Source organism: Triturus cristatus, chromosome 1_1 (assembly GCF_964204655.1).
Source record: "Triturus cristatus chromosome 1_1, aTriCri1.1, whole genome shotgun sequence".
NCBI lineage: Eukaryota > Metazoa > Chordata > Amphibia > Caudata > Salamandridae > Triturus > Triturus cristatus.
Window position 1 is genome coordinate 372,209,376 of NC_140579.1, and position 72,089 is coordinate 372,281,464.

Here is a 72,089-nt window from a genome sequence, read left to right on the forward strand (position 1 = left end):
TAACCGGAAGATATTTGAGATCACACTTAAAACATGTCCTAATTTTCCTTTCTACAGCACTAACCATAATTTCTATGACAAAATGAACCCCCTCATTTTGTTCCTTTTTAAATTAAATATTTTAAGAGTTACCAGTTTATTCTAATCAAGATGGCTTCAGGTGTGCCATAATTTTGTCATAAGTAAGACTGTTAGCGCTATAGTTGTTCTTTAGAACACTCTGGAACGCTGCAGTAGAACACAAAGGCATCAACTGACAGGCTGCTCCTGTTGAAATATAACAGGAAGATATTTGAGATCACACTTGAAACATATCCTATTTTTTCTTTCTACAGCACTAACCATAATTTCTATGACAAAATGAACCCCCATCATTTTGTTCCTTTTTAAATTGAATGTTTTATGTGTTGCCGGTTAATTCCAATCAAGATGGCTTCAGGTGTGCCATACTTTTGTCATAAGTAAGGCTGTTAGTGCTCTAGTTGTTCTTTAGAACACTCTGGGAAGCTGAAGTAGAACACAAAGGCATCAACTGACAGGCTGTTCCTGTTCAAATATAACAGGAAGATATTTGAGCTCTCACTTAAAACATGTCCTAATTTTCCTTTCTACAGCACTAACCATAATTTATATGACAAAATGAACCCCCTCATTTTGTTCCTTTTTAAATTAAATGTTTAAGAGTTACCAGTTTATTCCAATCAAGATGGCTTCAAGTGTGCCACACGTTTGTCATTAGTAAGGCTGTTAGCGCTCTAGTTGTTCTTTAGAAGACTCTTGGAAGCAGCAGTAGAACACAAAGGCATCAACTGACAGGCTGCTCCTGTTGAAATATAACAGGAAGATATTTGAGATCTCACTTGAAACAAGTCCTAATTTTTCTTTCTACAGCACTAACCATAATTTCTATGACAAAATGAACCCCATCATTATGTTCCTTTTTAAATTAAATGTTTTAAGTGTTACCAGTTTATTCCAATCAAGATGGCTTCAGGTGTGCCATACTTTTGTCATAAGTAAGGCTGTTAGCGCTCTAGTTGTTCTTTAGAAGACTCTGGGAAGTTGCAGTAGAACACAAAGGCATCAACTGACAGGCTGCTCCTGTTGAAATATAACAGGAAGAAATTTGAGATCACACTTAAAACATGTCCTAATTTTCCTTTCTACAGCACTAACCATAATTTCTATGACAAAATGAACCCCCTCATTTTGTTCCTTTTTAAATTGAATGTTTTATGTGTTGCCAGTTTATTCCAATCAAGATGGCTTCAGGTGTGCCATAATTTTGTCATATTAAGACTGCTGGCACTATAGTTGTTCTTTAGAACACTCTGGAATGCTGCAGTAGAACACAAAGGCATCAACTGACAGGCTGCTCCTGTTGAAATATAACAGGAAGATATTTGAGATCTCACTTGAAACAAGTCCTAATTTTTCTTTCTACAGCACTAACCATAATTTCTATGACAAAATGAACCCCATCATTGTGTTCCTTTTTAAATTAAATGTTTTAAGTGTTACCAGTTTATTCCAATCAAGATGGCTTCAGGTGTGCCATAATTTTGTCATAAGTAAGGCTGTTAGCGATCTAGTTGTTCTTTAGAAGACTCTGGGAAGCTGCAGTAGAACACAAAGGCATCAACTGACAGGCTGCTCCTTTTGAAATATAACAGGAAAATATTTGAGATCACACTTGAAACATGTCCTATTTTTTCTTTCTACAGCACTAACCATAATTTCTATGACAAAATGAACCCCCATCATTTTGTTCCTTTTTAAATTGAATGTTTTATGTGCTGCCGGTTAATTCCAATCAAGATGGCTTCAGGTGTGCCATACTTTTGTCATAAGTAAGGTTGTTAGTGCTCTAGTTGTTCTTTAGAAAACTCTGGGAAGCTGAAGTAGAACACAAAGGCATCAACTGACAGGCTGCTCCTTTTCAAATATAACAGGAAGATATTTGAGCTCTCACTGAAAACATGTCCTAATTTTCCTTTCTACAGCACTAACCATAATTGATATGACAAAATGAACCCCCTCAATTTGTTCCTTTGTAAATTCAATGTTTTAAGAGTTACCAGTTTATTCCAATCAAGATGGCTTCAAGTGTGCCATACGTTTGTCATAAGTAAGGCTGTTAGTGCTCTAGTTGTTCTTTAGAAGACTCTGGGAAGCTGCAGTAGAACAAAAAGGCATCAACTGACAGGCTGCTCCTGTTGAAATATAACAGGAAGATGTTTGAGATCTCACTTAAAACATGTCCTAATTTTTATTTCTACAGCACTAACCATAATTTCTATGACAAAATGAACCCCCTCATTTTGTTCCTTTTTAAATTAAATGTTTTAAGAGTTACCAGTTTATTCCATTCAAGATGGCTTCAGGTGTGCCATAAATTTGTCATAAGTAAGACTGTTAGCGCTCTAGTTGTTCTTTAGAACACTCTGGAATGCTGCAGTAGAGCACAAAGGCATCAACTGACAGGCTGCTCCTGTTGAAATATAACAGGAGGATATTTGAGATCACACTTGAAACATGTCCTAATTTTTCTTTCTACAGCACTAACCATAATTTCTATGACAAAATGAACCCCATCATTTTGTTCCTTTTTAAATTAAATGTTTTAAGTGTTACCAGTTTATTCCAATCAAGATGGCTTCAGGTGTGCCGTACTTTTGTCATTAGTAAGGCTGTTAGCGCTCTAGTTGTTCTTTAGAAGACTCTGGGAAGCTGCAGTAGAACACAAAGGCATCAACTGACAGGCTGCTCCTGTTGAAATATAACAGGAAGATATTTGAGATCTCACTTGAAACAAGTCCTAATTTTTCTTTCTACAGCACTAACCATAATTTCTATGACAAAATGAACCCCATCATTTTGTTCCTTTTTAAATTAAATGTTTTAAGTGTTACCAGTTTATTGCAATCAAGATGGCTTCAGGTGTGCCATACTTTTGTCATAAGTAAGGCTGTTAGCGCTCTAGTTGTTCTTTAGAAGACTCTGGAAAGCTGCAATAGAACACAAAGGCATCAACTGACAGGCTGCTCCTGTTGAAATATAACAGGAAGATATTTGAGATCACACTTGAAACATGTCCTATTTTTTCTTTCTACAGCACTAACCATAATTTCTATGACAAAATTAACCCCATCATTTAGTTCCTTTTTAAATTGAATGTTTTATGTGTTGCCAGTTTATTCCAATCAAGATGGCTTCAGGTGTGCCATACTTTTGTCATAAGTAAAGCTGTTAGTGCTCTAGTTGTTCTTTAGAACACTCTGGAAAGCTGAAGTAGAAAACAAAGGCATCAACTGACAGGCTGCACCTGTTCAAATATAACAGGAAGATATTTGAGCTCTCACTTAAAACATGTCCTAATTCTCCTTTCTACAACACTAACCATAATTTATATGAAAAAATGAACCCCATCATTTTGTTCCTTTTTAAATTAAATGTTTTAAGTGTTACCAGTTTATTCCAGTCAAGATGGCTTCAGGTGTGCCATAATTTTGTCATAAGTAAGACTGTTAGCGCTCTAGTTGTTCTTTAGAAGACTCTGGGAAGCTGCAGTAGAACACAAAGGCATCAACTGGCAGGCTGCTCCTGTTGAAATATAACAGGAAGATATTTGAGATCACACTTGAAACATATCCTATTTTTTCTTTCTACAGCACTAACCATAATTTCTATGACAAAATGAACCCCCTCATTTTGTTCCTTTTTAAATTAAATGTTTTAAGAGTTACCAGTTTATTCCAATCAAGATGGCTTCAAGTGTGCGATAATTTTGTCAAAAGTAAGACTGTTAGCGCTCTAGTTGGTCTTTAGAACACTATGGAACGCTGCAGTAGAGCACAAAGGCATCAACTGACAGGCTGCTCCTGTTGAAATGTAGCAGGAGGATATTTGAGATCACACTTGAAACATGTCCTAATTTTTCTTTCTACAGCACTAACCATAATTTCTATGACAAAATGAACCCCATCATTATGTTCCTTTTTAAATTAAATGTTTTAAGTGTTACCAGTTTATTCCAATCAAGATGGCTTCAGGTGTGCCGTACTTTTGTCATTAGTAAGGCTGTTAGCGCTCTAGTTGTTCTTTAGAAGACTCTGGGAAGCTGCAGTAGAACACAAAGGCATCAACTGACAGGCTGCTCCTGTTGAAATATAACAGGAAGATATTTGAGATCTCACTTGAAACAAGTCCTAATTTTTCTTTCTACAGCACTAACCATAATTTCTATGACAAAATGAACCCCATCATTTTGTTCCTTTTTAAATTAAATGTTTTAAGTGTTACCAGTTTATTGCAATCAAGATGGCTTCAGGTGTGCCATACTTTTGTCATAAGTAAGGCTGTTAGCGCTCTAGTTGTTCTTTAGAAGACTCTGGAAAGCTGCAGTAGAACACAAAGGCATCAACTGACAGGCTGCTCCTGTTGAAATATAACAGGAAGATATTTGAGATCACACTTGAAACATGTCCTATTTTTTCTTTCTACAGCACTAACCATAATTTCTATGACAAAATGAACCCCATCATTTAGTTCCTTTTTAAATTGAATGTTTTATGTGTTGCCAGTTTATTCCAATCAAGATGGCTTCAGGTGTGCCATACTTTTGTCATAAGTAAAGCTGTTAGTGCTCTAGTTGTTCTTTAGAACACTCTGGAAAGCTGAAGTAGAAAACAAAGGCATCAACTGACAGGCTGCACCTGTTCAAATATAACAGGAAGATATTTGAGCTCTCACTTAAAACATGTCCTAATTCTCCTTTCTACAACACTAACCATAATTTATATGAAAAAATGAACCCCATCATTTTGTTCCTTTTTAAATTAAATGTTTTAAGTGTTACCAGTTTATTCCAGTCAAGATGGCTTCAGGTGTGCCATAATTTTGTCATAAGTAAGACTGTTAGCGCTCTAGTTGTTCTTTAGAAGACTCTGGGAAGCTGCAGTAGAACACAAAGGCATCAACTGGCAGGCTGCTCCTGTTGAAATATAACAGGAAGATATTTGAGATCACACTTGAAACATGTCCTATTTTTTCTTTCTACAGCACTAACCATAATTTCTATGACAAAATGAACCCCATCATTTAGTTCCTTTTTAAATTGAATGTTTTATGTGTTGCCAGTTTATTCCAATCAAGATGGCTTCAGGTGTGCCATACTTTTGTCATAAGTAAGGCTGTTAGTGCTCTAGTTGTTCTTTAGAACACTCTGGGAAGCTGCAGTAGAACACAAAGGCATCAACTGACAGGCTGCTCCTGTTGAAATATAACAGGAAGATATTTGAGATCACACTTGAAACATATCCTATTTTTTCTTTCTACAGCACTAACCATAATTTCTATGACAAAATGAACCCCCTCATTTTGTTCCTTTTTAAATTAAATGTTTTAAGAGTTACCAGTTTATTCCAATCAAGATGGCTTCAAGTGTGCGATAATTTTGTCATAAGTAAGACTGTTAGCGCTCTAGTTGTTCTTTAGAACACTCTGGAACGCTGCAGTAGTGCACAAAGGCATCAACTGACAGGCTGCTCCTGTTGAAATATAGCAGGAGGATATTTGAGATCACACTTGAAACATGTCCTAATTTTTTTTTCTACAGCACTAACCATAATTTCTATGACAAAATGAACCCCATCATTATGTTCCTTTTTAAATTAAATGTTTTAAGTGTTACCAGTTTATTCCAATCAAGATGGCTTCAGGTGTGCCATACTTTTGTCATAAGTAAGGCTGTTAGCGCTCTAGTTGTTCTTTAGAAAACTCTGGGGAGCTGCAGTAGAACACAAAGGCATCAACTGACAAGCTGCTCCTGTTGAAATATAACAGGAAGATATTTGAGATCACACTTGAAACATGTCCTATTTTTTCTTTCTACAGCACTAACCATAATTTCTATGACAAAATGAACCCCATCATTTTGTTCCTTTTTAAATTGAATGTTTTATGTGTTGCCGGTTAATTCCAATGAAGATGGCTTCAGGTGTGCCATACTTTTGTCATAAGTAAGGCTGTTAGTGCTCTAGTTGTTCTTTAGAACACTCTGGGAAGCTGAAGTAGAACACAAAGGCATCAACTGACAGGCTGCTCCTGTTCAAATATAACAGGAAGATATTTGAGCTCTCACTTAAAACATGTCCTAATTGTCCTTTCTACAGCACTAACCATAATTTATATGACAAAATGAACCCCCTCATTTTGTTCCTTTTTAAACCAAATGTTTAAGAGTTACCAGTTTATTCCAATCAAGATGGCTTCAAGTGTGCCATACGTTTGTCATAAGTAAGGCTGTTAGTGCTCTAGTTGTTCTGTAGAAGACTCTGGGAAGCTGCAGTAGAACACAAAGGCATCAACTGACAGTCTGCTCCTGTTGAAATATAACAGGAAGATATGTGAGATCCCACTTAAAACATGTCCTAATTTTCCTTTCTACAGCACTAACCATAATTTCTATGACAAAATGAACCCCCTCATTTTGTTCCTTTTTAAATTAAATATTTTAAGAGTTACCAGTTTATTCCAATCAAGATGGCTTCAGGTGTGCCATACTTTTGTCATAAGTAAGGCTGTTAGCGCTCTAGTTGTTCTTTAGAAGACTCTGGGAAGCTGCAGTAGAACACAAAGGGATCAACTGACAGGCTGCTCCTGTTGAAATATAACAGGAAGATATTTGAGATCACACTTGAAACATATCCTATTTTTTCTTTCTACAGCACTAACCATAATTTCTATGACAAAATGAACCCCCTCATTGTGTTCCTTTTTAAATTAAATATTTTAAGAGTTACCGGTTTATTCTAATCAAGATGGCTTCAGGTGTGCCATAATTTTGTCATAAGTAAGACTGTTAGCGCTATAGTTGTTCTTTAGAACACTCTGGAACGCTGCAGTAGAACACAAAGGCATCAACTGACAGGCTGCTCCTGTTGAAATATAACAGGAAGATATTTGAGATCTCGCTTGAAACAAGTCCTAATTTTTCTTTCTACAGCACTAACCATAATTTCTATGACAAAATGAACCCCATCATTTTGTTCCTTTTTAAATTAAATGTTTTAAGTGTTACCAGTGTATTCCAATCAAGATGGCTTCAGGTGTGCCATACTTTTGTCATAAGTAAAGCTGTTAGTGCTCTAGTTGTTCTTTAGAACACTCTGGAAAGCTGAAGTAGAAAACAAAGGCATCAACTGACAGGCTGCACCTGTTCAAATATAACAGGAAGATATTTGAGCTCTCACTTAAAACATGTCCTAATTCTCCTTTCTACAACACTAACCATAATTTATATGAAAAAATGAACCCCATCATTTTGTTCCTTTTTAAATTAAATGTTTTAAGTGTTACCAGTTTATTCCAGTCAAGATGGCTTCAGGTGTGCCATAATTTTGTCATAAGTAAGACTGTTAGCGCTCTAGTTGTTCTTTAGAAGACTCTGGGAAGCTGCAGTAGAACACAAAGGCATCAACTGGCAGGCTGCTCCTGTTGAAATATAACAGGAAGATATTTGAGATCACACTTGAAACATATCCTATTTTTTCTTTCTACAGCACTAACCATAATTTCTATGACAAAATGAACCCCCTCATTTTGTTCCTTTTTAAATTAAATGTTTTAAGAGTTACCAGTTTATTCCAATCAAGATGGCTTCAAGTGTGCGATAATTTTGTCAAAAGTAAGACTGTTAGCGCTCTAGTTGGTCTTTAGAACACTATAGAACGCTGCAGTAGAGCACAAAGGCATCAACTGACAGGCTGCTCCTGTTGAAATGTAGCAGGAGGATATTTGAGATCACACTTGAAACATGTCCTAATTTTTCTTTCTACAGCACTAACCATAATTTCTATGACAAAATGAACCCCATCATTATGTTCCTTTTTAAATTAAATGTTTTAAGTGTTACCAGTTTATTCCAATCAAGATGGCTTCAGGTGTGCCATACTTTTGTCATAAGTAAGGCTGTTAGCGCTCTAGTTGTTCTTTAGAAGACTCTGGGAAGCTGCAGTAGAACACAAAGGCATCAACTGACAAGCTGCTCCTGTTGAAATATAACAGGAAGATATTTGAGATCACACTTGAAACATGTCCTATTTTTTCTTTCTACAGCACTAACCATAATTTATATGACAAAATGAACCCCCTCATTTTGTTCCTTTTTAAATTAAATGTTTAAGAGTTACCAGTTTATTCCAATCAAGATGGCTTCAAGTGTGCCATACGTTTGTCATAAGTAAGGCTGTTAGTGCTCTAGTTGTTCTGTAGAAGACTCTGGGAAGCTGCAGTAGAACACAAAGGCATCAACTGACAGGCTGCTCCTGTTGAAATATAACAGGAAGATGTTTGAGATCTCACTTATAACATGTCCTAATTTTTATTTCTACAGCACTAACCATAATTTCTATGACAAAATGAACCCCCTCATTTTGTTCCTTTTTAAATTAAATGTTTTAAGAGTTACCAGTTTATTCCATTCAAGATGGCTTCAGGTGTGCCATAATTTTGTCATAAGTAAGACTGTTATCGCTCTAGTTGTTCTTTAGAAGACTCTGGGAAGCTGCAGTAGAACACAAAGGCATCAACTGACAGGCTGCTCCTGTTGAAATATAACAGGAAGATATTTGAGATCACACTTGAAACATGTCCTATTTTTTCTTTCTACAGCACTAACCATAATTTCTATGACAAAATGAACCCCATCATTTAGTTCCTTTTTAAATTGAATGTTTTATGTGTTGCCAGTTTATTCCAATCAAGATGGCTTCAGGTGTGCCATACTTTTGTCATAAGTAAAGCTGTTAGCGCTCTAGTTGTTCTTTAGAACACTCTGGAAAGCTGAAGTAGAAAACAAAGGCATCAACTGACAGGCTGCACCTGTTCAAATATAACAGGAAGATATTTGAGCTCTCACTTAAAACATGTCCTAATTTTCCTTTCTACAGCACTAACCATAATTTATATGAAAAAATGAACCCCCTCATTTTGTTCCTTTTTAAATTAAATGTTTTAAGAGTTACCAGTTTATTTCAATCAAGATGGCTTCAAGTGTGCAATACGTTTGTCATAAGTAAGGCTGTTAGTGCTCTAGTTGTTCTTTAGAAGACTCTGGGAAGCTGCAGAAGAACACAAAGGCATCAACTGACAGGCTGCTCCTGTTGAAATATAACAGGAAGATGTTTGAGATCTCACTTAAAACATGTCCTAATTTTTATTTCTACAGCACTAACCGTAATTTCTATGACAAATGAACCCCCTCATTTTGTTCCTTTTTAAATTAAATGTTTTAAGAGTTACCAGTTTATTCCATTCAAGATGGCTTCAGGTGTGCTATAAATTTGTCATAAGTAAGACTGTTAGCGCTCTAGTTGTTCTTTAGAAGACTCTGGGAAGCTGCAGTAGAACACAAAGGCATCAACTGACAGGCTGCTCCTGTTGAAATATAACAGGAAGATATTTGAGATCTCACTTGAAACATGTCCTAATTTTTCTTTCTACAGCACTAACCATAATTTCTATGACAAAATGAACCCCATCATTTTGTTCCTTTTTAAATTAAATGTTTTAAGTGTTACCAGTTTATTCCAATCAAGATGGCTTCAGGTGTGCCATACTTTTGTCATAAGTAAGGCTGTTAGCGCTCTAGTTGTTCTTTAGAAGACTCTGGGAAGCTGCAGTAGAACACAAAGGCATCAACTGACAGGCTGCTCCTGTTGAAATATAACAGGAAGATATTTGAGATCACACTTGAAACATATCCTATTTTTTCTTTCTACAGCACTAACCATAATTTCTATGACAAAATGAACCCCCTCATTTTGTTCCTTTTTAAATTAAATGTTTTAAGAGTTACCAGTTTATTCCAATCAAGATGGCTTCAAGTGTGCGATAATTTTGTCATAAGTAAGACTGTTAGCGCTCTAGTTGTTCTTTAGAACACTCTGGAACGCTGCAGTAGTGCACAAAGGCATCAACTGACAGGCTGCTCCTGTTGAAATATAGCAGGAGGATATTTGAGATCACACTTGAAACATGTCCTAATTTTTTTTTCTACAGCACTAACCATAATTTCTATGACAAAATGAACCCCATCATTATGTTCCTTTTTAAATTAAATGTTTTAAGTGTTACCAGTTTATTCCAATCAAGATGGCTTCAGGTGTGCCATACTTTTGTCATAAGTAAGGCTGTTAGCGCTCTAGTTGTTCTTTAGAAAACTCTGGGGAGCTGCAGTAGAACACAAAGGCATCAACTGACAAGCTGCTCCTGTTGAAATATAACAGGAAGATATTTGAGATCACACTTGAAACATGTCCTATTTTTTCTTTCTACAGCACTAACCATAATTTCTATGACAAAATGAACCCCATCATTTTGTTCCTTTTTAAATTGAATGTTTTATGTGTTGCCGGTTAATTCCAATGAAGATGGCTTCAGGTGTGCCATACTTTTGTCATAAGTAAGGCTGTTAGTGCTCTAGTTGTTCTTTAGAACACTCTGGGAAGCTGAAGTAGAACACAAAGGCATCAACTGACAGGCTGCTCCTGTTCAAATATAACAGGAAGATATTTGAGCTCTCACTTAAAACATGTCCTAATTGTCCTTTCTACAGCACTAACCATAATTTATATGACAAAATGAACCCCCTCATTTTGTTCCTTTTTAAACCAAATGTTTAAGAGTTACCAGTTTATTCCAATCAAGATGGCTTCAAGTGTGCCATACGTTTGTCATAAGTAAGGCTGTTAGTGCTCTAGTTGTTCTGTAGAAGACTCTGGGAAGCTGCAGTAGAACACAAAGGCATCAACTGACAGGCTGCTCCTGTTGAAATATAACAGGAAGATATGTGAGATCCCACTTAAAACATGTCCTAATTTTCCTTTCTACAGCACTAACCATAATTTCTATGACAAAATGAACCCCCTCATTTTGTTCCTTTTTAAATTAAATATTTTAAGAGTTACCAGTTTATTCCAATCAAGATGGCTTCAGGTGTGCCATACTTTTGTCATAAGTAAGGCTGTTAGCGCTCTAGTTGTTCTTTAGAAGACTCTGGGAAGCTGCAGTAGAACACAAAGGGATCAACTGACAGGCTGCTCCTGTTGAAATATAACAGGAAGATATTTGAGATCACACTTGAAACATATCCTATTTTTTCTTTCTACAGCACTAACCATAATTTCTATGACAAAATGAACCCCCTCATTGTGTTCCTTTTTAAATTAAATATTTTAAGAGTTACCAGTTTATTCTAATCAAGATGGCTTCAGGTGTGCCATAATTTTGTCATAAGTAAGACTGTTAGCGCTATAGTTGTTCTTTAGAACACTCTGGAACGCTGCAGTAGAACACAAAGGCATCAACTGACAGGCTGCTCCTGTTGAAATATAACAGGAAGATATTTGAGATCTCGCTTGAAACAAGTCCTAATTTTTCTTTCTACAGCACTAACCATAATTTCTATGACAAAATGAACCCCATCATTTTGTTCCTTTTTAAATTAAATGTTTTAAGTGTTACCAGTGTATTCCAATCAAGATGGCTTCAGGTGTGCCATACTTTTGTCATAAGTAAGGCTGTTAGCGCTCTAGTTGTTCTTTAGAAGACTCTGGGAAGCTGCAGTAGAACACAAAGGCATCAACTGACAGGCTGCTCCTGTTGTAATATAACAGGAAGACATTTGAGATCACACTTGAAACATGTCCTATTTTTTCCTTCTACAGCACTAACCATAATTTCTATGACAAAATGAACCCCCATCATTTTGTTCCTTTTTAAATTGAATGTTTTATGTGTTGCCGGTTAATTCCAATCAAGATGGCTTCAGGTGTGCCATACTTTTGTCATAAGTAAGGCTGTTAGTGCTCTAGTTGTTCTTTAGAACACTCTGGGAAGCTGAAGTAGAACACGAAGGCATCAACTGACAGGCTGCTCCTGTTCAAATATAACAGGAAGATATTTGAGCTCTCACTGAAAACATGTCCTAATTTTCCTTTCTACAGCACTAACCATAATTTATATGACAAAATGAACCCCCTCATTTTGTTCCTTTTTAAATTAAATGTTTTAAGAGTAACCAGTTTATTCCAATCAAGATGGCTTCAAGTGTGCCATACGTTTGTCATAAGTAAGGCTGTTAGTGCTCTAGTTGTTCTTTAGAAGACTCTGGGAAGCTGCAGTAGAAAACAAAGGCATCAACTGACAGGCTTCTCCTGTTGAAATGTAACAGGAAGATATTTGAGATCTCACTTAAAACATGTCCTAATTTTTATTTCTACAGCACTAACCATAATTTCTATGACAAAATGAACCCCCTCATTTTGTTCCTTTTTAAATTAAATGTTTTAAGAGTTACCAGTTTATTCCATTCAAGATGGCTTCAGGTGTGCCATAATTTTGTCATAAGTAAGACTGTTAGCGCTCTAGTTGTTCTTTAGAACACTCTGGAACGCTGCAGTAGAGCACAAAGGCATCAACTGACAGGCTGCTCCTGTTGAAATATAACAGGAGGATATTTGAGATCACACTTGAAACATGTCCTAATTTTTCTTTCTACAGCACTAACCATAATTTCTATGACAAAATGAACCCCATCATTTTGTTCCTTTTTAAATTAAATGTTTTAAGAGTTACCAGTTTATTTCAATCAAGATGGCTTCAAGTGTGCAATACGTTTGTCATCAGTAAGGCTGTTAGTGCTCTAGTTGTTCTTTAGAAGACTCTGGGAAGCTGCAGAAGAACACAAAGGCATCAACTGACAGGCTGCTCCTGTTGAAATATAACAGGAAGATGTTTGAGATCTCACTTAAAACATGTCCTAATTTTTATTTCTACAGCACTAACCGTAATTTCTATGACAAAATGAACCCCCTCATTGTGTTCCTTTTTAAATTAAATGTTTTAAGAGTTACCAGTTTATTCCATTCAAGATGGCTTCAGGTGTGCTATAAATTTGTCATAAGTAAGACTGTTAGCGCTCTAGTTGTTCTTTAGAAGACTCTGGGAAGCTGCAGTAGAACACAAAGGCATCAACTGACAGGCTGCTCCTGTTGAAATATAACAGGAAGATATTTGAGATCTCACTTGAAACATGTCCTAATTTTTCTTTCTACAGCACTAACCATAATTTCTATGACAAAATGAACCCCATCATTTTGTTCCTTTTTAAATTAAATGTTTTAAGTGTTACCAGTTTATTCCAATCAAGATGGCTTCAGGTGTGCCATACTTTTGTCATAAGTAAGGCTGTTAGCGCTCTAGTTGTTCTTTAGAAGACTCTGGGAAGCTGCTGTAGAACACAAAGGCATCAACTGACAGGCTGCTCCTGTTGAAATATAACAGGAAGATATTTGAGATCACACTTGAAACATATCCTATTTTTTCTTTCTACAGCACTAACCATAATTTCTATGACAAAATGAACCCCCTCATTTTGTTCCTTTTTAAATTAAATGTTTTAAGAGTTACCAGTTTATTCCAATCAAGATGGCTTCAAGTGTGCGATAATTTTGTCATAAGTAAGACTGTTAGCGCTCTAGTTGTTCTTTAGAACACTCTGGAACGCTGCAGTAGTGCACAAAGGCATCAACTGACAGGCTGCTCCTGTTGAAATATAGCAGGAGGATATTTGAGATCACACTTGAAACATGTCCTAATTTTTCTTTCTACGGCACTAACCATAATTTCTATGACAAAATGAACCCCATCATTATGTTCCTTTTTAAATTAAATGTTTTAAGTGTTACCAGTTTATTCCAATCAAGATGGCTTCAGGTGTGCCATACTTTTGTCATAAGTAAAGCTGTTAGCGCTCTAGTTGTTCTTTAGAAGACTCTGGGGAGCTGCAGTAGAACACAAAGGCATCAACTGACAAGCTGCTCCTGTTGAAATATAACAGGAAGATATTTGAGATCACACTTGAAACATGTCCTATTTTTTCTTTCTACAGCACTAACCATAATTTCTATGACAAAATGAACCCCATCATTTTGTTCCTTTTTAAATTGAATGTTTTATGTGTTGCCGGTTAATTCCAATGAAGATGGCTTCAGGTGTGCCATACTTTTGTCATAAGTAAGGCTGTTAGTGCTCTAGTTGTTCTTTAGAACACTCTGGGAAGCTGAAGTAGAACACAAAGGCATCAACTGACAGGCTGCTCCTGTTCAAATATAACACAAGATATTTGAGCTCTCACTTAAAACATGTCCTAATTTTCCTTTCTACAGCACTAACCATAATTTATATGACAAAATGAACCCCCTCATTTTGTTCCTTTTTAAATTAAATGTTTAAGAGTTACCAGTTTATTCCAATCAAGATGGCTTCAAGTGTGCCATACGTTTGTCATAAGTAAGGCTGTTAGTGCTCTAGTTGTTCTGTAGAAGACTCTGGGAAGCTGCAGTAGAACACAAAGGCATCAACTGACAGGCTGCTCCTGTTGAAATATAACAGGAAGATGTTTGAGATCTCACTTAAAACATGTCCTAATTTTTATTTCTACAGCACTAACCATAATTTCTATGACAAAATGAACCCCCTCATTTTGTTCCTTTTTAAATTAAATGTTTTAAGAGTTACCAGTTTATTCCATTCAAGATGGCTTCAGGTGTGCCATAATTTTGTCATAAGTAAGACTGTTAGCGCTCTAGTTGTTGTTTAGAACACTCTGGAACGCTGCAGTAGAGCACAAAGGCATCAACTGACAGGCTGCTCCTGTTGAAATATAACAGGAGGATATTTGAGATCACACTTGAAACATGTCCTAATTTTTCTTTCTACAGCACTAACCACAATTTCTATGACAACATGAACCCCATCATTTTGTTCCTTTTTAAATTAAATGTTTTAAGTGTTACCAGTTTATTCCAATCAAGATGGCTTCAGGTGTGCCATACTTTTGTCATAAGTTAGGCTGTTAGCGCTCTAGTTGTTCTTTAGAAGACTCTGGGAAGCTGCAGTAGAACACAACGGCATCAACTGACAGGCTGCTCCTGTTGAAATATAACAGGAAGATATGTGAGATCCCACTTAAAACATGTCCTAATTTTCCTTTCTACAGCACTAACCATAATTTCTATGACAAAATGAACCCCCTCATTTTGTTCCTTTTTAAATTAAATATTTTAAGAGTTACCAGTTTATTCCAATCAAGATGGCTTCAGGTGTGCCATACTTTTGTCATAAGTAAGGCTGTTAGCGCTCTAGTTGTTCTTTAGAAGACTCTGGGAAGCTGCAGTAGAACACAAAGGCATCAACTGACAGGCTGCTCCTGTTGAAATATAACAGGAAGATATTTGAGATCACACTTGAAACATATCCTATTTTTTCTTTCTACAGCACTAACCATAATTTCTATGACAAAATGAACCCCCTCATTGTGTTCCTTTTTAAATTAAATATTTTAAGAGTTACCAGTTTATTCTAATCAAGATGGCTTCAGGTGTGCCATAATTTTGTCATAAGTAAGACTGTTAGCGCTATAGTTGTTCTTTAGAACACTCTGGAACGCTGCAGTAGAACCCAAAGGCATCAACTGACAGGCTGCTCCTGTTGAAATATAACAGGAAGACATTTGAGATCTCACTTGAAACAAGTCCTAATTTTTCTTTCTACAGCACTAACCATAATTTCTATGACAAAATGAACCCCATCATTTTGTTCCTTTTTAAATTAAATGTTTTAAGTGTTACCAGTGTATTCCAATCAAGATGGCTTCAGGTGTGCCATACTTTTGTCATAAGTAAGGCGGTTAGCGCTCTAGTTGTTCTTTAGAAGACTCTGGGAAGCTGCAGTAGAACACAAAGGCATCAACTGACAGGCTGCTCCTGTTGTAATATAACAGGAAGATATTTGAGATCACACTTGAAACATGTCCTATTTTTTCCTTCTACAGCACTAACCATAATTTCTATGACAAAATGAACCCCCATCATTTTGTTCCTTTTTAAATTGAATGTTTTATGTGTTGCCGGTTAATTCCAATCAAGATGGCTTCAGGTGTGCCATACTTTTGTCATAAGTAAGGCTGTTAGTGCTCTAGTTGTTCTTTAGAACACTCTGGGAAGCTGAAGTAGAACACGAAGGCATCAACTGACAGGCTGCTCCTGTTCAAATATAACAGGAAGATATTTGAGCTCTCACTGAAAACATGTCCTAATTTTCCTTTCTACAGCACTAACCATAATTTATATGACAAAATGAACCCCCTCATTTTGTTCCTTTTTAAATTAAATGTTTTAAGAGTTACTAGTTTATTCCAATCAAGATGGCTTCAAGTGTGCCATACGTTTGTCATAAGTAAGGCTGTTAGTGCTCTAGTTGTTCTTTAGAAGACTCTGGGAAGCTGCAGTAGAAAACAAAGGCATCAACTGACAGGCTGCTCCTGTTGAAATGTAACAGGAAGATATTTGAGATCTCACTTAAAACATGTCCTAATTTTTATTTCTACAGCACTAACCATAATTTCTATGACAAAATGAACCCCCTCATTTTGTTCCTTTTTAAATTAAATGTTTTAAGAGTTACCAGTTTATTCCATTCAAGATGGCTTCAGGTGTGCCATAATTTTGTCATAAGTAAGACTGTTAGCGCTCTAGTTGTTCTTTAGAACACTCTGGAACGCTGCAGTAGAGCACAAAGGCATCAACTGACAGGCTGCTCCTGTTGAAATATAACAGGAGGATATTTGAGATCACACTTGAAACATGTCCTAATTTTTCTTTCTACAGCACTAACCATAATTTCTATGACAAAATGAACCCCATCATTTTGTTCCTTTTTAAATTAAATGTTTTAAGTGTTACCAGTTTATTCCAATCAAGATGGCTTCAGGTGTGCCATACTTTTGTCATTAGTAAGGCTGTTAGCGCTCTAGTTGTTCTTTAGAAGACTCTGGGAAGCTGCAGTAGAGCACAAAGGCATCAACTGACAGGATGCTCCTGTTGAAATATAACAGGAAGATATTTGAGATCACACTTAAAACATGTCCTAATTTTCCTTTCTACAGCACTAACCATAATTTCTATGACAAAATGAACCCCCTCATTTTGTTCCTTTTTAAATTAAATATTTTAAGAGTTACCAGTTTATTCTAATCAAGATGGCTTCAGGTGTGCCATAATGTTGTCATAAGTAAGTCTGTTAGCGCTATAGTTGTTCTTTAGAAGACTCTGGGACGCTGCAGTAGAACACAAAGGCATCAACTGACAGGCTGCTCCTGTTGAAATATAACAGGAAGATATTTGAGATCACACTTGAAACATGTCCTATTTTTTCTTTCTACAGCACTAACCATAATTTCTGTGACAAAATGAACCCCATCATTTAGTTCCTTTTTAAATTGAATGTTTTATGTGTTGCCAGTTTATTCCAATCAAGATGGCTTCAGGTGTGCCATACTTTTGTCATAAGTAAAGCTATTAGTGCTCTAGTTGTTCTTTAGAAGACTCTGGGAAGCTGCAGTAGAACACAAAGGCATCAACTGACAGGCTTCTCCTGTTGAAATATAACAGGAAGATATTTGAGATCACACTTGAAACATGTCCTAATTTTCCTTTCTGCAGCACTAACCATAATTTATATGACAAAATGAACCCCCTCATTTTGTTCCTTTTTAAATTAAATGTTTTAAGAGTTACCAGTTTATTTCAATCAAGATGGCTTCAAGTGTGCAATACGTTTGTCATAAGTAAGGCTGTTAGTGCTCTAGTTGTTCTTTAGAAGACTCTGGGAAGCTGCAGTAGAACACAAAGGCATCAACTGACAGGCTGCTCCTGTTGAAATATAACAGGAAGATGTTTGAGATCTCACTTAAAACATGTCCTAATTTTTATTTCTACAGCACTAACCATAATTTCTATGACAAAATGAACCCCCTCATTTTGTTCCTTTTTAAATTAAATGTTTTAAGAGTTACCAGTTTATTCCATTCAAGATGGCTTCAGGTGTGCCATAGTTTTGTCATAAGTAAGACTGTTAGCGCTCTAGTTGTTCTTTAGAACACTCTGGAACGCTGCAGTAGAGCACAAAGGCATCAACTGACAGGCTGCTCCTGTTGAAATATAACAGGAAGATATTTGAGATCACACTTAAAACATGTCCTAATTTTCCTTTTTACAGCACTAACCATCATTTCTATGACAAAATGAACCCCCTCATTTTGTTCCTTTTTAAATTAAATATTTTAAGAGTTACCAGTTTATTCTAATCAAGATGGCTTCAGGTGTGCCATAATTTTGTCATAAGTAAGACTGTTAGCGCTATAGTTGTTCTTTAGAACACTCTGGAACGCTGCAGTAGAACACAAAGGCATCAACTGACAGGCTGCTCCTGTTGAAATATAACAGGAAGATATTTGAGATCTCACTTGAAACAAGTCCTAATTTTTCTTTCTACAGCACTAACCATAATTTCTATGACAAAATGAACCCCATCATTTTGTTCCTTTTTAAATTAAATGTTTTAAGTGTTACCTGTTTATTCCAATCAAGATGGCTTCAGGTGTGCCATACTTTTGTCATTAGTAAGGCTGTTAGCGCTCTAGTTGTTCTTTAGAAGACTCTGGGAAGCTGCAGTAGAACACAAAGGCATCAACTGACAGGCTGCTCCTGTTGAAATATAACAGGAAGATATTTGAGATCACACTTGAAACATGTCCTATTTTTTCTTTCTACAGCACTAACCATAATTTCTATGACAAAATGAACCCCATCATTTAGTTCCTTTTTAAATTGAATGTTTTATGTGTTGCCAGTTTATTCCAATCAAGATGGCTTCAGGTGTGCCATACTTTTGTCATAAGTAAAGCTGTTAGTGCTCTAGTTGTTCTTTAGAACACTCTGGAAAGCTGAAGTAGAAAACAAAGGCATCAACTGACAGGCTGCTCCTGTTCAAATATAACAGGAAGATATTTGAGCTCTCACTTAAAACATGTCCTAATTTTCCTTTCTACAGCACTAACCATAATTTATATGAAAAAAAGAACCCCCTCATTTTGTTCCATTTTAAATTAAATGTTTTAAGAGTTACCAGTTTAGTTCAATCAAGACGGCTTCAAGTGTGCCATTTGTTTGTCATAAGTAAGGCTGTTAGTGCTCTAGTTGTTCTTTAGAAGACTTTGGGAAGCTGCAGAACAACACAAAGGCATCAACTGACAGGCTGCTCCTGTTGAAATATAACAGGAAGATATTTGAGATCACACTTGAAACATGTCCTATTTTTTCTTTCTACAGCACTAACCATAATTTCTATGACAAAATGAACCCCATCATTTTGTTCCTTTTTAAATTGAATGTTTTATGTGTTGCCGGTTAATTCCAATCAAGATGGCTTCAGGTGTGCCATACTTTTGTCATAAGTAAGGCTGTTAGTGCTCTAGTTGTTCTTTAGAACACTCTGGGAAGCTGAAGTAGAACTCAAAGGCATCAACTGACAGGCTGCTCCTGTTCAAATATAACAGGAAGATATTTGAGCTCTCACTTAAAACATGTCCTAATTTTCCTTTCTACAGCACTAACCATAATGTATATGACAAAATGAACCCCCTCATTTTGTTCCTTTTTAAATTAAATGTTTAAGAGTTACCAGTTTATTCCAATCAAGATGCTTCAAGTGTGCCATACGTTTGTCATAAGTAAGGCTGTTAGTGCTCTAGTTGTTCTTTAGAAGACTCTGGGAAGCTGCAGTAGAACAAAAAGGCATCAACTGACAGGCTGCTCCTGTTGAAATATAACAGGAAGATGTTTGAGATCTCACTTAAAACATGTCCTAATTTTTATTTCTACAGCACTAACCATAATTTCTATGACAAAATGAACCCCCTCATTTTGTTCCTTTTTAAATTAAATGTTTTAAGAGTTACCATTTTATTCCATTCAAGATGGCTTCAGGTGTGCCATAATTTTGACATAAGTAAGACTGTTAGAGCTCTAGTTGTTCTTTAGAACACTCTGGAACGCTGCAGTAGAGCACAAAGGCATCAACTGACAGGCTGCTCCTGTTGAAATATAACAGGAGGATATTTGAGATCACACTTGAAACATGTCCTAATTTTTCTTTCTACAGCACTAACCATAATTTCTATGACAAAATGAACCCCATCATTGTGTTCCTTTTTAAATTAAATGTTTTAAGTGTTACCAGTTTATTCCAATCAAGATGGCTTCAGGTGTGCCATACTTTTGTCATAAGTAAGGCTGTTAGCGCTCTAGTTGTTCTTTAGAAGACTCTGGGAAGCTGCAGTAGAAGAAAAAGGCATCAACTGACAGGCTGCTCCTGTTGAAATATAACAGGAAGATATTTGAGATCACACTTGAAACATGGCCTTTTTTTTCTTTCTACAGCACTAACCATAATTTCTATGACAAAATGAACCCCCATCATTTTGTTCCTTTTTAAATTGAATGTTTTATGTGTTGCCGGTTAATTCCAATCAAGATGACTTCAGGTGTGCCATACTTTTGTCATAAGTAAGGCTGTTAGCGCTCTAGTTGTTCTTTAGAAGACTCTGGGAAGCTGCAGTAGAACACAAAGGCATCAACTGACAGGCTGCTCCTGTTGAAATATAACAGGAAGATATTTGAGATCACACTTAAAACATGTCCTAATTTTCCTTTCTACAGCACTAACCATAATTTCTATGACAAAATGAACCCACTCATTTTGTTCCTTTTTAAATTAAATGTTTTAAGAGTTACCATTTTATTCCATTCAAGATGGCTTCAGGTGTGCCATAATTTTGACATAAGTAAGACTGTTAGAGCTCTAGTTGTTCTTTAGAACACTCTGGAACGCTGCAGTAGAGCACAAAGGCATCAACTGACAGGCTGCTCCTGTTGAAATATAACAGGAGGATATTTGAGATCACACTTGAAACATGTCCTAATTTTTCTTTCTACAGCACTAACCATAATTTCTATGACAAAATGAACCCCATCATTGTGTTCCTTTTTAAATTAAATGTTTTAAGTGTTACCAGTTTATTCCAATCAAGATGGCTTCAGGTGTGCCATACTTTTGTCATAAGTAAGGCTGTTAGCGCTCTAGTTGTTCTTTAGAAGACTCTGGGAAGCTGCAGTAGAAGAAAAAGGCATCAACTGACAGGCTGCTCCTGTTGAAATATAACAGGAAGATATTTGAGATCACACTTGAAACATGGCCTTTTTTTTCTTTCTACAGCACTAACCATAATTTCTATGACAAAATGAACCCCCATCATTTTGTTCCATTTTAAATTGAATGTTTTATGTGTTGCCGGTTAATTCCAATCAAGATGGCTTCAGGTGTGCCATACTTTTGTCATAAGTAAGGCTGTTAGCGCTCTAGTTGTTCTTTAGAAGACTCTGGGAAGCTGCAGTAGAACACAAAGGCATCAACTGACAGGCTGCTCCTGTTGAAATATAACAGGAAGATATTTGAGATCACACTTAAAACATGTCCTAATTTTCCTTTCTACAGCACTAACCATAATTTCTATGACAAAATGAACCCCCTCATTTTGTTCCTTTTTAAATTAAATGTTTTAAGAGTTACCATTTTATTCCATTCAAGATGGCTTCAGGTGTGCCATAATTTTGACATAAGTAAGACTGTTAGAGCTCTAGTTGTTCTTTAGAACACTCTGGAACGCTGCAGTAGAGCACAAAGGCATCAACTGACAGGCTGCTCCTGTTGAAATATAACAGGAAGATATTTGAGATCACACTTAAAACATGTCCTAATTTTCCTTTCTACAGCACTAACCATAATTTCTATGACAAAATGAACCCCCTCATTTTGTTCCTTTTTAAATTAAATATTTTAAGAGTTACCAGTTTATTCTAATCAAGATGGCTTCAGGTGTGCCATAATTTTGTCATAAGTAAGACTGTTAGCGCTATAGTTGTTCTTTAGAACACTCTGGAACGCTGAAGTAGAACACAAAGGCATCAACTGACAGGCTGCTCCTGTTGAAATATAACAGGAAGATATTTGAGATCTCACTTGAAAAAAGTCCTAATTTTTCTTTCTAGAGCACTAACCATAATTTCTATGACAAAATGAACCCCATCATTTTGTTCCTTTTTAAATTAAATGTTTTAAGTGTTACCAGTTTATTCCAGTCAAGATGGCTTCAGGTGTGCCATACTTTTGTCATAAGTAAGGCTGTTAGCGCTCTAGTTGTTCTTTAGAAGACTCTGGGAAGCTGCAGTAGAACACAAAGGCATCAACTGACAGGCTGCTCCTGTTGAAATATAACAGGAAGATATTTGAGATCACACTTGAAACATGTCCTAATTTTTCTTTCTACAGCACTTACCATAATTTCTATGACAAAAGGAACCCCATTATTTTGTTCCTTTTTAAATTAAATGTTTTAAGTGTTACCAGTTTATTCCAATCAAGATGGCTTCAGGTGTGCCATACTTTGGTCATCAGTAAGGCTGTTAGCGCTCCAGTTGTTCTTTAGAAGACTCTGGGAAGCTGCAGTAGAACACAAAGGCATCAACTGACAGGCTGCTCCTGTTGAAATATAACAGGAAGATATTTGAGATCACACTTAAAACATGTCCTAATTTTCCTTTCTACAGCACTAACCATAATTTCTATGACAAAATGAACCCCCTCATTTTGTTCCTTTTTAAATTAAATATTTTAAGAGTTACCAGTTTATTCTAATCAAGATGGCTTCAGGTGTGCCATAATTTTGTCATAAGTAAGTCTGTTAGCGCTATAGTTTTTCTTTAGAAGACTCTGGGACGCTGCAGTAGAACACAAAGGCATCAACTGACAGGCTGCTCCTGTTGAAATATAACAGGAAGATATTTGAGATCACACTTAAAACATGTCCTATTTTTTCTTTCTACAGCACTAACCATAATTTCTATGACAAAAAGAACCCCATCATTTAGTTCCTTTTTAAATTGAATGTTTTATGTGTTGCCAGTTTATTCCAATCAAGATGGCTTCAGGTGTGCCATACTTTTGTCATAAGTAAAGCTGTTAGTGCTATAGTTGTTCTTTAGAACACTCTGGAACGCTGCAGTAGAACACAAAGGCATCAACTGACAGGCTGCTCCTGTTGAAATATAACAGGAAGATATTTGAGATCTCACTTGAAAAAAGTCCTAATTTTTCTTTCTACAGCACTAACCATAATTTCTATGACAAAATGAACCCCATCATTTTGTTCCTTTTTAAATTAAATGTTTTAAGTGTTACCAGTTTATTCCAGTCAAGATGGCTTCAGGTGTGCCATACTTTTGTCATAAGTAAGGCTGTTAGCGCTCTAGTTGTTCTTTAGAAGACTCTGGGAAGCTGCAGAACAACACAAAGGCATCAACTGACAGGCTGCTCCTGTTGAAATATAACAGGAAGATATTTGAGATCTCACTTGAAAAAAGTCCTAATTTTTCTTTCTAGAGCACTAACCATAATTTCTATGACAAAATGAACCCCATCATTTTGTTCCTTTTTAAATTAAATGTTTTAAGTGTTGCCAGTTTATTCCAATCAAGATGGCTTCAGGTGTGCCATACTTTTGTCATAAGTAAAGCTGTTAGTGCTCTAGTTGTTCTTTAGAACACTCTGGAAAGCTGAAGTAGAAAACAAAGGCATCAACTGACAGGCTGCACCTGTTCAAATATAACAGGAAGATATTTGAGCTCTCACTTAAAACATGTCCTAATTTTCCTTTCTACAGCACTAACCATAATGTATATGAAAAAATGAACCCCATCATTTTGTTCCTTTTTAAATTAAATGTTTTAAGTGTTACCAGTTTATTCCAGTCAAGATGGCTTCAGGTGTGCCATAATTTTGTCATAAGTAAGACTGTTAGCGCTCTAGTTGTTCTTTAGAAGACTCTGGGAAGCTGCAGTAGAACACAAAGGCATCAACTGGCAGGCTGCTCCTGTTGAAATATAACAGGAAGATATTTGAGATCACACTTGAAACATATCCTATTTTTTCTTTCTACAGCACTAACCATAATTTCTATGACAAAATGAACCCCCTCATTTTGTTCCTTTTTAAATTAAATGTTTTAAGAGTTACCAGTTTATTCCAATCAAGATGGCTTCAAGTGTGCGATAATTTTGTCAAAAGTAAGACTGTTAGCGCTCTAGTTGGTCTGTAGAACACTCTGGAACGCTGCAGTAGAGCACAAAGGCATCAACTGACAGGCTGCTCCTGTTGAAATGTAGCAGGAGGATATTTGAGATCACACTTGAAACATGTCCTAATTTTTCTTTCTACAGCACTAACCATAATTTCTATGACAAAATGAACCCCATCATTATGTTCCTTTTTAAATTAAATGTTTTAAGTGTTACCAGTTTATTCCAATCAAGATGGCTTCAGGTGTGCCATACTTTTGTCATAAGTAAGGCTGTTAGCGCTCTAGTTGTTCTTTAGAAGACTCTGGGAAGCTGCAGTAGAACACAAAGGCATCAACTGACAAGCTGCTCCTGCTGAAATATAACAGGAAGATATTTGAGATCACACTTGAAACATGTCCTATTTTTTCTTTCTACAGCACTAACCATAATTTCTATGACAAAATGAACCCCATCATTTTGTTCCTTTTTAAATTGAATGTTTTATGTGTTGCCGGTTAAATCCAATGAAGATGGCTTCAGGTATGCCATACTTTTGTCATAAGTAAGGCTGTTAGTGCTCTAGTTGTTCTTTAGAACACTCTGGGAAGCTGAAGTAGAACACAAAGGCATCAACTGACAGGCTGCTCCTATTCAAATATAACAGGAAGATATTCGAGCTCTCACTTAGAACATGTCCTAATATTCCTTTCTACAGCACTAACCATAATTTATATGACAAAATGAACCCCCTCATTTTGTTCCTTTTTAAATTAAATGTTTAAGAGTTACCAGTTTATTCCAATCAAGATGGCTTCAAGTGTGCCATACGTTTGTCATAAGTAAGGCTGTTAGTGCTCTAGTTGTTCTGTAGAAGACTCTGGGAAGCTGCAGTAGAACACAAAGGCATCAACTGACAGGCTGCTCCTGTTGAAATATAACAGGAAGATGTTTGAGATCTCACTTAAAACATGTCCTAATTTTTATTTCTACAGCACTAACCATAATTTCTATGACAAAATGAACCCCCTCATTTTGTTCCTTTTTAAATTAAATGTTTTAAGAGTTACCAGTTTATTCCATTCAAGATGGCTTCAGGTGTGCCATAATTTTGTCATAAGTAAGACTGTTATCGCTCTAGTTGTTCTTTAGAAGACTCTGGGAAGCTGCAGTAGAACACAAAGGCATCAACTGACAGGCTGCTCCTGTTGAAATATAACAGGAAGATATTTGAGATCACACTTGAAACATGTCCTATTTTTTCTTTCTACAGCACTAACCATAATTTCTATGACAAAATGAACCCCATCATTTAGTTCCTTTTTAAATTGAATGTTTTATGTGTTGCCAGTTTATTCCAATCAAGATGGCTTCAGGTGTGCCATACTTTTGTCATAAGTAAAGCTGTTAGTGCTCTAGTTGTTCTTTAGAACACTCTGGAAAGCTGAAGTAGAAAACAAAGGCATCAACTGACAGGCTGCACCTGTTCAAATATAACAGGAAGATATTTGAGCTCTCACTTAAAACATGTCCTAATTTTCCTTTCTACAGCACTAACCATAATTTATATGAAAAAATGAACCCCCTCATTTTGTTCCTTTTTAAATTAAATGTTTTAAGAGTTACCAGTTTATTTCAATCAAGATGGCTTCAAGTGTGCAATACGTTTGTCATAAGTAAGGCTGTTAGTGCTCTAGTTGTTCTTTAGAAGACTCTGGGAAGCTGCAGAAGAACACAAAGGCATCAACTGACAGGCTGCTCCTGTTGAAATATAACAGGAAGATGTTTGAGATCTCAATTAAAACATGTCCTAATTTTTATTTCTACAGCACTAACCATAATTTCTATGACAAAATGAACCCCCTCATTTTGTTCCTTTTTAAATTAAATGTTTTAAGAGTTACCAGTTTATTCCATTCAAGATGGCTTCAGGTGTGCTATAATTTTGTCATAAGTAAGACTGTTAGCGCTCTAGTTGTTCTTTAGAAGACTCTGGGAAGCTGCAGTAGAACACAAAGGCATCAACTGACAGGCTGCTCCTGTTGAAATATAACAGGAAGATATTTGAGATCTCACTTGAAACATGTCCTAATTTTTCTTTCTACAGCACTAACCATAATTTCTATGACAAAATGAACCCCATCATTTTGTTCCTTTTTAAATTAAATGTTTTAAGTGTTGCCAGTTTATTCCAATCAAGATGGCTTCAGGTGTGCCATACTTTTGTCATAAGTAAGGCTGTTAGCGCTCTAGTTGTTCTTTAGAAGACTCTGGGAAGCTGCAGTAGAACACAAAGGCATCAACTGACAGGCTGCTCCTGTTGAAATATAACAGGAAGATATTTGAGATCACACTTGAAACATATCCAATTTTTTCTGTCTACAGCACTAACCATAATTTCTATGACAAAATGAACCCCCTCATTTTGTTCCTTTTTAAATTAAATGTTTTAAGAGTTACCAGTTTATTCCAATCAAGATGGCTTCAAGTGTGCGATAATTTTGTCATAAGTAAGACTGTTAGCGCTCTAGTTGTTCTTTAGAACACTCTGGAACGCTGCAGTAGTGCACAAAGGCATCAACTGACAGGCTGCTCCTGTTGAAATATAGCAGGAGGATATTTGAGATCACACTTGAAACATGTCCTAATTTTTCTTTCTACAGCACTAACCATAATTTCTATGACAAAATGAACCCCATCATTATGTTCCTTTTTAAATTAAATGTTTTAAGTGTTACCAGTTTATTCCAATCAAGATGGCTTCAGGTGTGCCATACTTTTGTCATAAGTAAGGCTGTTAGCGCTGTAGTTGTTCTTTAGAAGACTCTGGGGAGCTGCAGTAGAACACAAAGGCATCAACTGACAAGCTGCTCCTGTTGAAATATAACAGGAAGATATTTGAGATCACACTTGAAACATGTCCTATTTTTTCTTTCTACAGCACTAACCATAATTTCTATGACAAAATGAACCCCATCATTTAGTTCCTTTTTAAATTGAATGTTTTATGTGTTGCCGGTTAATTCCAATGAAGATGGCTTCAGGTGTGCCATACTTTTGTCATAAGTAAGACTGTTAGCGCTCTAGTTGTTGTTTAGAACACTCTGGAACGCTGCAGTAGAGCACAAAGGCATCAACTGACAGGCTGCTCCTGTTGAAATATAACAGGAGGATATTTGAGATCACACTTGAAACATGTCCTAATTTTTCTTTCTACAGCACTAACCATAATTTCTATGACAACATGAACCCCATCATTTTGTTCCTTTTTAAATTAAATGTTTTAAGTGTTACCAGTTTATTCCAATCAAGATGGCTTCAGGTGTGCCATACTTTTGTCATAAGTTAGGCTGTTAGCGCTCTAGTTGTTCTTTAGAAGACTCTGGGAAGCTGCAGTAGAACACAAAGGCATCAACTGACAGGCTGCTCCTGTTGAAATATAACAGGAAGATATGTGAGATCCCACTTAAAACATGTCCTAATTTTCCTTTCAACAGCACTAACCATAATTTCTATGACAAAATGAACCCCCTCATTTTGTTCCTTTTTAAATTAAATATTTTAAGAGTTACCAGTTTACTCTAATCAAGATGGCTTCAGGTGTGCCATAATTTTCTCATAAGTAAGACTGTTAATGCTATAGTTGTTCTTTAGAACACTCTGGAACGCTGCAGTAGAACACAAAGGCATCAACTGACAGGCTGCTCCTGTTGAAATATAACAGGAAGATATTTGAGATCTCACTTGAAACAAGTCCTAATTTTTCTTTCTACAGCACTAACCATAATTTCTATGACAAAATGAACCCCATCATTTTGTTCCTTTTTAAAGTAAATGTTTTAAGTGTTACCAGTTTATTCCAATCAAGATGGCTTCAGGTGTGCCATACTTTTGTCATAAGTAAGGCTGTTAGCGCTCTAGTTGTTCTTTAGAAGACTCTGGGAAGCTGCAGTAGAACACAAAGGCATCAACTGACAGGCTGCTCCTGTTGAAATATAACAGGAAGATATTTGAGATCACACTTAAAACATGTCCCAATTTTCCTTTCTACAGCACTAACCATAATTTCTATGACAAAATGAACCCCATCATTTTGTTCCTTTTTAAATTAAATGTTTTAAGTGTTACCAGTTTATTCCAATCAAGATGGCTTCAGGTGTGCCATACTTTTGTCATAAGTAAGGCTGTTAGCGCTCTAGTTGTTCTTTAGAAGACTCTGGGAAGCTGCAGTAGAACACAAAGGCATCAACTGACAGGCTGCTCCTGTTGAAATATAACAGGAAGATATTTGAGATCACACTTGAAACATATCCTATTTTTTCTTTCTACAGCACTAACCATAATTTCTATGACAAAATGAACCCCCTCATTTTGTTCTTTTTTAAATTAAATGTTTTAAGAGTTACCAGTTTATTCCAATCAAGATGGCTTCAAGTGTGCGATAATTTTGTCATAAGTAAGACTGTTAGCGCTCTAGTTGTTCTTTAGAACACTCTGGAACGCTGCAGTAGTGCACAAAGGCATCAACTGACAGGCTGCTCCTGTTGAAATATAGCAGGAGGATATTTGAGATCACACTTGAAACATGTCCTAATTTTTCTTTCTACAGCACTAACCATAATTTCTATGACAAAATGAACCCCATCATTATGTTCCTTTTTAAATTAAATGTTTTAAGTGTTACTAGTTTATTCCAATCAAGATGGCTTCAGGTGTGCCATACTTTTGTCATAAGTAAGGCTGTTGGCGCTCTAGTTGTTCTTTAGAAGACTCTGGGAAGCTGCAGTAGAACACAAAGGCATCAACTGACAAGCTGCTCCTGTTGAAATATAACAGGAAGATATTTGAGATCACACTTGAAACATGTCCTATTTTTTCTTTCTACAACACTAACCATAATTTCTATGACAAAATGAACCCCATCATTTTGTTCCTTTTTAAATTGAATGTTTTATGTGTTGCCGGTTAATTCGAATGAAGATGGCTTCAGGTGTGCCATACTTTTGTCATAAGTAAGGCTGTTAGTGCTCTAGTTGTTCTTTAGAACACTCTGGGAAGCTGAAGTAGAACACAAAGGCATCAACTGACAGGCTGCTCCTGTTCAAATATAACAGGAAGATATTTGAGCTCTCACTTGAAACATGTCCTAATTTTTCTTTCTACAGCACTAACCATAATTTATATGACAAAATGAACCCCCTCATTTTGTTCCTTTTTAAATTAAATGTTTAAGAGTTACCAGTTTATTCCAATCAAGATGGCTTCAAGTGTGCCATACGTTTGTCATAAGTAAGGCTGTTAGTGCTCTAGTTGTTCTGTAGAAGACTCTGGGAAGCTGCAGTAGAACACAAAGGCATCAACTGACAGGCTGCTCCTGTTGAAATATAACAGGAAGATGTTTGAGATCTCACTTAAAACATGTCTTAATTTTTATTTCTACAGCACTAACCATAATTTCTATGACAAAATGAACCCCCTCATTTTGTTCCTTTTTAAATTAAATGTTTTAAGAGTTACCAGTTTATTCGATTCAAGATGGCTTCAGGTGTGCCATAATTTTGTCATAAGTAAGACTGTTTGCGCTCTAGTTGTTGTTTAGAACACTCTGGAACGCTGCAGTAGAGCACAAAGGCATCAACTGACAGGCTGCTCCTGTTGAAATATAACAGGAGGATATTTGAGATCACACTTGAAACATGTCCTAATTTTTCTTTCTACAGCACTAACCATAATTTCTATGACAACATGAACCCCATCATTTTGTTCCTTTTTAAATTAAATGTTTTAAGTGTTACCAGTTTATTCCAATCAAGATGGCTTCAGGTGTGCCATACTTTTGTCATAAGTTAGGCTGTTAGCGCTCTAGTTGTTCTTTAGAAGACTCTGGGAAGCTGCAGTAGAACACAAAGGCATCAACTGACAGGCTGCTCCTGTTGAAATATGACAGGAAGATATGTGAGATCCCACTTAAAACATGTCCTAATTTTCCTTTCTACAGCACTAACCATAATTTCTATGACAAAATGAACCCCCTCATTTTGTTCCTTTTTAAATTAAATATTTTAAGAGTTACCAGTTTACTCTAATCAAGATGGCTTCAGGTGTGCCATAATTTTCTCATAAGTAAGACAGTTAATGCTATAGTTGTTCTTTAGAACACTCTGGAACGCTGCAGTAGAACACAAAGGCATCAACTGACAGGCTGCTCCTGTTGAAATATAACAGGAAGATATTTGAGATCTCACTTGAAACATGTCCTAATTTTTCTTTCTACAGCACTAACCATAATTTCTATGACAAAATGAACCCCATCATTTTGTTCCTTTTTAAATTAAATGTTTTAAGTGTTACCAGTTTATTCCAATCAAGATGGCTTCAGGTGTGCCATACTTTTGTCATAAGTAAGGCTGTTAGCGCTCTAGTTGTTCTTTAGAAGACTCTGGGAAGCTGCAGTAGAACACAAAGGCATCAACTGACAGGCTGCTCCTGTTGAAATGTAACAGGAAGATATTTGAGATCACACTTGAAACATATCCTATTTTTTCTTTCTACAGCACTAACCATAATTTCTATGACAAAATGAACCCCCTCATTTTGTTCCTTTTTAAATTAAATGTTTTAAGAGTTACCAGTTTATTCCAATCAATATGGCTTCAAGTGTGCGATAATTTTGTCATAAGTAAGACTGTTAGCGCTCTAGTTGTTCTTTAGAACACTCTGGAACGCTGCAGTAGTGCACAAAGGCATCAACTGACAGGCTGCTCCTGTTGAAATATAGCAGGAGGATATTTGAGATCACACTTGAAACATGTCCTAATTTTTCTTTCTACAGCACTAACCATAATTTCTATGACAAAATGAACCCCATCATTATGTTCCTTTTTAAATTAAATGTTTTAAGTGTTACCAGTTTATTCCAATCAAGATGGCTTCAGGTGTGCCATACTTTTGTCATAAGTAAGGCTGTTAGCGCTCTAGTTGTTCTTTAGAAGACTCTGGGGAGCTGCAATAGAACACAAAGGCATCAACTGACAAGCTGCTCCTGTTGAAATATAACAGGAAGATATTTGAGATCACACTTGAAACATGTCCTATTTTTTCTTTCTACAGCACTAACCATAATTTCTATGACAAAATGAACCCCATCATTTTGTTCCTTTTTAAATTGAATGTTTTATGTGTTGCCGGTTAATTCCAATGAAGATGGCTTCAGGTGTGCCATACTTTTGTCATAAGTAAGGCTGTTAGTGCTCTAGTTGTTCTTTAGGACACTCTGGGAAGCTGAAGTAGAACACAAAGGCATCAACTGACAGGCTGCTCCTGTTCAAATATAACAGGAAGATATTTGAGCTCTCACTTAAAACATGTCCTAATTTTCCTTTCTACAGCACTAACCATAATTTATATGACAAAATGAACCCCCTCATTTTGTTCCTTTTTAAATTAAATGTTTAAGAGTTACCAGTTCATTCCAATCAAGATGGCTTCAAGTGTGCCATACGTTTGTCATAAGTAAGGCTGTTAGTGCTCTAGTTGTTCTGTAGAAGACTCTGGGAAGCTGCAGTAGAACACAAAGGCATCAACTGACAGGCTGCTCCTGTTGAAATATAACAGGAAGATGTTTGAGATCTCACTTAAAACATGTCCTAATTTTTATTTCTACAGCACTAACCATAATTTCTATGACAAAATGAACCCCCTCATTTTGTTCCTTTTTAAATTAAATGTTTTAAGAGTTACCAGTTTATTCCATTCAAGATGGCTTCAGGTGTGCCATAATTTTGTCATAAGTAAGACTGTTAGCACTCTAGTTGTTGTTTAGAACACTCTGGAACACTGCAGTAGAGCACAAAGGCATCAACTGACAGGCTGCTCCTGTTGAAATATAACAGGAGGATATTTGAGATCACACTTGAAACATGTCCTAATTTTTCTTTCTACAGCACTAACCATAATTTCTATGACAACATGAACCCCATCATTTTGTTCCTTTTTAAATTAAATGTTTTAAGTGTTACCAGTTTATTCCAATCAAGATGGCTTCAGGTGTGCCATACTTTTGTCATAAGTTAGGCTGTTAGCGCTCTAGTTGTTCTTTAGAAGACTCTGGGAAGCTGCAGTAGAACACAAAGGCATCAACTGACAGGCTGCTCCTGTTGAAATATAACAGGAAGATATGTGAGATCCCACTTAAAACATGTCCTAATTTTCCTTTCTACAGCACTAACCATAATTTCTATGACAAAATGAACCCCCTCATTTTGTTCCTTTTTAAATTAAATATTTTAAGAGTTACCAGTTTACTCTAATCAAGATGGCTTCAGGTGTGCCATAATTTTCTCATAAGTAAGACAGTTAATGCTATAGTTGTTCTTTAGAACACTCTGGAACGCTGCAGTAGAACACAAAGGCATCAACTGACAGGCTGCTCCTGTTGAAATATAACAGGAAGATATTTGAGATCTCACTTGAAACATGTCCTAATTTTTCTTTCTACAGCACTAACCATAATTTCTATGACAAAATGAACCCCATCATTTTGTTCCTTTTTAAATTAAATGTTTTAAGTGTTACCAGTTTATTCCAATCAAGATGGCTTCAGGTGTGCCATACTTTTGTCATAAGTAAGGCTGTTAGCGCTCTAGTTGTTCTTTAGAAGACTCTGGGAAGCTGCAGTAGAACACAAAGGCATCAACTGACAGGCTGCTCCTGTTGAAATATAACAGGAAGATATTTGAGATCACACTTGAAACATATCCTATTTTTTCTTTCTACAGCACTAACCATAATTTCTATGACAAAATGAACCCCCTCATTTTGTTCCTTTTTAAATTAAATGTTTTAAGAGTTACCAGTTTATTCCAATCAAGATGGCTTCAAGTGTGCGATAATTTTGTCATAAGTAAGACTGTTAGCGCTCTAGTTGTTCTTTAGAACACTCTGGAACGCTGCAGTAGTGCACAAAGGCATCAACTGACAGGCTGCTCCTGTTGAAATATAGCAGGAGGATATTTGAGATCACATTTGAAACATGTCCTAATTTTTCTTTCTACAGCACTAACCATAATTTCTATGACAAAATGAACCCCATCATTATGTTCCTTTTTAAATTAAATGTTTTAAGTGTTACCAGTTTATTCCAATCAAGATGGCTTCAGGTGTGCCATACTTTTGTCATAAGTAAGGCTGTTAGCGCTCTAGTTGTTCTTTAGAAGACTCTGGGGAGCTGCAGTAGAACACAAAGGCATCAACTGACAAGCTGCTCCTGTTGAAATATAACAGGAAGATATTTGAGATCACACTTGAAACATGTCCTATTTTTTCTTTCTACAGCACTAACCATAATTTCTATGACAAAATGAACCCCATCATTTTGTTCCTTTTTAAATTGAATGTTTTATGTGTTGCCGGTTAATTCCAATAAAGATGGCTTCAGGTGTGCCATACTTTTGTCATAAGTAAGGCTGTTAGTGCTCTAGTTGTTCTTTAGGACACTCTGGGAAGCTGAAGTAGAACACAAAGGCATCAACTGACAGGCTGCTCCTGTTCAAATATAACAGGAAGATATTTGAGCTCTCACTTAAAACATGTCCTAATTTTCCTTTCTACAGCACTAACCATAATTTCTATGACAAAATGAACCCCCTCATTTTGTTCCTTTTTAAATTAAATGTTTTAAGAGTTACCAGTTTATTCCATTCAAGATGGCTTCAGGTGTGCCATAATTTTGTCATAAGTAAGACTGTTAGCGCTCTAGTTGTTGTTTAGAACACTCTGGAACACTGCAGTAGAGCACAAAGGCATCAACTGACAGGCTGCTCCTGTTGAAATATAACAGGAGGATATTTGAGATCACACTTGAAACATGTCCTAATTTTTCTTTCTACAGCACTAACCATAATTTCTATGACAACATGAACCCCATCATTTTGTTCCTTTTTAAATTAAATGTTTTAAGTGTTACCAGTTTATTCCAATCAAGATGGCTTCAGGTGTGCCATACTTTTGTCATAAGTTAGGCTGTTAGCGCTCTAGTTGTTCTTTAGAAGACTCTGGGAAGCTGCAGTAGAACACAAAGGCATCAACTGACAGGCTGCTCCTGTTGAAATATAACAGGAAGATATGTGAGATCCCACTTAAAACATGTCCTAATTTTCCTTTCTACAGCACTAACCATAATTTCTATGACAAAATGAACCCCCTCATTTTGTTCCTTTTTAAATTAAATATTTTAAGAGTTACCAGTTTACTCTAATCAAGATGGCTTCAGGTGTGCCATAATTTTCTCATAAGTAAGACTGTTAATGCTATAGTTGTTCTTTAGAAGACTCTGGAACGCTGCAGTAGAACACAAAGGCATCAACTGACAGGCTGCTCCTGTTGAAATATAACAGGAAGATATTTGAGATCTCACTTGAAACAAGTCCTAATTTTTCTTTCTACAGCACTAACCATAATTTCTATGACAAAATGAACCCCATCATTTTGTTCCTTTTTAAATTAAATGTTTTAAGTGTTACCAGTTTATTCCAATCAAGATGGCTTCAGGTGTGCCATACTTTTGTCATAAGTAAGGCTGTTAGCGCTCTAGTTGTTCTTTAGAAGACTCTGGGAAGCTGCAGTAGAACACAAAGGCATCAACTGACAGGCTGCTCCTGTTGAAATATAACAGGAAGATATTTGAGATCACACTTGAAACATATCCTATTTTTTCTTTCTACAGCACTAACCATAATTTCTATGACAAAATGAACCCCCTCATTTTGATCCTTTTTAAATTAAATGTTTTAAGAGTTACCAGTTTATTCCAATCAAGATGGCTTCAAGTTTGCGATAATTTTGTCATAAGTAAGACTGTTAGCGCTCTAGTTGTTCTTTAGAACACTCTGGAACGCTGCAGTAGTGCACAAAGGCATCAACTGACAGGCTGCTCCTGTTGAAATATAGCAGGAGGATATTTGAGATCACACTTGAAACATGTCCTAATTTTTCTTTCTACAGCACTAACCATAATTTCTATGACAAAATGAACCCCATCATTATGTTCCTTTTTAAATTAAATGTTTTATGTGTTGCCGGTTAATTCGAATGAAGATGGCTTCAGGTGTGCCATACTTTTGTCATAAGTAAGGCTGTTAGTGCTCTAGTTGTTCTTTAGAACACTCTGGGAAGCTGAAGTAGAACACAAAGGCATCAACTGACAGGCTGCTCCTTTTCAAATATAACAGGAAGATATTTGAGCTCTCACTTGAAACATGTCCTAATTTTTCTTTCTACAGCACTAACCATAATTTATATGACAAAATGAACCCCCTCATTTTGTTCCTTTTTAAATTAAATGTTTAAGAGTTACCAGTTTATTCCAATCAAGATGGCTTCAAGTGTGCCATACGTTTGTCATAAGTAAGGCTGTTAGTGCTCTAGTTGTTCTGTAGAAGACTCTGGGAAGCTGCAGTAGAACACAAAGGCATCAACTGACAGGCTGCTCCTGTTGAAATATAACAGGAAGATGTTTGAGATCTCACTTAAAACATGTCCTAATTTTTATTTCTACAGCACTAACCATAATTTCTATGACAAAATGAACCCCCTCATTTTGTTCCTTTTTAAATTAAATGTTTTAAGAGTTACCAGTTTATTCCATTCAAGATGGCTTCAGGTGTGCCATAATTTTGTCATAAGTAAGACTGTTAGCGCTCTAGTTGTTGTTTAGAACACTCTGGAACGCTGCAGTAGAGCACAAAGGCATCAACTGACAGGCTGCTCCTGTTGAAATATAACAGGAGGATATTTGAGATCACACTTGAAACATGTCCTAATTTTTCTTTCTACAGCACTAACCATAATTTCTATGACAACATGAACCCCATCATTTTGTTCCTTTTTAAATTAAATGTTTTAAGTGTTACCAGTTTATTCCAATCAAGATGGCTTCAGGTGTGCCATACTTTTGTCATAAGTTAGGCTGTTAGCGCTCTAGTTGTTCTTTAGAAGACTCTGGGAAGCTGCAGTAGAACACAAAGGCATCAACTGACAGGCTGCTCCTGTTGAAATATAACAGGAAGATATGTGAGATTCCACTTAAAACATGTCCTAATTTTCCTTTCTACAGCACTAACCATAATTTCTATGACAAAATGAACCCCCTCATTTTGTTCCTTTTTAAATTAAATATTTTAAGAGTTACCAGTTTACTCTAATCAAGATGGCTTCAGGTGTGCCATAATTTTCTCATAAGTAAGACAGTTAATGCTATAGTTGTTCTTTAGAACACTCTGGAACGCTGCAGTAGAACACAAAGGCATCAACTGACAGGCTGCTCCTGTTGAAATATAACAGGAAGATATTTGAGATCTCACTTGAAATAAGTCCTAATTTTTCTTTCTACAGCACTAACCATAATTTCTATGACAAAATGAACCCCATCATTTTGTTCCTTTTTAAAGTAAATGTTTTAAGTGTTACCAGTTTATTCCAATCAAGATGGCTTCAGGTGTGCCATACTTTTGTCATAAGTAAGGCTGTTAGCGCTCCAGTTGTTCTTTAGAAGACTCTGGGAAGCTGCAGTAGAACACAAAGGCATCAACTGACAGGCTGCTCCTGTTGAAATATAACAGGAAGATATTTGAGATCACACTTAAAACATGTCCCAATTTTCCTTTCTACAGCACTAACCATAATTTCTATGACAAAATGAACCCCATCATTTTGTTCCTTTTTAAATTAAATGTTTTAAGTGTTACCAGTTTATTCCAATCAAGATGGCTTCAGGTGTGCCATATTTTTGTCAGAAGTAAGGCTGTTAGCGCTCTAGTTGTTCTTTAGAAGACTCTGGGAAGCTGCAGTAGAACACAAAGGCATCAACTGACAGGCTGCTCCTGTTGAAATATAACAGGAAGATATTTGAGATCACACTTGAAACATGTCCTATTTTTCTTTCTACAGCACTAACCATAATTTCTATGACAAAATGAACCCCATCATTTAGTTCCTTTTTAAATTTAATGTTTTATGTGTTGCCAGTTTATTCCAATCAAGATGGCTTCAGGTGTGCCATAATTTTGTCATAAGTAAGACTGTTAGCGCTATAGTTGTTCTTTAGAACACTCTGGAACACTGCAGTAGAACACAAAGGCATCAACTGACAGGCTGCTCCTGTTGAAATATAACAGGAAGATATTTGAGATCTTACTTGAAACAAGTCCTAATTTTTCTTTCTACAGCACTAACCATAATTTCTATGACAAAATGAACCCCATCATTTTGTTCCTTTTTAAAGTAAATGTTTTAAGTGTTACCAGTTTATTCCAATCAAGATGGCTTCAGGTGTGCCATACTTTTGTCATAAGTAAGGCTGTTAGCGCTCTAGTTGTTCTTTAGAAGACTCTGGGAAGCTGCAGTAGAACACAAAGGCATCAACTGACAGGCTGCTCCTGTTGAAATATAACAGGAAGATATTTGAGATCACACTTAAAACATGTCCCAATTTTCCTTTCTACAGCACTAACCATAATTTCTATGACAAAATAAACCCCATCATTTTGTTCCTTTTTAAATTAAATGTTTTAAGTGTTACCAGTTTATTCCAATCAAGATGGCTTCAGGTGTGCCATATTTGTGTCATAAGTAAGGCTGTTAGAGCTCTAGTTGTTCTTTAGAAGACTCTGGGAAGCTGCAGTAGAACACAAAGGCATCAACTGACAGGCTGCTCCTGTTGAAACATAACAGGAAGATATTTGAGATCACACTTGAAACATGTCCTATTTTTCTTTCTACAGCACTAACCATAATTTCTATGACAAAATGAACCCCCTCATTTTGTTCCTTTTTAAATTAAATATTTTAAGAGTTACCAGTTTATTCTAATCAAGATGGCTTCAGGTGTGCCATAATTTTGTCATAAGTAAGACTGTTAGCGCTATAGTTGTTCTTTAGAACACTCTGGAACACTGCAGTAGAACACAAAGGCATCAACTGACAGGCTGCGCCTTTTGAAATATAACAGGAAGATATTTGAGATCACACTTAAAACATGTCCTAATTTTCCTTTCTACAGCACTAACCATAATTTCTATGACAAAATGAACCCACTCATTTTGTTCCTTTTTAAATTAAATGTTTTAAGTGTTACCAGTTTATTGCAATCAAGATGGCTTCAGGTGTGCCATACTTTTGACATAAGTAAGGCTGTTAGCGCTCTAGTTGTTCTTTAGAAGACTCTAGGAAGCTGCAGTAGAACACAAAGGCATCAACTGACAGGCTGCTCCTGTTGAAATATAACAGGAAGATATTTGAGATCTCACTTGAAACATGTCCTAATTTTTCTTTCTACAGCACTAACCATAATTTCTATGACAAAATGAACCCCATCATTTTGTTCCTTTTTAAATTAAATGTTTTATGTGTTGCCAGTTTATTCCAATCAAGATGGCTTCAGGTGTGCCATACTTTTGTCATAAGTAAGGCTGTTAGTGCTCTAGTTGTTCTTTAGAACACTCTGGGAAGCTGAAGTAGAACACAAAGGCATCAACTGACAGGCTGCTCCTGTTCAAATATAACAGGAAGATATTTGAGCTCTCATTTAAAACATGTCCTAATTTTCTTTTCTACAGCACTAACCATAATTTATATGAAAAAATGAACCCCCTCATTTTGTTCCTTTTTAAATTAAATGTTTTAAGAGTTACCAGTTTATTTAAATCAAGATGGCTTCAAGTGTGCCATACGTTTGTCATAAGTAAGGCTGTTAGTGCTCTAGTTGTTGTTTAGAACACTCTGGAACACTGCAGTAGAGCACAAAGGCATCAACTGACAGGCTGCTCCTGTTGAAATATAACAGGAGGATATTTGAGATCACACTTGAAACATGTCCTAATTTTTCTTTCTACAGCACTAACCATAATTTCTATGACAACATGAACCCCATCATTTTGTTCCTTTTTAAATTAAATGTTTTAAGTGTTACCAGTTTATTCCAATCAAGATGGCTTCAGGTGTGCCATACTTTTGTCATAAGTTAGGCTGTTAGCGCTCTAGTTGTTCTTTAGAAGACTCTGGGAAGCTGCAGTAGAACACAAAGGCATCAACTGACAGGCTGCTCCTGTTGAAATATAACAGGAAGATATGTGAGATCCCACTTAAAACATGTCCTAATTTTCCTTTCTACAGCACTAACCATAATTTCTATGACAAAATGAACCCCCTCATTTTGTTCCTTTTTAAATTAAATATTTTAAGAGTTACCAGTTTACTCTAATCAAGATGGCTTCAGGTGTGCCATAATTTTCTCATAAGTAAGACTGTTAATGCTATAGTTGTTCTTTAGAACACTCTGGAACGCTGCAGTAGAACACAAAGGCATCAACTGACAGGCTGCTCCTGTTGAAATATAACAGGAAGATATTTGAGATCTCACTTGAAACAAGTCCTAATTTTTCTTTCTACAGCACTAACCATAATTTCTATGACAAAATGAACCCCATCATTTTGTTCCTTTTTAAAGTAAATGTTTTAAGTGTTACCAGTTTATTCCAATCAAGATGGCTTCAGGTGTGCCATACTTTTGTCATAAGTAAGGCTGTTAGCGCTCTAGTTGTTCTTTAGAAGACTCTGGGAAGCTGCAGTAGAACACAAAGGCATCAACTGACAGGCTGCTCCTGTTGAAATATAACAGGAAGATATTTGAGATCACACTTAAAACATGTCCCAATTTTCCTTTCTACAGCACTAACCATAATTTCTATGACAAAATGAACCCCATCATTTTGTTCCTTTTTAAATTAAATGTTTTAAGTGTTACCAGTTTATTCCAATCAAGATGGCTTCAGGTGTGCCATACTTTTGTCATAAGTAAGGCTGTTAGCGCTCTAGTTGTTCTTTAGAAGACTCTGGGAAGCTGCAGTAGAACACAAAGGCATCAACTGACAGGCTGCTCCTGTTGAAATATAACAGGAAGATATTTGAGATCACACTTGAAACATATCCTATTTTTTCTTTCTACAGCACTAACCATAATTTCTATGACAAAATGAACCCCCTCATTTTGATCCTTTTTAAATTAAATGTTTTAAGAGTTACCAGTTTATTCCAATCAAGATGGCTTCAAGTGTGCGATAATTTTGTCATAAGTAAGACTGTTAGCGCTCTAGTTGTTCTTTAGAACACTCTGGAACGCTGCAGTAGTGCACAAAGGCATCAACTGACAGGCTGCTCCTGTTGAAATATAGCAGGAGGATATTTGAGATCACACTTGAAACATGTCCTAATTTTTCTTTCTACAGCACTAACCATAATTTCTATGACAAAATGAACCCCATCATTATGTTCCTTTTTAAATTAAATGTTTTATGTGTTGCCGGTTAATTCGAATGAAGATGGCTTCAGGTGTGCCATACTTTTGTCATAAGTAAGGCTGTTAGTGCTCTAGTTGTTCTTTAGAACACTCTGGGAAGCTGAAGTAGAACACAAAGGCATCAACTGACAGGCTGCTCCTTTTCAAATATAACAGGAAGATATTTGAGCTCTCACTTGAAACATGTCCTAATTTTTCTTTCTACAGCACTAACCATAATTTATATGACAAAATGAACCCCCTCATTTTGTTCCTTTTTAAATTAAATGTTTAAGAGTTACCAGTTTATTCCAATCAAGATGGCTTCAAGTGTGCCATACGTTTGTCATAAGTAAGGCTGTTAGTGCTCTAGTTGTTCTGTAGAAGACTCTGGGAAGCTGCAGTAGAACACAAAGGCATCAACTGACAGGCTGCTCCTGTTGAAATATAACAGGAAGATGTTTGAGATCTCACTTAAAACATGTCCTAATTTTTATTTCTACAGCACTAACCATAATTTCTATGACAAAATGAACCCCCTCATTTTGTTCCTTTTTAAATTAAATGTTTTAAGAGTTACCAGTTTATTCCATTCAAGATGGCTTCAGGTGTGCCATAATTTTGTCATAAGTAAGACTGTTAGCGCTCTAGTTGTTGTTTAGAACACTCTGGAACGCTGCAGTAGAGCACAAAGGCATCAACTGACAGGCTGCTCCTGTTGAAATATAACAGGAGGATATTTGAGATCACACTTGAAACATGTCCTAATTTTTCTTTCTACAGCACTAACCATAATTTCTATGACAACATGAACCCCATCATTTTGTTCCTTTTTAAATTAAATGTTTTAAGTGTTACCAGTTTATTCCAATCAAGATGGCTTCAGGTGTGCCATACTTTTGTCATAAGTTAGGCTGTTAGCGCTCTAGTTGTTCTTTAGAAGACTCTGGGAAGCTGCAGTAGAACACAAAGGCATCAACTGACAGGCTGCTCCTGTTGAAATATAACAGGAAGATATGTGAGATCCCACTTAAAACATGTCCTAATTTTCCTTTCTACAGCACTAACCATAATTTCTATGACAAAATGAACCCCCTCATTTTGTTCCTTTTTAAATTAAATATTTTAAGAGTTACCAGTTTACTCTAATCAAGATGGCTTCAGGTGTGCCATAATTTTCTCATAAGTAAGACAGTTAATGCTATAGTTGTTCTTTAGAACACTCTGGAACGCTGCAGTAGAACACAAAGGCATCAACTGACAGGCTGCTCCTGTTGAAATATAACAGGAAGATATTTGAGATCTCACTTGAAATAAGTCCTAATTTTTCTTTCTACAGCACTAACCATAATTTCTATGACAAAATGAACCCCATCATTTTGTTCCTTTTTAAAGTAAATGTTTTAAGTGTTACCAGTTTATTCCAATCAAGATGGCTTCAGGTGTGCCATACTTTTGTCATAAGTAAGGCTGTTAGCGCTCCAGTTGTTCTTTAGAAGACTCTGGGAAGCTGCAGTAGAACACAAAGGCATCAACTGACAGGCTGCTATTGTTGAAATATAACAGGAAGATATTTGAGATCACACTTAAAACATGTCCCAATTTTCCTTTCTACAGCACTAACCATAATTTCTATGACAAAATGAACCCCATCATTTTGTTCCTTTTTAAATTAAATGTTTTAAGTGTTACCAGTTTATTCCAATCAAGATGGCTTCAGGTGTGCCATATTTTTGTCATAAGTAAGGCTGTTAGCGCTCTAGTTGTTCTTTAGAAGACTCTGGGAAGCTTCAGTAGAACACAAAGGCATCAAGTGACAGGCTGCTCCTGTTGAAATATAACAGGAAGATATTTGAGATCACACTTGAAACATGTCCTATTTTTCTTTCTACAGCACTAACCATAATTTCTATGACAAAATGAACCCCATCATTTAGTTCCTTTTTAAATTTAATGTTTTATGTGTTGCCAGTTTATTCCAATCAAGATGGCTTCAGGTGTGCCATAATTTTGTCATAAGTAAGACTGTTAGCGCTATAGTTGTTCTTTAGAACACTCTGGAACACTGCAGTAGAACACAAAGGCATCAACTGACAGGCTGCTCCTGTTGAAATATAACAGGAAGATATTTGAGATCTTACTTGAAACAAGTCCTAATTTTTCTTTCTACAGCACTAACCATAATTTCTATGACAACATGAACCCCATCATTTTGTTCCTTTTTAAAGTAAATGTTTTAAGTGTTACCAGTTTATTCCAATCAAGATGGCTTCAGGTGTGCCATACTTTTGTCATAAGTAAGGCTGTTAGCGCTCTAGTTGTTCTTTAGAAGACTCTGGGAAGCTGCAGTAGAACACAAAGGCATCAACTGACAGGCTGCTCCTGTTGAAATATACCAGGAAGATATTTGAGATCACACTTAAAACATGTCCCAATTTTCCTTTCTACAGCACTAACCATAATTTCTATGACAAAATGAACCCCATCATTTTGTTCCTTTTTAAATTAAATGTTTTAAGTGTTACCAGTTTATTCCAATCAAGATGGCTTCAGGTGTGCCATATTTGTGTCATAAGTAAGGCTGTTAGAGCTCTAGTTGTTCTTTAGAAGACTCTGGGAAGCTGCAGTAGAACACAAAGGCATCAACTGACAGGCTGCTCCTGTTGAAATATAACAGGAAGATATTTGAGATCACACTTGAAACATGTCCTATTTTTCTTTCTACAGCACTAACCATAATTTCTATGACAAAATGAACCCCCTCATTTTGTTCCTTTTTAAATTAAATATTTTAAGAGTTACCAGTTTATTCTAATCAAGATGGCTTCAGGTGTGCCATAATTTTGTCATAAGTAAGACTGTTAGCGCTATAGTTGTTCTTTAGAACACTCTGGAACACTGCAGTAGAACACAAAGGCATCAACTGACAGGCTGCGCCTTTTGAAATATAACAGGAAGATATTTGAGATCACACTTAAAACATGTCCTAATTTTCCTTTCTACAGCACTAACCATAATTTCTATGACAAAATGAACCCACTCATTTTGTTCCTTTTTAAATTAAATGTTTTAAGTGTTACCAGTTTATTGCAATCAAGATGGCTTCAGGTGTGCCATACTTTTGTCATAAGTAAGGCTGTTAGCGCTCTAGTTGTTCTTTAGAAGACTCTGGGAAGCTGCAGTAGAACACAAAGGCATCAACTGACAGGCTGCTCCTGTTGAAATATAACAGGAATATATTTGAGATCACACTTGAAACATGTCCTATTTTTTCTTTCTACAGCACTAACCATAATTTCTATGACAAAATGAACCCCATCATTTTGTTCCTTTTTAAATTAAATGTTTTATGTGTTGCCAGTTTATTCCAATCAAGATGGCTTCAGGTGTGCCATACTTTTGTCATAAGTAAGGCTGTTAGTGCTCTAGTTGTTCTTTAGAACACTCTGGGAAGCTGAAGTAGAACACAAAGGCATCAACTGACAGGCTGCTCCTGTTCAAATATAACAGGAAGATATTTGAGCTCTCATTTAAAACATGTCCTAATTTTCTTTTCTACAGCACTAACCATAATTTATATGAAAAAATGAACCCCCTCATTTTGTTCCTTTTTAAATTAAATGTTTTAAGAGTTACCAGTTTATTTAAATCAAGATGGCTTCAAGTGTGCCATACGTTTGTCATAAGTAAGGCTGTTAGTGCTCTAGTTGTTCTTTAGAAGACTCTGGGAAGCTGCAGAAGAACACAAAGGCATCAACTGACAGGCTGCTCCTGTTGAAATATAACAGGAAGATGTTTGAGATCTCACTTAAAACATGTCCTAATTTTTATTTCTACAGCACTAACCATAATTTCTATGACAAAATGAACCCCCTCATTTTGTTCCTTTTTAAATTAAATATTTTAAGAGTTACCAGTTTACTCTAATCAAGCTGGCTTCAGGTGTGCCATAATTTTCTCATAAGTAAGACTGTTAATGCTATAGTTGTTCTTTAGAACACTCTGGAACGCTGCAGTAGAACACAAAGGCATCAACTGACAGGCTGCTCCTGTTGAAATATAACAGGAAGATATTTGAGATCTCACTTGAAATAAGTCCTAATTTTTCTTTCTACAGCACTAACCATAATTTCTATGACAAAATGAACCCCATCATTTTGTTCCTTTTTAAAGTAAATGTTTTAAGTGTTACCAGTTTATTCCAATCAAGATGGCTTCAGGTGTGCCATACTTTTGTCATAAGTAAGGCTGTTAGCGCTCCAGTTGTTCTTTAGAAGACTCTGGGAAGCTGCAGTAGAACACAAAGGCATCAACTGACAGGCTGCTCCTGTTGAAATATAACAGGAAGATATTTGAGATCACACTTAAAACATGTCCCAATTTTCCTTTCTACAGCACTAACCATAATTTCTATGACAAAATGAACCCCATCATTTTGTTCCTTTTTAAATTAAATGTTTTAAGTGTTACCAGTTTATTCCAATCAAGATGGCTTCAGGTGTGCCATATTTTTGTCATAAGTAAGGCTGTTAGCGCTCTAGTTGTTCTTTAGAAGACTCTGGGAAGCTGCAGTAGAACACAAAGGCATCAACTGACAGGCTGCTCCTGTTGAAATATAACAGGAAGATATTTGAGATCACACTTGAAACATGTCCTATTTTTCTTTCTACAGCACTAACCATAATTCCTATGACAAAATGAACCCCATCATTTAGTTCCTTTTTACATTTAATGTTTTATGTGTTGCCAGTTTATTCCAATCAAGATGGCTTCAGGTGTGCCATAATTTTGTCATAAGTAAGACTGTTAGCGCTATAGTTGTTCTTTAGAACACTCTGGAACACTGCAGTAGAACACAAAGGCATCAACTGACAGGCTGCTCCTGTTGAAATGTAACAGGAAGATATTTGAGATCTTACTTGAAACAAGTCCTAATTTTTCTTTCTACAGCACTAACCATAATTTCTATGACAAAATGAACCCCATCATTTTGTTCCTTTTTAAAGTAAATGTTTTAAGTGTTACCAGTTTATTCCAATCAAGATGGCTTCAGGTGCGCCATACTTTTGTCATAAGTAAGGCTGTTAGCGCTCTAGTTGTTCTTTAGAAGACTCTGGGAAGCTGCAGTAGAACACAAAGGCATCAACTGACAGGCTGCTCCTGTTGAAATATAACAGGAAGATATTTGAGATCACACTTAAAACATGTCCCAATTTTCCTTTCTACAGCACTAACCATAATTTCTATGACAAAATGAACCCCATCATTTTGTTCCTTTTTAAATTAAATGTTTTAAGTGTTACCAGTTTATTCCAATCAAGATGGCTTCAGGTGTGCCATATTTTTGTCATAAGTAAGGCTGTTAGCGCTCTAGTTGTTCTTTAGAAAACTCTGGGAAGCTGCAGTAGAACACAAAGGCATCAACTGACAGGCTGCTCCTGTTGAAATATAACAGGAAGATATTTGAGATGACACTTGAAACATGTCCTATTTTTCTTTCTACAGCACTAACCATAATTTCTATGACAAAATGAACCCCCTCATTTTGTTCCTTTTTAAATTAAATATTTTAAGAGTTACCAGTTTATTCTAATCAAGATGGCTTCAGGTGTGCCATAATTTTGTCATAAGTAAGACTGTTAGCGCTATAGTTGTTCTTTAGAACACTCTGGAACACTGCAGTAGAACACAAAGGCATCAACTGACAGGCTGCGCCTTTTGAAATATAACAGGAAGATATTTGAGATCACACTTAAAACATGTCCTAATTTTCCTTTCTACAGCACTAACCATAATTTCTATGACAAAATGAACCCCATCATTTTGTTCCTTTTTAAATTAAATGTTTTAAGTGTTACCAGTTTATTCCAATCAAGATGGCTTCAGGTGTGCCATATTTTTGTCATAAGTAAGGCTGTTAGCGCTCTAGTTGTTCTTTAGAAGACTCTGGGAAGCTGCAGTAGAACACAAAGGCATCAACTGACAGGCTGCTCCTGTTGAAATATAACAGGAAGATATTTGAGATCACACTTGAAACATGTCCTATTTTTCTTTCTACAGCACTAACCATAATTTCTATGACAAAATGAACCCCATCATTTAGTTCCTTTTTAAATTTAATGTTTTATGTGTTGCCAGTTTATTCCAATCAAGATGGCTTCAGGTGTGCCATAATTTTGTCATAAGTAAGACTGTTAGCGCTATAGTTGTTCTTTAGAACACTCTGGAACACTGCAGTAGAACACAAAGGCATCAACTGACAGGCTGCTCCTGTTGAAATATAACAGGAAGATATTTGAGATCTTACTTGAAACAAGTCCTAATTTTTCTTTCTACAGCACTAACCATAATTTCTATGACAAAATGAACCCCATCATTTTGTTCCTTTTTAAAGTAAATGTTTTAAGTGTTACCAGTTTATTCCAATCAAGATGGCTTCAGGTGCGCCATACTTTTGTCATAAGTAAGGCTGTTAGCGCTCTAGTTGTTCTTTAGAAGACTCTGGGAAGCTGCAGTAGAACACAAAGGCATCAACTGACAGGCTGCTCCTGTTGAAATATAACAGGAAGATATTTGAGATCACACTTAAAACATGTCCCAATTTTCCTTTCTACAGCACTAACCATAATTTCTATGACAAAATGAACCCCATCATTTTGTTCCTTTTTAAATTAAATGTTTTAAGTGTTACCAGTTTATTCCAATCAAGATGGCTTCAGGTGTGCCATATTTTTGTCATAAGTAAGGCTGTTAGCGCTCTAGTTGTTCTTTAGAAGACTCTGGGAAGCTGCAGTAGAACACAAAGGCATCAACTGACAGGCTGCTCCTGTTGAAATATAACAGGAAGATATTTGAGATGACACTTGAAACATGTCCTATTTTTCTTTCTACAGCACTAACCATAATTTCTATGACAAAATGAACCCCCTCATTTTGTTCCTTTTTAAATTAAATATTTTAAGAGTTACCAGTTTATTCTAATCAAGATGGCTTCAGGTGTGCCATAATTTTGTCATAAGTAAGACTGTTAGCGCTATAGTTGTTCTTTAGAACACTCTGGAACACTGCAGTAGAACACAAAGGCATCAACTGACAGGCTGCGCCTTTTGAAATATAACAGGAAGATATTTGAGATCACACTTAAAACATGTCCTAATTTTCCTTTCTACAGCACTAACCATAATTTCTATGACAAAATGAACCCACTCATTTTGTTCCTTTTTAAATTAAATGTTTTAAGTGTTACCAGTTTATTGCAATCAAGATGGCTTCAGGTGTGCCATACTTTTGACATAAGTAAGGCTGTTAGCGCTCTAGTTGTTCTTTAGAAGACTCTGGGAAGCTGCAGTAGAACACAAAGGCATCAACTGACAGGCTGCTCCTGTTGAAATATAACAGGAAGATATTTGAGATCACACTTGAAACATGTCCTATTTTTTAATTCTACAGCACTAACCATAATTTCTATGACAAAATGAACCCCATCATTTAGTTCCTTTTTAAATTGAATGTTTTATGTGTTGCCAGTTTATTCCAATCAAGATGGCTTAAGGTGTGCCATAATGTTGTCATAAGTAAGACTGTTAGCGCTCTAGTTGTTCTTTAGAAGACTCTAGGAAGCTGCAGTAGAACACAAAGGCATCAACTGACAGGCTGCTCCTGTTGAAATATAACAGGAAGATATTTGAGATCTCACTTGAAACATGTCCTAATTTTTCTTTCTACAGCACTAACCATAATTTCTATGACAAAATTAACCCCATCATTTTGTTCCTTTGTAAATTAAATGTTTTAAGTGTTACCAGTTTATTCCAATCAAGATGGCTTCAGGTGTGCCATACTTTTGTCATAAGTAAGGCTGTTAGCGCTCTAGTTGTTCTTTAGAAGACTCTGGGAAGCTGCAGTAGAACACAAAGGCATCAACTGACAGGCTGCTTCTGTTGAAATATAACAGGAAGATATTTGAGATCACACTTGAAACATGTCCTATTTTTTCTTTCTACAGCACTAACCATAATTTCTATGACAAAATGAACCCCATCATTTTGTTCCTTTTTAAATTAAATGTTTTATGTGTTGCCAGTTTATTCCAATCAAGATGGCTTCAGGTGTGCCATACTTTTGTCATAAGTAAGGCTGTTAGTGCTCTAGTTGTTCTTTAGAACACTCTGGGAAGCTGAAGTAGAACACAAAGGCATCAACTGACAGGCTGCTCCTGTTCAAATATAACAGGAAGATATTTGAGCTCTCATTTAAAACATGTCCTAATTTTCTTTTCTACAGCACTAACCATAATTTATATGAAAAAATGAACCCCCTCATTTTGTTCCTTTTTAAATTAAATGTTTTAAGAGTTACCAGTTTATTTCAATCAAGATGGCTTCAAGTGTGCCATACGTTTGTCATAAGTAAGGCTGTTAGTGCTCTAGTTGTTCTTTAGAAGACTCTGGGAAGCTGCAGAAGAACACAAAGGCATCAACTGACAGGCTGCTCCTGTTGAAATATAACAGGAAGATGTTTGAGATCTCACTTAAAACATGTCCTAATTTTTATTTCTACAGCACTAACCATAATTTCTATGACAAAATGAACCCCCTCGTGTTGTTCCTTTTTAAATTAAATGTTTTAAGAGTTACCAGTTTATTCCATTCAAGATGGCTTCAGGTGTGCCATAATTTTGTCATATGTAAGACTGTTAGCGCTCTAGTTGTTCTTTAGAACACACTGGAACTCTGCAGTAGAGCACAAAGGCATCAACTGAAAGGCTGCTCCTGTTGAAATATAACAGGAGGATATTTGAGATCACACTTGAAACATGTCCTAATTTTTCTTTCTACAGCACTTACCATAATTTCTATGACAAAATGAACCCCATCATTTTGTTCCTTTTTAAATTAAATGTTTTAAGTGTTACCAGTTTATTCCAATCAAGATGGCTTCAGGTGTGCCATACTTTTGTCATAAGTAAGGCTGTTAGCGCTCTATTTGTTCTTTAGAAGACTCTGGGAAGCTGCAGTAGAACATAAAGGCATCAACTGACAGGCTGCTCCTGTTGAAATATAACAGGAAGATATTTGAGATCTCACTTGAAACATGTCCTAATTTTTCTTTCTACAGAACTAACCATAATTTCTATGACAAAATGAACCCCATCATTTTGTTCCTTTTTAAATTAAATGTTTTAAGTGTTACCAGTTTATTCCAATCAAGATGGCTTCAGGTGTGCCATACTTTTGTCATAAGTAAGGCTGTTAGCGCTCTAGTTGTTCTTTAGAAGACTCTGGGAAGCTGCAGTAGAACACAAAGGCATCAACTGACAGGCTGCTCCTGTTGAAATATAACAGGAAGATGTTTGAGATCTCACTTAAAACATGTCCTAATTTTTATTTCTACAGCACTAACCATAATTTCTATGACAAAATGAACCCCCTCATGTTGTTCCTTTTTAAATTAAATGTTTTAAGAGTTACCAGTTTATTCCATTCAAGATGGCTTCAGGTGTGCCATAATTTTGTCATATGTAAGACTGTTAGCGCTCTAGTTGTTCTTTAGAACACTCTGGAACTCTGCAGTAGAGCACAAAGGCATCAACTGAAAGGCTCCTCCTGTTGAAATATAACAGGAGGATATTTGAGATCACACTTGAAACATGTCCTAATTTTTCTTTCTACAGCACTAACCATAATTTCTATGACAAAATGAACCCCATCATTTTGTTCCTTTTTAAATTAAATGTTTTAAGTGTTACCAGTTTATTCCAATCAAGATGGCTTCAGGTGTGCCATACTTTTGTCATAAGTAAGGCTGTTAGCGCTCTATTTGTTCTTTAGAAGACTCTGGGAAGCTGCAGTAGAACACAAAGGCATCAACTGAGAGGCTGCTCCTGTTGAAATATAACAGGAAGATATTTGAGATCTCACTTGAAACATGTCCTAATTTTTCTTTCAACAGAACTAACCATAATTTCTATGACAAAATGAACCCCATCATTTTGTTCCTTTTTAAATTAAATGTTTTAAGTGTTACCAGTTTATTCCAATCAAGATGGCTTCAGTTGTGCCATACTTTTGTCATAAGTAAGGCTGTTAGCGCTCTAGTTGTTCTTTAGAAGACTCTGGGAAGCTGCAGTAGAACACAAAGGCATCAACTGACAGGCTGCTCCTGTTGAAATATAACAGGAAGATATTTGAGATCACACTTGAAACATGTCTTATTTTTTCTTTCTACAGAACTAACCATAATTTCTATGACAAAATGAACCCCATCATTTTGTTCCTTTTTAAATTAAATGTTTTATGTGTTGCCAGTTTATTCCAATCAAGATGGCTTCAGGTGTGCCATACTTGTGTCATAAGTAAGGATGTTAGTGCTCTAGTTGTTCTTTAGAACACTCTGGGAAGCTGAAGTAGAACACAAAGGCATCAACTGACAGGCTGCTCCTGTTCAAATATAACAGGAAGATATTTGAGATCTCACTTGAAACATGTCCTAATTTTTCTTTCTACAGAACTAACCATAATTTCTATGACAAAATGAACCCCATCATTTTGTTCCTTTTTAAATTAAATGTTTTAAGTGTTACCAGTTTATTCCAATCAAGATGGCTTCAGGTGTGCCATACTTTTGTCATAAGTAAGGCTGTTAGCGCTCTAGTTGTTCTTTAGAAGACTCTGGGAAGCTGCAGTATAACACAAAGGCATCAACTGACAGGCTGCTCCTGTTGAAATATAACAGGAAGATGTTTGAGATCTCACTTAAAACATGTCCTAATTTTTATTTCTACAGCACTAACCATAATTTCTATGACAAAATGAACCCCCTCATGTTGTTCCTTTTTAAATTAAATGTTTTAAGAGTTACCAGTTTATTCCAATCAAGATGGCTTCAGGTGTGCCATACTTTTGTCATAAGTAAGGCTGTTAGTGCTCTAGTTGTTCTTTAGAACACTCTGGGAAGCTGAAGTAGAACACAAAGGCATCAACTGACAGGCTGCTCCTGTTCAAATATAACAGGAAGATATTTGAGCTCTCATTTAAAACATGTCCTAATTTTCTTTACTACAGCACTAACCATAATTTATATGAAAAAATGAACCCCCTCATTTTGTTCCTTTTTAAATTAAATGTTTTAAGAGTTACCAGTTTATTTCAATCAAGATGGCTTCAAGTGTGCCATACGTTTGTCATAAGTATGGCTGTTAGTGCTCTAGTTGTTCTTTAGAAGACTCTGGGAAGCTGCAGAAGAACACAAAGGCATCAACTGACAGGTTGCTCCTGTTGAAATATAACAGGAAGATGTTTGAGATCTCACTTAAAACATGTCCTAATTTTTATTTCTACAGCACTAACCATAATTTCTATGACAAAATGAACCCCCTCGTGTTGTTCCTTTTTAAATTAAATGTTTTAAGAGTTACCAGTTTATTCCATTCAAGGTGGCTTCAGGTGTGCCATAATTTTGTCATATGTAAGACTGTTAGCGCTCTAGTTGTTCTTTAGAACACTCTGGAACTCTGCAGTAGAGCACAAAGGCATCAACTGAAAGGCTGCTCCTGTTGAAATATAACAGGAGGATATTTGAGATCACACTTGAAACATGTCCTAATTTTTCTTTCTACAGCACTTACCATAATTTCTATGACAAAATGAACCCCATCATTTTGTTCCTTTTTAAATTAAATGTTTTAAGTGTTACCAGTTTATTCCAATCAAGATGGCTTCAGGTGTGCCATACTTTTGTCATAAGTAAGGCTGTTAGCGCTCTATTTGTTCTTTAGAAGACTCTGGGAAGCTGCAGTAGAACATAAAGGCATCAACTGACAGGCTGCTCCTGTTGAAATATAACAGGAAGATATTTGAGATCTCACTTGAAACATGTCCTAATTTTTCTTTCTACAGAACTAACCATAATTTCTATGACAAAATGAACCCCATCATTTTGTTCCTTTTTAAATTAAATGTTTTAAGTGTTACCAGTTTATTCCAATCAAGATGGCTTCAGGTGTGCCATACTTTTGTCATAAGTAAGGCTGTTAGCGCTCTAGTTGTTCTTTAGAAGACTCTGGGAAGCTGCAGTAGAACACAAAGGCATCAACTGACAGGCTGCTCCTGTTGAAATATAACAGGAAGATGTTTGAGATCTCACTTAAAACATGTCCTAATTTTTATTTCTACAGCACTAACCATAATTTCTATGACAAAATGAACCCCCTCATGTTGTTCCTTTTTAAATTAAATGTTTTAAGAGTTACCAGTTTATTCCATTCAAGATGGCTTCAGGTGTGCCATAATTTTGTCATATGTAAGACTGTTAGCACTCTAGTTGTTCTTTAGAACACTCTGGAACTCTGCAGTAGAGCACAAAGGCATCAACTGAAAGGCTGCTCCTGTTGAAATATAACAGGAGGATATTTGAGATCACACTTGAAACATGTCCTAATTTTTCTTTCTACAGCACTAACCATAATTTCTATGACAAAATGAACCCCATCATTTTGTTCCTTTTTAAATTAAATGTTTTAAGTGTTACCAGTTTATTCCAATGAAGATGGCTTCAGGTGTGCCATACTTTTGTCATAAGTAAGGCTGTTAGTGCTCTAGTTGTTCTTTAGAACACTCTGGGAAGCTGAAGTAGAACACAAAGGCATCAACTGACAGGCTGCTCCTGTTCAAATATAACAGGAAGATATTTGAGCTCTCATTTAAAACATGTCCTAATTTTCCTTTCTACAGCACTAACCATAATTTCTATGACAAAATGAACCCCCTCATTTTGTTCCTTTTTAAATTAAATGTTTTAAGAGTTACCAGTTTATTCCAATCAAGATGGCTTCAGGTGTGCCATACTTTTGTCATTAGTAAGGCTGTTAGCGCTCTAGTTGTTCTTTAGAAGACTCTGGGAAGCTGCAGTAGAACACAAAGGCTTCAACTGACAGGCTGCTCCTGTTGAAATATAACAGGAAGATATTTGAGATCACACTTAAAACATGTCCTAATTTTCCTTTCTACAGCACTAACCATATTTCTATGACAAAATGAACCCCCTCATTGTGTTCCTTTTTAAATTACATATTTTAAGAGTTACCAGTTTATTCTAATCAAGATGGCTTCAGGTGTGCCATAATTTTGTCATAAGTAAGACAGTTAGCGCTATAGTTGTTCTTTAGAACACTCTGGAACACTGCAGTAGAACACAAAGGCATCAACTGACAGGCTGCGCCTTTTGAAATATAACAGGAAGATATTTGAGATCACACTTAAAACATGTCCTAATTTTCCTTTCTACAGCACTAACCATAATTTCTATGACAAAATGAACCCACTCATTTTGTTCCTTTTTAAATTAAATGTTTTAAGTGTTACCAGTTTATTGCAATCAAGATGGCTTCAGGTGTGCCATACTTTTGTCATAAGTAAGGCTGTTAGCGCTCTAGTTGTTCTTTAGAAGACTCTGGGAAGCTGCAGTAGAACACAAAGGCATCAACTGACAGGCTGCTCCTGTTGAAATATAACAGGAAGATATTTGAGATCACACTTGAAACATGTCCTATTTTTTTAATTCTACAGCACTAACCATAATTTCTAGGACAAAATGAACCCCATCATTTAGTTCCTTTTTAAATTGAATGTTTTATGTGTTGCCAGTTTATTCCAATCAAGATGGCTTCAGGTGTGCCATACTTTTGTCATAAGTAAAGCTGTTAGTGCTATAGTTGTTCTTTAGAACACTCTGGAAAGCTGAAGTAGAAAACAAAGGCATCAACTGACAGGCTGCTCCTGTTCAAATATAACAGGAAGATATTTGAGCTCTCACTTAAAACATGTCCTAATTTTCCTTTCTACAGCACTAACCATAATTTATATGAAAAAATGAACCCCCTCATTTTGTTCCTTTTTAAATTAAATGTTTTAAGAGTTACCAGTTTATTTCAATCAAGATGGCTTCAAGTGTGCCATACGTTTGTCATAAGTAAGGCTGTTAGTGCTCTAGTTGTTCTTTAGAAGACTCTGGGAAGCTGCAGAAGAACACAAAGGCATCAACTGACAGGCTGTTCCTGTTGAAATATAACAGGAAGATGTTTGAGATCTCACTTAAAACATGTCCTAATTTTTATTTCTACAGCACGAACCATAATTTCTATGACAAAATGAACCCCCTCATGTTGTTCCTTTTTAAATTAAATGTTTTAAGAGTTACCAGTTTATTCCATTCAAGATGGCTTCAGGTGTGCCATAATTTTGTCATATGTAAGACTGTTAGCGCTCTAGTTGTTCTTTAGAACACTCTGGAACTCTGCAGTAGAGCACAAAGGCATCAACTGAAAGGCTGCTCCTGTTGAAATATAACAGGAAGATATTTGAGATCTCACTTGAATCATGTCCTAATTTTTCTTTCTACAGAACTAACCATAATTTCTATGACAAAATGAACCCCATCATTTTGTTCCTTTTTAAATTAAATGTTTTAGGTGTTACCAGTTTATTCCAATCAAGATGGCTTCAGGTGTGCCATACTTTTGTCATAAGTAAGGCTGTTAGCGCTCTAGTTGTTCTTTGGAAGACTCTGGGAAGCTGCAGTAGAACACAAAGGCATCAACTGACAGGCTGCTCCTGTTGAAATATAACAGGAAGATATTTGAGATCACACTTGAAACATGTCCTATTTTTTCTTTCTACAGCACTAACCATAATTTCTATGACAAAATGAACCCCATCATTTTGTTCCTTTTTAAATTAAATGTTTTATGTTTTGCCAGTTTATTCCAATCAAGATGGCTTCAGGTGTGCCACACTTTTGTCATAAGTAAGGCTGTTAGCGCTCTATTTGTTCTTTAGAAGACTCTGGGAAGCTGCAGTAGAACACAAAGGCATCAACTGACAGGCTGCTCCTGTTGAAATATAACAGGAAGATATGTGAGATCACACTTAAAACATGTCCTAATTTTCCTTTCTACAGCACTAACCATAATTTCTATGACAAAATGAACCCCCTCATTTTGTTCCTTTTTAAATTAAATATTTTAAGAGTTACCAGTTTACTCTAATCAAGATGGCTTCAGGTGTGCCATAATTTTGTCATAAGTAAGACTGTTAGTGCTATAGTTGTTCTTTAGAACACTCTGGAACGCTGCAGTAGAACACAAAGGCATCAACTGACAGGCTGCTCCTGTTGAAATATAACAGGATGATATTTGAGATCTCACTTGAAACAAGTCCTAATTTTTCTTTCTACAGCACTAACAATAATTTCTATGACAAAATGAACCCCATCATTTTGTTCCTTTTTAAATTAAATGTTTTAAGTGTTACCAGTTTATTCCAATCAAGATGGCTTCAGGTGTGCCATACTTTTGTCATAAGTAAGGCTGTTAGCGCTCTAGTTGTTCTTTAGAAGACTCTGGGAAGCTGCAGTAGAACACAAAGGCATCAACTGACAGGCTGCTCCTGTTGAAATATAACAGGAAGATGTTTGAGATCTCACTTAAAACATGTCCTAATTTTTATTTCTACAGCACTAACCATAATTTCTATGACAAAATGAACCCCCTCATGTTGTTCCTTTTTAAATTAAATGTTTTAAGAGTTACCAGTTTATTCCATTCAAGATGGCTTCAGGTGTGCCATAATTTTGTCATATGTAAGACTGTTAGCACTGTAGTTGTTCTTTAGAACACTCTGGAACTCTGCAGTAGAGCACAAAGGCATCAACTGAAAGGCTGCTCCTGTTGAAATATAACAGGAGGATATTTGAGATCATACTTGAAACATGTCCTAATTTTTATTTCTACAGCACTAACCATAATTTCTATGACAAAATGAACCCCATCATTTTGTTCCTTTTTAAATTAAATGTTTTAAGTGTTACCAGTTTATTCCAATCAAGATGGCTTCAGGTGTGCCATACTTTTGTCATAAGTAAGGCTGTTAGCGCTCTATTTGTTCTTTAGAAGACTCTGGGAAGCTGCAGTAGAACACAAAGGCATCAACTGACAGGCTGCTCCTGTCGAAATATAACAGGAAGATATTTGAGATCTCACTTGAAACATGTCCTAATTTTTCTTTCTACAGAACTAACCATAATTTCTATGACAAAATGAACCCCATCATTTTGTTCCTTTTTAAATTAAATGTTTTAAGTGTTACCAGTTTATTCCAATCAAGATGGCTTCAGGTGTGCCATACTTTTGTCATAAGTAAGGCTGTTAGCGCTCTAGTTGTTCTTTAGAAGACTCTGGGAAGCTGCAGTAGAACACAAAGGCATCAACTGACAGGCTGCTCCTGTTGAAATATAACAGGAAGATATTTGAGATCACACTTGAAACATGTCCTATTTTTTCTTTCTACAGCACTAACCATAATTTCTATGACAAAATGAACCCCATCATTGTGTTCCTTTTTAAATTAAATGTTTTATGTGTTGCCAGTTTATTCCAATCAAGATGGCTTCAGGTGTGCCATACTTTTGTCATAAGTAAGGCTGTTAGTGCTCTAGTTGTTCTTTAGAACACTCTGGGAAGCTGAAGTAGAACACAAAGGCATCAACTGACAGGCTGCTCCTGTTCAAATATAACAGGAAGATATTTGAGCTCTCATTTAAAACATGTCCTAATTTTCCTTTCTACAGCACTAACCATAATTTCTATGACAAAATGAACCCCCTCATTTTGTTCCTTTTTAAATTAAATGTTTTAAGAGTTACCAGTTTATTCCAATCAAGATGGCTTCAGGTGTGCCATACTTTTGTCATTAGTAAGACTGTTAGCGCTATAGTTGTTCTTTAGAACACTCTGGAACACTGCAGTAGAACACAAAGGCATCAACTGACAGGCTGCGCCTTTTGAAATATAACAGGAAGATATTTGAGATCACACTTAAAACATGTCCTAATTTTCCTTTCTACAGCACTAACCATAATTTCTATGACAAAATGAACCCACTCATTTTGTTCCTTTTTAAATTAAATGTTTTAAGTGTTACCAGTTTATTGCAATCAAGATGGCTTCAGGTGTGCCATACTTTTGTCATAAGTAAGGCTGTTAGCGCTCTAGTTGTTCTTTAGAAGACTCTGGGAAGCTGCAGAAGAACACAAAGGCATCAACTGACAGGCTGCTCCTGTTGAAATATAACAGGAAGATGTTTGAGATCTCACTTAAAACATGTCCTAATTTTTATTTCTACAGCACTAACCATAATTTCTATGACAAAATGAACCCCCTCATGTTGTTCCTTTTTAAATTAAATGTTTTAAGAGTTACCAGTTTATTCCATTCAAGATGGCTTCAGGTGTGCCATAATTTTGTCATATGTAAGACTGTTAGCGCTCTAGTTGTTCTTTAGAACACTCTGGAACGCTGCAGTAGAGCACAAAGGCATCAACTGACAGGCTGCTCCTGTTGAAATATAACAGGAGGATATTTGAGATCACACTTGAAACATGTCCTAATTTTTCTTTCTACAGCACTAACCATAATTTCTATGACAAAATGAACCCCATCATTTTGTTCCTTTTCAAAATTAAATGTTTTAAGTGTTACCAGTTTATTCCAATCAAGATGGCTTCAGGTGTGCCACACTTTTGTCATAAGGAAGGCTGTTAGCGCTCTATTTGTTCTTTAGAAGACTCTGGGAAGCTGCAGTAGAACACAAAGGCATCAACTGACAGGCTGCTCCTGTTGAAATATAACAGGAAGATATTTGAGATCTCACTTGAATCATGTCCTAATTTTTCTTTCTACAGAACTAACCATAATTTCTATGACAAAATGAACCCCATCATTTTGTTCCTTTTTAAATTAAATGTTTTAGGTGTTACCAGTTTATTCCAATCAAGATGGCTTCAGGTGTGCCATACTTTTGTCATAAGTAAGGCTGTTAGCGCTCTAGTTGTTCTTTGGAAGACTCTGGGAAGCTGCAGTAGAACACAAAGGCATCAACTGACAGGCTGCTCCTGTTGAAATATAACAGGAAGATATTTGAGATCACACTTGAAACATGTCCTATTTTTCTTTCTACAGCACTAACCATAATTTCTATGACAAAATGAACCCCGTCATTTAGTTCCTTTTTAAATTTAATGTTTTATGTGTTGCCAGTTTATTCCAATCAAGATGGCTTCAGGTGTGCCATAATTTTGTCATAAGTAAGACTGTTAGCGCTATAGTTGTTCTTTAGAACACTCTGGAACACTGCAGTAGAACACAAAGGCATCAACTGACAGGCTGCTCCTGTTGAAATATAACAGGAAGATATTTGAGATCTTACTTGAAACAAGTCCTAATTTTTCTTTCTACAGCACTAACCATAATTTCTATGACAAAATGAACCCCATCATTTTGTTCCTTTTTAAAGTAAATGTTTTAAGTGTTACCAGTTTATTCCAATCAAGATGGCTTCAGGTGTGCCATACTTTTGTCATAAATAAGGCTGTTAGCGCTCTAGTTGTTCTTTAGAAGACTCTGGGAAGCTGCAGTAGAACACAAAGGCATCAACTGACAGGCTGCTCCTGTTGAAATATAACAGGAAGATATTTGAGATCACACTTAAAACATGTCCCAATTTTCCTTTCTACAGCACTAACCATAATTTCTATGACAAAATGAACCCCATCATTTTGTTCCTTTTTAAATTAAATGTTTTAAGTGTTACCAGTTTATTCCAATCAAGATGGCTTCAGGTGTGCCATATTTTTGTCATAAGTAAGGCTGTTAGCGCTCTAGTTGTTCTTTAGAAGACTCTGGGAAGCTGCAGTAGAACACAAAGGCATCAACTGACAGGCTGCTCCTGTTGAAATATAACAGGAAGATATTTGAGATCACACTTGAAACATGTCCTATTTTTCTTTCTACAGCACTAACCATAATTTCTATGACAAAATGAACCCCCTCATTTTGTTCCTTTTTAAATCAAATATTTTAAGAGTTACCAGTTTATTCTAATCAAGATGGCTTCAGGTGTGCCATAATTTTGTCATAAGTAAGACTGTTAGCGCTATAGTTGTTCTTTAGAACACTCTGGAACACTGCAGTAGAACACAAAGGCATCAACTGACAGGCTGCGCCTTTTGAAATATAACAGGAAGATATTTGAGATCACACTTAAAACATGTCCTAATTTTCCTTTCTACAGCACTAACCATAATTTCTATGACAAAATGAACCCACTCATTTTGTTCCTTTTTAAATTAAATGTTTTAAGTGTTACCAGTTTATTGCAATCAAGATGGCTTCAGGTGTGCCATACTTTTGACATAAGTAAGGCTGTTAGCGCTCTAGTTGTTCTTTAGAAGACTCTGGGAAGCTGCAGTAGAACACAATGGCATCAACTGACAGGCTGCTCCTGTTGAAATATAACAGGAAGATATTTGAGATCACACTTGAAACATGTCCTATTTTTTAATTCTACAGCACTAACCATAATTTCTATGACAAAATGAACCCCATCATTTAGTTCCTTTTTAAATTGAATGTTTTATGTGTTGCCAGTTTATTCCAATCAAGATGGCTTAAGGTGTGCCATACTTTTGTCATAAGTAAAGCTGTTAGTGCTCTAGTTGTTCTTTAGAACACTCTGGAAAGCTGAAGTAGAAAACAAAGGCATCAACTGACAGGCTGCTCCTGTTCAAATATAACAGGAAGATATTTGAGCTCTCACTTAAAACATGTCCTAATATTCCTTTCTACAGCACTAACCATAATTTCTATGACAAAATGAACCCCCTCATTTTGTTCCTTTTGAAATTAAATGTTTTAAGAGTTACCAGGTTATTCCATTCAAGATGGCTTCAGGTGTGCCATAATTTTGTCATAAGTAAGACTGTCAGTGCTCTAGTTGTTCTTTAGAAGACTCTAGGAAGCTGCAGTAGAACACAAAGGCATCAACTGACAGGCTGCTCCTGTTGAAATATAACAGGAAGATATTTGAGATCTCACTTGAAACATGTCCTAATTTTTCTTTCTACAGCACTAACCATAATTTCTATGACAAAATTAACCCCATCATTTTGATCCTTTTTAAATTAAATGTTTTAAGTGTTACCAGTTTATTCCAATCAAGATGGCTTCAGGTGTGCCATACTTTTGTCATAAGTAAGGCTGTTAGCGCTCTAGTTGTTCTTTAGAATACTCTGGGAAGCTGCAGTAGAACACAAAGGCATCAACTGACAGGCTGCTCCTGTTGAAATATAACAGGAAGATACTTGAGATCACACTTGAAACATGTCCTGTTTTTTCTTTTTACAGCACTAACCATAATTTCTATGACAAAATGAACCCCATCATTTTGTTCCTTTTTAAATTAAATGTTTTATGTGTTGCCAGTTTATTCCAATCAAGATGGCTTCAGGTGTGCCATACTTTTGTCATAAGTAAGGCTGTTAGTGCTCTAGTTGTTCTTTAGAACACTCTGGGAAGCTGAAGTAGAACACAAAGGCATCAACTGACAGGCTGCTCCTGTTCAAATATAACTGGAAGATATTTGAGCTCTCATTTAAAACATGTCCTAATTTTCCTTTCTACAGCACTAACCATAATTTATATGAAAAAATGAACCCCCTCATTTTGTTCCTTTTTAAATTAAATGTTTTAAGAGTTACCAGTTTATTTCAATCAAGATGGCTTCAAGTGTGCCATACGTTTGTCATAAGTAAGGCTGTTAGTGCTCTAGTTGTTCTTTAGAAGACTCTGGGAAGCTGCAGAAGAACACAAAGGCATCAACTGACAGGCTGCTCCTGTTGAAATATAACAGGAAGATGTTTGAGATCTCACTTAAAACATGTCCTAATTTTTATTTCTACAGCACTAACCATAATTTCTATGACAAAATGAACCCCCTCATGTTGTTCCTTTTTAAATTAAATGTTTTAAGAGTTACCAGTTTATTCCATTCAAGATGGCTTCAGGTGTGCCATAATTTTGTCATATGTAAGACTGTTAGCGCTCTAGTTGTTCTTTAGAACACTCTGGAACTCTGCAGTAGAGCACAAAGGCATCAACTGAAAGGCTGCTCCTGTTGAAATATAACAGGAGGATATTTGAGATCACACTTGAAACATGTCCTAATTTTTCTTTCTACAGCACTAACCATAATTTCTATGACAAAATGAAACCCATCATTTTGTTCCTTTTTAAATTAAATGTTTTAAGTGTTACCAGTTTATTCCAATCAAGATGGCTTCAGGTGTGCCATACTTTTGTCATAAGTAAGGCTGTTAGCGCTCTATTTGTTCTTTAGAAGACTCTGGGAAGCTGCAGTAGAACACAAAGGCATCAACTGACAGGCTGCTCCTGTTGAAATATAACAGGAAGATATTTGAGATCTCACTTGAAACATGTCCTAATTTTTCTTTCTACAGAACTAACCATAGTTTCTATGACAAAATGAACCCCATCATTTTGTTCCTTTTTAAATTAAATGTTTTAAGTGTTACCAGTTTATTCCAATCAAGATGGCTTCAGGTGTGCCATACTTTTGTCATAAGTAAGGCTGTTAGCGCTCTAGTTGTTCTTTAGAAGACTCTGGGAAGCTGCAGTAGAACACAAAGGCATCAACTGACAGGCTGCTCCTGTTGAAATATAACAGGAAGATATTTGAGATCACACTTGAAACATGTCCTATTTTTTCTTTCTACAGCACTAACCATAATTTCTATGACAAAATGAACCCCATCATTTTGTTCCTTTTTAAATTAAATGTTTTATGTGTTGCCAGTTTATTCCAATCAAGATGGCTTCAGGTGTGCCATACTTTTGTCATAAGTAAGGCTGTTAGTGCTCTAGTTGTTCTTTAGAACACTCTGGGAAGCTGAAGTAGAACACAAAGGCATCAACTGACAGGCTGCTCCTGTTCAAATATAACAGGAAGATATTTGAGCTCTCATTTAAAACATGTCCTAATTTTCCTTTCTACAGCACTAACCATAATTTCTATGACAAAATGAACCCCCTAATTTTGTTCCTTTTTAAATTAAATGTTTTAAGAGTTACCAGTTTATTCCAATCAAGATGGCTTCAGGTGTGCCATACTTTTGTCATTAGTAAGGCTGTTAGCGCTCTAGTTGTTCTTTAGAAGACTCTGGGAAGCTGCAGTAGAACACAAAGGCTTCAACTGACAGGCTGCTCCTGTTGAAATATAACAGGAAGATATTTGAGATCATACTTAAAACATGTCCTAATTTTCCTTTCTACAGCACTAACCATAATTTCTATGACAAAATGAACCCACTCATTTTGTTCCTTTTTCAATTAAATGTTTTAAGTGTTACCAGTTTATTGCAATCAAGATGGCTTCAGGTGTGCCATACTTTTGTCATAAGTAAGGCTGTTAGCGCTCTAGTTGTTCTTTAGAAGACTCTGGGAAGCTGCAGTAGAACACAAAGGCATCAACTGACAGGCTGCTCCTGTTGAAATATAACAGGAAGATATTTGAGATCACACTTGAAACATGTCCTATTTTTTAATTCTACAGCACTAACCATAATTTCTAGGACAAAATGAACCCCATCATTTAGTTCCTTTTTAAATTCAATGTTTTATGTGTTGCCAGTTTATTCCAATCAAGATGGCTTCAGGTGTGCCATACTTTTCTCATAAGTAAAGCTGTTAGTGCTATAGTTGTTCTTTAGAACACTCTGGGAAGCTGCAGAAGAACACAAAGGCATCAACTGACAGGCTGCTCCTGTTGAAATATAACAGGAAGATGTTTGAGATCTCACTTAAAACATGTCCTAATTTTTATTTCTACAGCACTAACCATAATTTCTATGACAAAATGAACCCCCTCATGTTGTTCCTTTTTAAATTAAATGTTTTAAGAGTTACCAGTTCATTCCATTCAAGATGGCTTCAGGTGTGCCATAATTTTGTCATATGTAAGACTGTTAGTGCTCTAGTTGTTCTTTAGAACACTCTGGAACTCTGCAGTAGAGCACAAAGGCATCAACTGACAGGCTGCTCCTGTTGAAATATAACAGGAAGATATTTGAGATCTCACTTGAATCATGTCCTAATTTTTCTTTCTACAGAACTAACCATAATTTCTATGACAAATTGAACCCCATCATTTTGTTCCTTTTTAAATTAAATGTTTTAGGTGTTACCAGTTTATTCCAATCAAGATGGCTTCAGGTGTGCCATACTTTTGTCATAAGTAAGGCTGTTAGCGCTCTAGTTGTTCTTTGGAAGACTCTGGGAAGCTGCAGTAGAACACAAAGGCATCAACTGACAGGCTGCTCCTGTTGAAATATAACAGGAAGATATTTGAGATCACACTTGAAACATGTCCTATTTTTTCTTTCTACAGCACTAACCATAATTTCTATGACAAAATGAACCCCATCATTTTGTTCCTTTTTAAATTAAATGTTTTAAGTGTTACCAGTTTATTCCAATCAAGATGGCTTCAGGTGTGCCATACTTTTGTCATAAGTAAGGCTGTTAGCGCTCTAGTTGTTCTTTAGAAGACTCTGGGAAGCTGCAGTAGAACACAAAGGCATCAACTGAAAGGCTGCTCCTGTTGAAATATAACAGGAGGATATTTGAGATCACACTTGAAACATGTCCTAATTTTTCTTTCTACAGCACTAACCATAATTTCTATGAGAAAATGAACCCCATCATTTTGTTCCTTTTTAAATTAAATGTTTTAAGTGTTACCAGTTTATTCCAATCAAGATGGCTTCAGGTGTGCCATACTTTTGTCATAAGTAAGGCTGTTAGCGCTCTATTTGTTCTTTAGAAGACTCTGGGAAGCTGCAGTAGAACACAAAGGCATCAACTGACAGGCTGCTCCTGTTGAAATATAACAGGAAGATATTTGAGATCTCACTTGAAACATGTCCTAATTTTTCTTTCTACAGAACTAACCATAATTTCTATGACAAAATGAACCCCATCATTTTGTTCCTTTTTAAATTAAATGTTTTAAGTGTTACCAGTTTATTCCAATCAAGATGGCTTCAGGTGTGCCATACTTTTGTCATAAGTAAGGCTGTTAGCGCTCTAGTTGTTCTTTAGAAGACTCTGGGAAGCTGCAGTAGAACACAAAGGCATCAATTGACAGGCTGCTCCTGTTGAAATATAACAGGAAGATATTTGAGATCACACTTGAAACATGTCCTATTTTTTCTTTCTACAGCACTAACCATAATTTCTATGACAAAATGAACCCCATCATTTTGTTCCTTTTTAAATTAAATGTTTTATGTGTTGCCAGTTTATTCCAATCAAGATGGCTTCAGGTGTGCCATACTTTTGTCATAAGTAAGGCTGTTAGTGCTCTAGTTGTTCTTTAGAACACACTGGGAAGCTGAAGTAGAACACAAAGGCATCAACTGACAGACTGCTCCTGTTCAAATATAACAGGAAGATATTTGAGCTCTCATTTAAAACATGTCCTAATTTTAATTTCTACAGCACTAACCATAATTTCTATGACAAAATGAACCCCCTCATTTTGTTCCTTTTTAAATTAAATGTTTTAAGAGTTACCAGTTTATTCCAATCAAGATAGCTTCAGGTGTGCCATACTTTTGTCATTAGTAAGACTGTTAGCGCTATAGTTGTTCTTTAGAACACTCTGGAACACTGCAGTAGAACACAAAGGCATCAACTGACAGGCTGCGCCTTTTGAAATATAACAGGAAGATATTTGAGATCACACTTAAAACATGTCCTAATTTTCCTTTCTACAGCACTAACCATAATTTCTATGACAAAATGAACCCACTCATTTTGTTCCTTTTTAAATTAAATGTTTTAAGTGTTACCAGTTTATTGCAATCAAGATGGCTTCAGGTGTGCCATACTTTTGTCATAAGTAAGGCTGTTAGCGCTCTAGTTGTTCTTTAGAAGACTCTGGGAAGCTGCAGTAGAACACAAAGGCATCAACTGACAGGCTGCTCCTGTTGAAATATAACAGGAAGATATTTGAGATCACACTTAAAACATGTCCCAATTTTCCTTTCTACAGCACTAACCATAATTTCTATGACAAAATGAACCCCATCATTTTGTTCCTTTTTAAATTAAATGTTTTAAGTGTTACCAGTTTATTCCAATCAAGATGGCTTCAGGTGTGCCATATTTTTGTCATAAGTAAGGCTGTTAGCGCTCTAGTTGTTCTTTAGAAGACTCTGGGAAGCTGCAGTAGAACACAAAGGCATCAACTGACAGGCTGCTCCTGTTGAAATATAACAGGAAGATATTTGAGATCACACTTGAAACATGTCCTATTTTTCTTTCTACAGCACTAACCATAATTTCTATGACAAAATGAACCCCCTCATTTTGTTCCTTTTTAAATCAAATATTTTAAGAGTTACCAGTTTATTCTAATCAAGATGGCTTCAGGTGTGCCATAATTTTGTCATAAGTAAGACTGTTAGCGCTATAGTTGTTCTTTAGAACACTCTGGAACACTGCAGTAGAACACAAAGGCATCAACTGACAGGCTGCGCCTTTTGAAATATAACAGGAAGATATTTGAGATCACACTTAAAACATGTCCTAATTTTCCTTTCTACAGCACTAACCATAATTTCTATGACAAAATGAACCCACTCATTTTGTTCCTTTTTAAATTAAATGTTTTAAGTGTTACCAGTTTATTGCAATCAAGATGGCTTCAGGTGTGCCATACTTTTGACATAAGTAAGGCTGTTAGCGCTCTAGTTGTTCTTTAGAAGACTCTGGGAAGCTGCAGTAGAACACAATGGCATCAACTGACAGGCTGCTCCTGTTGAAATATAACAGGAAGATATTTGAGATCACACTTGAAACATGTCCTATTTTTTAATTCTACAGCACTAACCATAATTTCTATGACAAAATGAACCCCATCATTTAGTTCCTTTTTAAATTGAATGTTTTATGTGTTGCCAGTTTATTCCAATCAAGATGGCTTAAGGTGTGCCATACTTTTGTCATAAGTAAAGCTGTTAGTGCTCTAGTTGTTCTTTAGAACACTCTGGAAAGCTGAAGTAGAAAACAAAGGCATCAACTGACAGGCTGCTCCTGTTCAAATATAACAGGAAGATATTTGAGCTCTCACTTAAAACATGTCCTAATATTCCTTTCTACAGCACTAACCATAATTTCTATGACAAAATGAACCCCCTCATTTTGTTCCTTTTGAAATTAAATGTTTTAAGAGTTACCAGGTTATTCCATTCAAGATGGCTTCAGGTGTGCCATAATTTTGTCATAAGTAAGACTGTCAGTGCTCTAGTTGTTCTTTAGAAGACTCTAGGAAGCTGCAGTAGAACACAAAGGCATCAACTGACAGGCTGCTCCTGTTGAAATATAACAGGAAGATATTTGAGATCTCACTTGAAACATGTCCTAATTTTTCTTTCTACAGCACTAACCATAATTTCTATGACAAAATTAACCCCATCATTTTGATCCTTTTTAAATTAAATGTTTTAAGTGTTACCAGTTTATTCCAATCAAGATGGCTTCAGGTGTGCCATACTTTTGTCATAAGTAAGGCTGTTAGCGCTCTAGTTGTTCTTTAGAATACTCTGGGAAGCTGCAGTAGAACACAAAGGCATCAACTGACAGGCTGCTCCTGTTGAAATATAACAGGAAGATACTTGAGATCACACTTGAAACATGTCCTGTTTTTTCTTTTTACAGCACTAACCATAATTTCTATGACAAAATGAACCCCATCATTTTGTTCCTTTTTAAATTAAATGTTTTATGTGTTGCCAGTTTATTCCAATCAAGATGGCTTCAGGTGTGCCATACTTTTGTCATAAGTAAGGCTGTTAGTGCTCTAGTTGTTCTTTAGAACACTCTGGGAAGCTGAAGTAGAACACAAAGGCATCAACTGACAGGCTGCTCCTGTTCAAATATAACTGGAAGATATTTGAGCTCTCATTTAAAACATGTCCTAATTTTCCTTTCTACAGCACTAACCATAATTTATATGAAAAAATGAACCCCCTCATTTTGTTCCTTTTTAAATTAAATGTTTTAAGAGTTACCAGTTTATTTCAATCAAGATGGCTTCAAGTGTGCCATACGTTTGTCATAAGTAAGGCTGTTAGTGCTCTAGTTGTTCTTTAGAAGACTCTGGGAAGCTGCAGAAGAACACAAAGGCATCAACTGACAGGCTGCTCCTGTTGAAATATAACAGGAAGATGTTTGAGATCTCACTTAAAACATGTCCTAATTTTTATTTCTACAGCACTAACCATAATTTCTATGACAAAATGAACCCCCTCATGTTGTTCCTTTTTAAATTAAATGTTTTAAGAGTTACCAGTTTATTCCATTCAAGATGGCTTCAGGTGTGCCATAATTTTGTCATATGTAAGACTGTTAGCGCTCTAGTTGTTCTTTAGAACACTCTGGAACTCTGCAGTAGAGCACAAAGGCATCAACTGAAAGGCTGCTCCTGTTGAAATATAACAGGAGGATATTTGAGATCACACTTGAAACATGTCCTAATTTTTCTTTCTACAGCACTAACCATAATTTCTATGACAAAATGAAACCCATCATTTTGTTCCTTTTTAAATTAAATGTTTTAAGTGTTACCAGTTTATTCCAATCAAGATGGCTTCAGGTGTGCCATACTTTTGTCATAAGTAAGGCTGTTAGCGCTCTATTTGTTCTTTAGAAGACTCTGGGAAGCTGCAGTAGAACACAAAGGCATCAACTGACAGGCTGCTCCTGTTGAAATATAACAGGAAGATATTTGAGATCTCACTTGAAACATGTCCTAATTTTTCTTTCTACAGAACTAACCATAGTTTCTATGACAAAATGAACCCCATCATTTTGTTCCTTTTTAAATTAAATGTTTTAAGTGTTACCAGTTTATTCCAATCAAGATGGCTTCAGGTGTGCCATACTTTTGTCATAAGTAAGGCTGTTAGCGCTCTAGTTGTTCTTTAGAAGACTCTGGGAAGCTGCAGTAGAACACAAAGGCATCAACTGACAGGCTGCTCCTGTTGAAATATAACAGGAAGATATTTGAGATCACACTTGAAACATGTCCTATTTTTTCTTTCTACAGCACTAACCATAATTTCTATGACAAAATGAACCCCATCATTTTGTTCCTTTTTAAATTAAATGTTTTATGTGTTGCCAGTTTATTCCAATCAAGATGGCTTCAGGTGTGCCATACTTTTGTCATAAGTAAGGCTGTTAGTGCTCTAGTTGTTCTTTAGAACACTCTGGGAAGCTGAAGTAGAACACAAAGGCATCAACTGACAGGCTGCTCCTGTTCAAATATAACAGGAAGATATTTGAGCTCTCATTTAAAACATGTCCTAATTTTCCTTTCTACAGCACTAACCATAATTTCTATGACAAAATGAACCCCCTAATTTTGTTCCTTTTTAAATTAAATGTTTTAAGAGTTACCAGTTTATTCCAATCAAGATGGCTTCAGGTGTGCCATACTTTTGTCATTAGTAAGGCTGTTAGCGCTCTAGTTGTTCTTTAGAAGACTCTGGGAAGCTGCAGTAGAACACAAAGGCTTCAACTGACAGGCTGCTCCTGTTGAAATATAACAGGAAGATATTTGAGATCATACTTAAAACATGTCCTAATTTTCCTTTCTACAGCACTAACCATAATTTCTATGACAAAATGAACCCACTCATTTTGTTCCTTTTTCAATTAAATGTTTTAAGTGTTACCAGTTTATTGCAATCAAGATGGCTTCAGGTGTGCCATACTTTTGTCATAAGTAAGGCTGTTAGCGCTCTAGTTGTTCTTTAGAAGACTCTGGGAAGCTGCAGTAGAACACAAAGGCATCAACTGACAGGCTGCTCCTGTTGAAATATAACAGGAAGATATTTGAGATCACACTTGAAACATGTCCTATTTTTTAATTCTACAGCACTAACCATAATTTCTAGGACAAAATGAACCCCATCATTTAGTTCCTTTTTAAATTCAATGTTTTATGTGTTGCCAGTTTATTCCAATCAAGATGGCTTCAGGTGTGCCATACTTTTCTCATAAGTAAAGCTGTTAGTGCTATAGTTGTTCTTTAGAACACTCTGGGAAGCTGCAGAAGAACACAAAGGCATCAACTGACAGGCTGCTCCTGTTGAAATATAACAGGAAGATGTTTGAGATCTCACTTAAAACATGTCCTAATTTTTATTTCTACAGCACTAACCATAATTTCTATGACAAAATGAACCCCCTCATGTTGTTCCTTTTTAAATTAAATGTTTTAAGAGTTACCAGTTCATTCCATTCAAGATGGCTTCAGGTGTGCCATAATTTTGTCATATGTAAGACTGTTAGTGCTCTAGTTGTTCTTTAGAACACTCTGGAACTCTGCAGTAGAGCACAAAGGCATCAACTGACAGGCTGCTCCTGTTGAAATATAACAGGAAGATATTTGAGATCTCACTTGAATCATGTCCTAATTTTTCTTTCTACAGAACTAACCATAATTTCTATGACAAATTGAACCCCATCATTTTGTTCCTTTTTAAATTAAATGTTTTAGGTGTTACCAGTTTATTCCAATCAAGATGGCTTCAGGTGTGCCATACTTTTGTCATAAGTAAGGCTGTTAGCGCTCTAGTTGTTCTTTGGAAGACTCTGGGAAGCTGCAGTAGAACACAAAGGCATCAACTGACAGGCTGCTCCTGTTGAAATATAACAGGAAGATATTTGAGATCACACTTGAAACATGTCCTATTTTTTCTTTCTACAGCACTAACCATAATTTCTATGACAAAATGAACCCCATCATTTTGTTCCTTTTTAAATTAAATGTTTTAAGTGTTACCAGTTTATTCCAATCAAGATGGCTTCAGGTGTGCCATACTTTTGTCATAAGTAAGGCTGTTAGCGCTCTAGTTGTTCTTTAGAAGACTCTGGGAAGCTGCAGTAGAACACAAAGGCATCAACTGAAAGGCTGCTCCTGTTGAAATATAACAGGAGGATATTTGAGATCACACTTGAAACATGTCCTAATTTTTCTTTCTACAGCACTAACCATAATTTCTATGAGAAAATGAACCCCATCATTTTGTTCCTTTTTAAATTAAATGTTTTAAGTGTTACCAGTTTATTCCAATCAAGATGGCTTCAGGTGTGCCATACTTTTGTCATAAGTAAGGCTGTTAGCGCTCTATTTGTTCTTTAGAAGACTCTGGGAAGCTGCAGTAGAACACAAAGGCATCAACTGACAGGCTGCTCCTGTTGAAATATAACAGGAAGATATTTGAGATCTCACTTGAAACATGTCCTAATTTTTCTTTCTACAGAACTAACCATAATTTCTATGACAAAATGAACCCCATCATTTTGTTCCTTTTTAAATTAAATGTTTTAAGTGTTACCAGTTTATTCCAATCAAGATGGCTTCAGGTGTGCCATACTTTTGTCATAAGTAAGGCTGTTAGCGCTCTAGTTGTTCTTTAGAAGACTCTGGGAAGCTGCAGTAGAACACAAAGGCATCAATTGACAGGCTGCTCCTGTTGAAATATAACAGGAAGATATTTGAGATCACACTTGAAACATGTCCTATTTTTTCTTTCTACAGCACTAACCATAATTTCTATGACAAAATGAACCCCATCATTTTGTTCCTTTTTAAATTAAATGTTTTATGTGTTGCCAGTTTATTCCAATCAAGATGGCTTCAGGTGTGCCATACTTTTGTCATAAGTAAGGCTGTTAGTGCTCTAGTTGTTCTTTAGAACACACTGGGAAGCTGAAGTAGAACACAAAGGCATCAACTGACAGACTGCTCCTGTTCAAATATAACAGGAAGATATTTGAGCTCTCATTTAAAACATGTCCTAATTTTAATTTCTACAGCACTAACCATAATTTCTATGACAAAATGAACCCCCTCATTTTGTTCCTTTTTAAATTAAATGTTTTAAGAGTTACCAGTTTATTCCAATCAAGATAGCTTCAGGTGTGCCATACTTTTGTCATTAGTAAGACTGTTAGCGCTATAGTTGTTCTTTAGAACACTCTGGAACACTGCAGTAGAACACAAAGGCATCAACTGACAGGCTGCGCCTTTTGAAATATAACAGGAAGATATTTGAGATCACACTTAAAACATGTCCTAATTTTCCTTTCTACAGCACTAACCATAATTTCTATGACAAAATGAACCCACTCATTTTGTTCCTTTTTAAATTAAATGTTTTAAGTGTTACCAGTTTATTGCAATCAAGATGGCTTCAGGTGTGCCATACTTTTGTCATAAGTAAGGCTGTTAGCGCTCTAGTTGTTCTTTAGAAGACTCTGGGAAGCTGCAGTAGAACACAAAGTCATCAACTGACAGGCTGCTCCTGTTGAAATATAACAGGAAGATATTTGAGATCACACTTGAAACATGTCCTATTTTTTAATTCTACAGCACTAACCATCATTTCTAGGACAAAATGAACCCCATCATTTGGTTCCTTTTTAAATTGAATGTTTTATGTGTTGCCAGTTTAATCCAATCAAGATGGCTTCAGGTGTGCCATACTTTTGTCATAAGTAAAGCTGTTAGTGCTATAGTTGTTCTTTAGAACACTCTGGAAAGCTGAAGTAGAAAACAAAGGCATCAACTGACAGGGTGCTCCTGTTCAAATATAACAGGAAGATATTTGAGCTCTCACTTAAAACATGTCCTAATTTTCCTTTCTACAGCACTAACCATAATTTATATGAAAAAATGAACCCCCTCATTTTGTTCCTT